At 45.4% G+C, this 69,075-nt stretch overlaps 1 protein-coding gene across 1 annotated transcript; it reads right to left on the reverse strand.

The window, feature by feature from the left end:
• Window positions 1-6,483: 6,483 nt before the first annotated feature.
• RCHY1 (ring finger and CHY zinc finger domain containing 1) lies at window positions 6,484-37,866 on the reverse strand. The gene is made up of 9 exons (XM_073655328.1): window positions 37,731-37,866; window positions 32,426-32,545; window positions 27,027-27,142; window positions 25,635-25,713; window positions 22,491-22,535; window positions 11,286-11,344; window positions 9,263-9,289; window positions 8,208-8,328; window positions 6,484-7,038 (listed from the first exon to the last, which is right to left on the reverse strand). Exons 1-9 carry the CDS (start codon window positions 37,800-37,802, stop codon window positions 6,910-6,912), a joined length of 768 nt encoding a protein of 255 aa, XP_073511429.1. The 5' UTR covers window positions 37,803-37,866; the 3' UTR covers window positions 6,484-6,909.
• Window positions 37,867-69,075: the final 31,209 nt, after the last annotated feature.

Raw genomic sequence — 69,075 nt, forward strand, 5'->3', positions numbered from 1 at the left:
AGGCTTTATCAAACGTCTTCTCTCCATATTCCTCACAAATTCCATAATTCTATATAGTTCCCTGCTGAAAAATAGAAATGAAATGAAAACTAAAAGAAATAATAACTGTTCTGCCACCTTCAAAAGTAGGTGGGCTGAATCAGTTGACAGACAGCTAAACTATTTCATAACAATTCATACCTGTATGAGTCTTCAGAGCTCGTATATCTGCGTCTGTTCTCTTTGTCTCTTCAGCTGAACTGAAAGTAAAGTTACTATCCAGAATACTGTCTCCTGCTAGGACCTTAGAAAAACACCACCCTTCATTAGCATAAGATAAGAGCCTAGAGTAAACAAGCTATTTTGTTCAGCATTACACAGTAATACAAGCAGGTAAAACACAAGGAAAATGTGAAAAGTTGACATGTAAATTGAACTACATCTATATGAACATCAGGGTAAATAAGACAGAGTGAAAAAATTATGCACAAAACTTTATAGCAACATTTAGTGACAAAAGGACCTCAAAATATAGTAGGGAGTCAAAATGACTCCCTTCAGTAGTTCTTGGTAAATTTTGAAAAAAACACGCAAATTTTTCACCAAAATTATTTATTCTCACAAAATCTTTTTTTCACATCATATTTGAGGAAAAGTCACCGAGTTTCAAGCCGGAATTCTGAAAAATGTAGTCACAGAAGAGAAATAAAAAACGAAAGAAGTCAAAATGACTCCATCAGTAGTTCTAGTGTTAAAGGCTAATTAAATGCAAAGATTAACAGTTTAGATAATGCCATCAAACAGATGTGATCAAAGATAGACCTTGTTGCTTAGTAGAAGCAGGAGCTAAATGTATAACACAGCCGGCATCCGCTGTGTATGGAGTAGGCTCAGTTCTTGAGCCAGCTCTATGTACCCAAAGTAGAACATACATATACATCCTACGTTGGGAAGTGATTCATTTCTAATATGTACTCTGTTAATCGATGAAAAATGTTATTGTGCATCGGCCCCCAATTCTCGCCATGAATGAAACATATGATAGTTAAAAGCTGTGGTAGTCTACCCCTGCTCAGCAACAAACCCAGCTACCCGCTGCAGCATCAGTTACTTGAAAGAGGCTCCACTAACAGTAATGTTATGGCATATCTGATCCACAAGAAGGGAGCACCCCTTTAATGCCACTAAGAATATGCAGGAGGTCAAATAAAAACTAAACAGGTTGAAGGAAGAGAATATCATGGTTAATACTGCTAATTTTTTTGTTCTTTATGTCTTTATTCTTTTGTGTTCTTTTATTATGCTTACTTAGTAGAAACTCCATTGGCAAACAATCAGACAGTAGAGCCGTTTAGAGTACAGAGCAGCAGAGAGGACGATGTTACCTGAATAAATATTTATTATAAAATAAAGCTTTACACTAAAAGTAACTGCAGTAAGAAACACCATAAATGAGTCATTTTATCCTCCTATATGGGAGACAGCATCTGTACTTTACCCCTGCAACAAATCCTGAGTTGCATTTAGGCCATGTTCACACACGACAGATTTAACATAATTTTTTTTTTCCCTCAAAAATCAGGATTGGATTTAAATAAGAGAAGATTTTTAATTATATTTATTTTCACTTTAAGGAAGCTATCAGCAAATTACCTATTTGTTAAATCAGGTTTTTGTTTAGCGTGCATTTTTAAAACATTCTTGGTAATGTTTTTTTCATATCACAATCTTTATTAAAAAATAAATGAATTAGTAATCTTGCAATTTTCCCAATGACCATGGGGGGCTTTTTAAACTCTTACTTCCCGTCCTTTCAAGCTACCGTCACACTTAGCGACGCTGCAACGATCCCGACAACGATCCGACCTGTCAGGGATCGTTGCTGCGTCGCTATGTGGTCGCTGGTGAGCTGTCAAACAGGCAGGCTCACCAACGATCAGGGGAGCAGCGACATCGTGGAAAGAATCTTTCCACGATGTCCTGCTCCTGGTTACGAGCCTGCTGAAGCAGGAGTAGGCTGGTAACCATGGTAAACATCGGGTTACTAGGGGCACACGCGCTCCTAGTAACACGTTGTTTATCATGGTTACCACTCTGCTACAGTGAGCGGGAGGTTACCACTCACTTTAGCAGGCTCGTAACCATGATAATCAGCGGGTTACTAGGGGCGCGTGCGCCCCTAGTAACCCGATGTTTACCATAGTTACCAGCCTGATCGCTGCTCCAGCTGGTCACACACAGCGATGTGTGCTGACCAGTGGGAGGGCAACGACCAAAAAATGGTCCAGGACACTTTGCAGCGATCAGCGACCTCACAGCAGGGGCCTGATCGCTGCAAAGTGTCACACATAGCGACATCGCTGGTGAGGTCGCTGTTGCGCCACCAAAACCGTGACACAGCAGCGATCTCGCTATGTGAGATGGGGGCTTCAGTAAGAGTGCTCAGCAGGTTCCTTATAATCAAAGGAAGGTTTACAATGACAGGTTACACCTCTATACACAGCTGATAAAAAATCCACCAATCAGAAGAGGCGATGTCACAGCTGACCCTGCTCCCCCTCCATTCACAATGACCTTTGCACAGGCTCGTTAGATACTTCAATACAAAACATAGGATTGGCATCTGACTAATACAGCTATGTACACGTGTTGTTTCCTATAACAATAAGAAGATGGAGTCTAAAAAGCCTCAGTGGCCAGTGTGAAAATTGAAAGATTTCTATTTTTTATTTTTAATACACACCGTGCAATAGGCTTAAAAAATCAATTGCCAAAAATATTTAAAAATACATTTAACACAAAAAAACTGACTTAGACATTAGATCATATTCTGATAATAGCTTCCCCTCTAAGATCACTCCCAATGCCCCCACCACATACACGTTAGATAAAAGTCGAGATCATCTAATGTGTACTGGGACCTCCTGACTCTCCCCAACATGTCAGGGGACATAGTGATCAGTACCATGGAACTCAAATTGCTCCATCCTTTTGTTTGGTGCGGGGAGGAGGGGAGAAGCAGCTGCCAAATAATTATGGCAGTGGCCTTCTCAAAGACAACACAGGAGAGTGTGGCTAAGTGTTCCCATAAAGGGGACAGTTGTTTTGGGGGAGAGATAGTTGTCAGCCAAATGATAGTTTGGTCAACAGCTACAGTGGTGGCCAAAAGTATTGGCACCCCTGCAATTCTGTCAGATAATACTCAGTTTCTTCCTGAAAATGATTGCAATCACAAATTCTTTGGCATTATTCTCTTCATTTAATTTGCTTGCAAGGAAAACACGCAAAAGAGAATGAAGTAAAAATCAAATCATTGATCATTTCACACAAAACTCCAAAAATGGGCCAGACAAAAGTATTGGCACCCTCAGCCTAATACTTGGTTGCACAACCTTTAGCCAAAATAACTGCGAACAACCGCTTCTGGTAACCATCAATGAGTTTCTTACAATGCTCTGCTGGAATTGTAGACCATTCTTCTTTGGCAAACTGCTCCAGGTCCCTGATATTTGAAGGGTGCCTTCTCCAAACTGCCATTTTGAGATCTCTCCACAGGTGTTCTATGGGATTCAGGTCTGGACTCATTGCTGGCCACCTTAGAAGTCTCCAGTGCTTTCTCTCAAACCATTTTATAGTGCTTTTGGAAGTGTGTTTTGGGTCATTGTCCTGCTGGAAGACCCATGACCACTGAGGGAGACCCAGCTTTCTCACACTGGGCCCTACATTATGCTGCAAAATTTGTTGGTAGTCTTCAGACTTCATAATGCCATACGCACGGTCAAGCAGTCCAGTGCCAGAGGCAGCAAAGCAACCCCAAAACATCAGGGAACCTCCGCCATGTTTGACTGTAGGGACTGTGTTCTTTTCTTTGAATGACTCTTTTTTTTCCCTGTACACTCTATGTTGATGCTTTTTCCCAAAAAACTCTACTTTTGTCTCATCTGATCAGAGAACATTCTTCCAAAATGTTTTAGGCTTTCTCAGGTAAGTTTTGGCAAACTCCAGCCTGACTATTTTATGTCTCGGGGTAAGAAGTGGGGTCTTCCTGGGTATCCTACCATACAGTCCCTTTTCATTCAGATGTCGATGGATAGTACGGGTTGACACTGTTGAACCCCCGGACTGCAGGGCAGCTTGTACTTGTTTGGATGTTAGTCGAGGTTCTTTATCCACCATCCGCACAATCTTGCGTTGAAATCTCTCGTCAATTTTTCTTTTCCATCCACATCTAGGGAGGTTAGCCACAGTGCCATGGGCTTTAAACTTCTTGATGACACTGCGCACGGAAGACACAGGAACATTCAGGTCTTTGGAGATGGACTTGTAGCCTTGAGATTGCTCATGCTTCCTCACAATTTGGTTTCTCAAGTCCTCAGACAGTTCTTTGGTCTTCTTTCTTTTCTCCATGCTCAATGTGGTACACAGAAGGACACAAGGACACAGGACAGAGGTTGAGTCAACTTTAATCCATGTTAACTGGCTGCAAGTGTGATTTAGTTATTGCCAACACCTGTTAGGTGCCGCAGGTAAGTTACAGGTGCTGTTAATTACTCGAATTAGAGAAGCATCACATGATTTTTCAAAGGGTGCCAATACTTTTGTCCACCCCCTTTTTTAGGTTTGGTGTGGAATTGTATCCAATTTGGCTTTAGGACAATTTGTGTTTTTTTCATTGAAGACAAATTAAATGAAGATAATAATACCAAAGAATTTGTGATTGCAATCATTTTCAGGAAGAAACTGAGTATTATCTGACAGAATTGCAGGGGTGCCAATACTTTTGGCCAGCACTGTATCTAATGCATATAGTCAGCTCTAGTTTTGGTAAAACGAAAAAAAAAATGGGCAAAGTGACCTGCATGAAAAAGGCCTAATCATGTGCATAGTGAAGTAAGACGCACTCTTAAACTGGACAAGACTGTGCAGTCCTTCCTTTATGGTAGGAAGTACAGTTATATGAAAAAGTTTGGGCACCCCTATTAATCTTAAGCTTAATGTTTTATAAAAATTGGTGTTTTTGCAACAGCTATTTCAGTTTGATATATGTAATAACTGTTGGACACCGTAATGTTTCTGCCTTGAAATGAGGTTTATTGTACTAACAGAAAATGTGCAATCTGCATTCAAACAAAATTTGACAGGTGCATAAGTATGGGCACCTCACCAGAAAAATGACATTAATATTTAGTAGATCCTCCTTTTGCAAAAATAACAGCCTCTAGTCGCTTCCTGTAGCTTTTAATGAGTTCCTGGATCCTGGATGAAGGTATTTTTGACCATTCCTCTTTACAAAACAATTCCAGCTCAGTTAAGTTTGATGGTCGCCGAGCATGGACAGCCCTCTTCAAATGATCTCACAGATGTTCAATGATATTCAGGTCTGGGAACTGGGATGGCCATTCCAGAACATTGTAATTGTTCCTCTGCATGAATGCCTGAGTAGATTTGGAGCGGTGTTTTGGATCATTGTCTTGCTGAAAGATCCATCCCCTGCGTAACTTCAACTTTGTCACTGATTCTTGAACATTATTGTCAAGAATCTGCTGATACTGAGTGGAATCCAAGCGTCCCTCAACTTTAACAAGATTCCCGGTGCCGGCATTGGCCACACAGCCCCAAAGCATGATGGAACCTCCACCAAATTTTACTGTGGATAGCAAGTGTTTTTCTTGGAATGCTGTGTTTTTTTGCCGCCATGCATAACGCCTTTTTGTATGACCAAACAACTCAATCTTGGTTTCATCAGTCCACAGGACCTTCTTCCAAAAAGAAATTGGCTTCTCCAAATGTGCTTTTGCATACCTCAGCCGACTCTGTTTGTGGCGTGCTTGCAGAAACGGCTTCTTTCGCATCACTCTCCCATACAGCTTCTCCTTGTGCAAAGTGCGTTGTATAGTTGACCGATGCACAGTGACACCATCTGCAGCAAGTTGATGCTGCAGCTCTCTGGAGGTGGTCTGAGGATTGTCCTTGACTGATCTCACCATTCTTCTCTGCCTTTCTGATGTTTTTCTTGGCCTGTCACTTCTGGCCTTAACAAGAACTGTCCCTGTGTTCTTCCATTTCCTTACTATGTTCCTCACAGTGGAAACTGACAGGTTAAATCTCTGAGACAGCTTTTTGTATCCTTCCCCTGAACAACTATGTTGAATAATCTTTGTTTTCAGATCATTTGACAGTTGTTTTGAGGAGCCCATGATGCCACTCTTCAGAGGAGATTCAAACAGGAGAACAACTTGCAAGTGGCCACTTTAAGTAGCTTTTCTCATGATTGCATACACCTGGCTATGAAGTTCAAAGCTCAATGAGGTTACAAAACCAAAAAAAGTGCTTTAGTAAGTCAGTAAAAAGTAGGTAGGAGTATTTAAAACAAGAAAATGATAAGGGTGCCCATACTTATGCACCTGTCAAATTTTGTTTGAATGCAGATTCCACATTTTCTGTTAGTACAATAAACCTCATTTCAAGGCAGAAACATTACTGTGTCCAACAGTTATTACATATATCAAACTGAAATAGCTGTTGCAAAAACACCAATTTTTATAAAACATTAAGCTTAAGATTAATACTTTTTCATATAACTATGTATTACGATCATGCAAATTGTAGCTCTGTTGCAATTGTTGAAGTCTCGCTCCATATTTTATTTTGTCTTTCTGATTTTTAATACTGTACATCCTGTCTAAGATATTTTGCTACGTTGACATTTTTCTAACTATCCCAACTAGGTCTATAGCGGTAAATAACAAAATAGGCCTAAGAATCAGTTGAGTACATCTGGATCAAAAATTTGACAATTTTTACAATAATATAGGAGGTTTCCTATTTTATCAGTCATCAATATAAATATGCTGTATCATTCATTAATCCCTATTTCAGCTATTTTTACTTTATTGTTCTGATAAAAGAAACATGCAGGCCTCCCACTGACTACTCCGTTCGTGTCTGTGATAGAGGCTTTCCTTCTTGCGTGGTGTTATAGGATTTACAACTATCGCATTTCATCCCTAAAATATGGAAAGGTACAGTTGATCTTCCACTGCAGTCATTGCAGAGAATCTGTGTAAAAAAAATACAAATTTACAACGTTAATAATAGATAGTAGTCCAGGTTAAGAATAGAAAAGAAAGCTAGGAAATTTCAGGGCGATGTATCTGAATTACAATGAAGGAGTTGGAACCCTAAAATAGGCTGAAAAAAAATGGAGAAGCAGATATGCAACATTTTGTGGTTCTCCTAATGAAGTCATATAGACTTTGAAACGTGTTGAGAAAAATCTGCACTGTATTCCTTTTATCGATGTTTTTGGATTTCTATATTTATCAGTAGCTCAGCATATCCCCTTCTCCATTATTTAGCCTGATTTCTACATTGGATCCCCCATCCGGCGGAGCAGCAGCAGCTGGATATAGTATTGAGCCCTTATAAAAGAGTTGTGCTTTCTCACAAACAGGTGAGCAGCTGCCGAACTACAAACACTATCTGCATAACGCCCTCTTTGTGCTATTTTGTCCCTTCAGCTTCTCTGCAGAACCCTAAATTAAAGACTGATAACATGTCCTACAGAGGCTATCAATACTTTACATTCAAAAGACTATTTCCGGTCAAGGTGCAGTCCATATGCACAACGGATAAATAAAATCAAAGCATACACGTGTCTTGTCCGTTTTGCAGACGAGACCGTACTATTTTGTATGGCAGTGAGGTCCTGAACCTGTATGCGTAGCTGCACATAACCTCCGTTATGTCCAAAATTTACGGATAAAGCTGGTCCCAGAATTTTAAATGTTCTTCTGAACATAGTGTAGTTAAAAGGGACACTTTAGTCAGGCTGATAATTATGAATGAGTGCTCGTAGGAATGCTTGTTTTCCGATTATAGACTTGTCAAAACAGACTGCTAATCACTCAGCGAACAAGAAAGAAAAAAAAAAGCTTCTTCGTCAGATGAAATGATTTTTAAGCTTGCTTGAAAATCATCATTCCCCGCAGCACTTCATCCTGTGTAAGCAGAAGATGTGCTGCCAAGAACAATGATATTGTATTTGTGTGCACAAAACAATTGTGTTAACAATGAAGTGCGATCTGCCTGTCTAAACAGACTATTAAACGCCCACCCATCAGCTTGCATGTAGCCGCTCAAAGTTTGACTAGCCTAGTCCTTGGAAGATTCTTAAATGTAATCAAATTTAGCCGGCATGTATGAAGTCAATCTGCTCATTCACTCACATCAACATTCATATTCTGATATTCTGGTGGCATTGGCGTCTGGGCAACTTCTTCATCAAGTTGGTTCCAGTACCTAGACATATCCAGGGCAGAACGCATGCATAGTGGACATCTGTAACCCCTGTAATGAAAGGAGGTGAAGCTTTATTAATTTTCTAGGAAAACGTGTCACCAGATATGTCATTTCATATGGATTTTATCGATTTTGATGGTAAGATATTACACTGTTCTCATCATTTTTATACATGGCATAATTTCCTTTTGCAAAAATTCTTATCTAATAGTATGAGAGGGGAACATAAAACACTAATCGTATGTACCATCAGTAACAAAAACTGCTCATAACCATCAGATTCCTCTTCAAAGATCCTGAGTTCTGCAGCACACACCAGAATACCTAGCGACCATGCATTGTCAGAAGTGGATCAGTCATGATGGATTTTCCAGCCAATCGTCTCCTGCATTGGAGATGTCATTTAGCGCCTTCTCCTCTCTCCATAATCATAACATGCCTGTTTAGTATATTATTTGGGACGATAGTTACAGACGATATAATGTGTATGGCTGTTTTCACTCCGCCTTTACATGGCCACCTTCAGCACACAATAGCACTGAATATATAAAGGAGAATTAATATTCTGCAGTATATAACGCAATGTAAATGTAGGACATTGCCATGAATGATTATACCCAATGACATATGTAGATTAGAAAGAGTGCACATTACTATGCATAATCTATATAAAGGATCTGAAAACAGTACTACTATTGCAGCATGGCAATGTGTTCTGTTCTTAAGAAATTCAATTCTGCAGACCAGGCAAGCCAAACTAAGGTCAGTCCCAGATCAAGAGCGAGGTCAACAGAAATTAGTATCTTAAATCAGATTAGAAAAGCGGTTTCATCGCTTTGGTATGCAGAAAAGGCCAGATTTAAAACCCAGACGTAAATGGCAGGCAGATACTGCTCAGCGTACAATGCTATGATTCAGTTTGAGACATTCTGTCAGGATGCACAAATGGCATTTAAGGCAATGAGTGCTGTAATATACTTACTGTTTTAGCATGTCTTCATAACATGTACTGGAGGGACACAACAAAACAACAGCAAATTAGATTCTGAAGGACGTAATCATAATCACCCAAATGCACAGAATCCGATAAGAATACATTAGGATAAACCCATTTCTGGAATGAGATACAAATAACCAAAAGTCAAAACATAATCACTTTCCCCTTTCTTTCAGTTATTCAACCATCAGGTTTATTAGCAAAATTTACAAAAGTTCTGCTGTTTGCAAGAAACCAAACAGGAACAATTTGTAATAACACAAATAATATAACAGGTGGTTTTTCCAAATTTAACACAAATACCACTTTTACTGACCACAGTCTCAGAACTATTCAACCCCTTCATAAGTGTCTTTAACGCTTAGAGAACCTTTGGCTGTTATGACCTGCTGCAAACATGATGCATAGCCAAACACCAGCTTCTGGCTGCATTCCTGAGGAATCTTAGCCCATTTCTGATTGGCATTTGGCCTCAAGTTCATTAAAATTCTTGGGTTTGTGTATGGTAACCCACTTCTTCAAATCCCACCAAAGATTCTCTATGGGTTTCCAGTAAGGAGAATGTCACTCCAAAAGTTTCCAGGAATTCTTCTGAAACTAAGCTTTGGAGCACTTTGAGGTATGTTTGGGATAATGGTCTTGTTGGAAGGTCCAATGATGCTGAAGTTTCTGCTTCCTCATAGAAGTCAATATGTTTTTTCTGGGATTTATTGATACACGAATGAATCCATCTTGCCCCCACATGCTGCAAGATTCCAGTGCCAGTGGAAGCAAAGTAGCCTAAAGCATCACTGAGCCACCACCATATTTCACTGTCGGTACGGTGTCCTTTTCAGTGTATTCTTCAGTCTTCTTCCCTCCAGACATACCTCTGATCCCTGAAAAGTACCAGTTTTCTTTCTCTGGTTCACAGAGCAGAATCAGGAAAACATATCTAGCTTATTTATATGGTTTTGAGCATATTGCAGCTGATCTTTGGGTAATTAAATTGTACGACTCGGAGTTTGGGCATGGAGACCTTTAGCATTTAGTATGTTAGAATGCCCCTTAATGTGCAAAATTAAACCTGTCTCTGCTGCCATTAAATCTTCCTGTAGGTCTTCTACACTCACTCAAGGTTTTTTTTTCCACCTGTCTTCCCAGTAATCTAGTGGCAGCTGGTGATATGTTCCACGTCCGGGTTGGGTAGCTAGGGTTCCTTCTAACTTGAGAACTACTCTTCCAACTGTAACTGCCAAAGGGGCTCTACTAAGTACAAAAGACTATTGTCATGAACGAGATGAATAATTTTGAGACTCAGGAGTCATTAAAAGTGTCAATTTGTGCTGAATTTGTAAAGAACATGTTATATTAGTTGTGCTGAACTATTTAAATTGTTCTTTCATTTGTTTACTGCAAACAACAAAAAGTTTGTACATTTTGCCAATAAACCTAATTTGCAATGGGAGTTGAATAATTGTGATTGCAACTGTATACCTCTCTTATTTATGCACTTCATACACATAGACTAATTGGCTTCCTTTAAAATTGTCCCAAGCAGGTATGTGTGTGAAGTATGGAAATTAGATTGTAAGCCCTACCAAGGAATGATATGAGTTATAACAATAATGAATATGTTGGTACTAAAAAAAATAAAAGACACAGCACCAATCTTATCTATGGGTTGTGTTCGGTATAGTTGCTCAGCCTATTTAACCTTTCTGCCCACAGCACTGTAATGGCAAGGTGCCATTAGGGGTAAGTTCCTACACAATGGTGTACTATTATGCTACAGACATCACGGGCGAGCACGTAGTAGACAATTATAGCTGCGATTAGAGAATATTCACTCTGGAGAGGATTGAAAAAGCAGTGACAAACTAACAGACTGTTTTTTTAATCTATCATCCCTTAATGTCTATGATAAATATTGATGCACTCTGGCAATCTTTTCATCTCATAGAAATAATTAGGATTTGACAGCTGATAAGTCGTACTCCAACCTAGCCTGAATCATGTACATTCTCACCTGTGCAAAAGATGTCCGCAAGGGAGAACACGAGCACCAACTCTGGAGGTATGTATATCCTGTAGAGAAAGGATCACACAGAGGGTAACATTGTATGTGCAGCGTTCACAGATACAAGATATTCTACTCCGGCATGTAAAAATATATCACCCTTTGTATTTTAAACATGATAATTCCTTAATTTAAATGTAAAATAAATAGTATAGAGGCGTGTTCAGATGTCACAGAATTGATGCTTATTTTAATTGATTCTACACTGAAAACCGTGGCAATTTACAGTATAATCCATTTAAATGTGTTTTTTAAATGCCATTATCTGTGAATGGCATTTAAAAACCACATCTACCTGGATTATACTGTAAATCAGCATGACCTTTAGGGCATGCTGTGGATTTTAAAATCTGCAGAATGGACATTACATTGAGGACATATGTATTACAGGCGTTGCAACACATGTGGCTTGTCCAGTTAAGTTTCTTAAAGGAAATCAATCCCTAGGTTTTTACTACCCAACCCACCACACCACTGCTTGGCAGCTTTACATATACACTGTGCATAGGGCAGGATTATACAGAACTCATGAATATCTCGGACTACATAGCAGCAGGTTTACTAGTACTCTACTGCTAATCTCCTGCTGATTTTATAAAAAGTACAGCAAGCAGGCCAGTAAGTGACACATTGCTGGAATCAGGTTCTCTGCCTCAACATCATGCTGCTCTCAGACTAGTTGGCAAAATCCTGGTGAAACATTCCCTTTAAAAAGAATAGCAACAGCGACAATACCCCTAAGTACCAGTGGCAGACACAATCCCTTAACAGTGTCAGCCTCAGTGCCCAAAATAGTGAAAAGCTAAATGCCCCTCATAACTACTGATAACCAATAGTGACCCCCACACCCTATGGTTAGGGAGATCTGCAGTGGCTTCATTACTGCCAATTAATGCCCAATCAACAGTAATACCAGCAATCCTAGCAGCAACAGTCACATCCATTAGTGCTAGCAGCTACATTGCCTGCATTAACACTTAACCTTATGCTACTGCTCCTCTGACAGGAAGTGTAGGACCTTTCAGGCTCCCAAGCATCTTCCAGCTCCTATAGTGTAGGCAACAGACTCAAAGCTGCAAGGACTCAGTTGTATTTTTGGACAGCTGCATCTTTTTGTAACTGTTGTCAATTTCCTATGCTGTAGGACAGGGATGGGGAACCTACGGCCCACTGGCAGAGTCTTATGTGATGTATATGCTTCAGCCTCAGTGTATCCTATGTGATGTACATGCGCCAGTCCCAGAATCTCCTGTGTGATGTGTATGCTCCAGCAGCAGTGTATCCACTGTGATGTATATGCTTCAGTTCCAGTGTATCCTATGTGATGTATACGCTCCAACCCCAGTGTCTCCTATGTGATGTATACGCTTCAGCCCCAGTGTCTCCTATGTGATGTATACACTTCAGCCCCAGTGTCTCCTATGTGATGTATACACTTCAGCCCCAGTGTCTCCTATGTGATGTATACACTTCAGCCCCAGTGTCTCCTATGTGATGTATACACTTCAGCCCCAGTGTCTCCTATGTGATGTATACACTTCAGCCCCAGTGTCTCCTATGTGATGTATACACTTCAGCCCCAGTGTATCTTTTGTGATGTACAGTACAGACCAAAAGTTTGGACACACCTTCTCATTTAAAGATTTTTCTGTATTTTCATGACTATGAAAATTGTACATTCACACTGAAGGCATCAAAACTATGAATTAACACATGTGGAATTATATACTTAACAAAAAAGTGTGAAACAACTGAAAATATGTCTTATATTCTAGGTTCTTCAAAGTAGCCACCTTTTGCTTTGATGACTGCTTTGCACACTCTTGGCATTCTCTTGATGAGCTTCAAGAGGTAGTCACCGGAAATGGTTTTCACTTCACAGGTGTGCCCTGTCAGGTTTAATAAGTGGGATTTCTTGCCTTATAAATGGGGTTGGGACAATCAGTTGTGTTGTGCAGAAGTCAGGAGGATACACAGCTGATAGTCCTACTGAATAGACTGTTAGAATTTGTATTATGGCAAGAAAAAAGCAGCTAAGAAAAACGAGTGACCATCATTACTTTAAGAAATGAAAGTCAGTCAGGGCGAAAAATTGGGAAAACTTTGAAAGCGTCCCCAAGTGCAGTTGCAAAAACCATCAAGCGCTACAAAGAAACTGGCTCACATGAGGGACCGCCCCAGGAAAGGAAGACCAAGAGTCACCTCTGCTTCTGAGGATAAGTTTATCCGGGTCACCAGCCTCAGAAATCGCAGGTTAACAGCAGCTCAGATTAGAGACCAGGTCAATGCCACACAGAGTTCTAGCAGCAGACACATCTCTACAACAACTGTTAAGAAGAGACTTTGTGCAGCAGGCCTTCATGGTAAAATAGATGCTAGGAAACCACTGCTAAGGACAGGCAACAAGCAGAAGAGACTTGTTTGGGCTAAAGAACACAAGGAATGGACATTAGACCAGTGGAAATCTGAGATTTGGTCTGATGAGTCCAAATTTGAGATCTTTGGTTCCAACCACCGTGTCTTTGTGCGACTCAGAAAAGGTGAATGGATGGACTCTACATGCCTGGTTCCCACCGTGAAGCATGGAGGAGGAGGTGTGATGGTGTGGGGGTGCTTTGCTGGTGAGACTGTTGGGGATTTATTCAAAATTGAAGGCATACTGAACCAGCATGGCTACCACAGCATCTTGCAGCGGCATGCTATTCCATCCGGTTTGCGTTTAGTTGGACCATCATTTATTTTTCAACAGGACAATGACCCCAAACACATCTCCAGGCTGTGTAAGGGCTATTTGACCAAGAAGGAGAGTGATGGGGTGCTACGCCAGATGACCTGGCCTCCACAGTCACCAGACCTGAACCCAATCGAGATGGTTTGGGGTGAAATGGACTGCAGAGTGAAGGCAAAAGGGCCAACAAGTGCTAAGCATCTCTGGAAACTCCTTCAAGATTGTTGGAAAAACCATTTCCCATTTCCAGTGACTACCTCTTGAAGCTCATCAAGAGAATGCCAAGAGTGTGCAAAGCAGTCATCAAAGCAAAAGGTGGCTACTTTGAAGTACCTAGAATATAAGACATATTTTCAGTTGTTTCACACTTTTTTGTTAAGTATATAATTCCATATGTGTTAATTCATAGTTTTGATGCCTTCAGTGTGAATGTACAATTTTCACAGTCATGACAATACAGAAAAATCTTTAAATGAGGTGTGTCCAAACTTTTGGTCTGTACCGTATATGTTTCTGCCCCAGCATCTCCCATGTGATGTATACAGCAATCTCTGCATCTCTTACGTTATGTATAAAGCAGACCTACCACTGCTTAAGTTATATAAATGTAATGTGAGCAGTGATGAATTTCCCACTGTGTAGAGACATGCAGTGTAATATAAATCTGTGTTCTGAACAACTTACTGCTGTGAGTTCTTTACAAAACTTAAATCACAAGTTGGCTGCACACCAGACCAACAAAAACCTGGAAAAGCAGTTGCAATTCCAGCCATCACATTAGAGGGGAGTTAATTGTTTGACCAAATGATTTTCAAGTTGATAATTTTGTACGGCCCCAAAAATTGGTCTAAAAATCCAAATGGCCCCTGGCAGAAAAAGGTCCTGGAAGACAGTTATCTAAAGTGCAGCAAACATCTAAGGCAGGAAGTGGCATATGTAAAGTTTTCTTTTAAAGGGAATGTGCCATCAGAAAATGATCTGCTGATTGTCTGTGTTACATGTATTTTATTTTTAAAATGTTGGCAGTTTTTTTCCCATATCACGATCTGTATTAAAAAAAATAATAATTTAGCAATTTTCATCACAGAAGACTTTTCAGAAGTCTCAATATCATGGCAGGTATGATTAAAATGACAGGCAACCCATCTATGCACAGCTGATAACACAGGAGCCACCATCACAATAGATGATGTCACAGTCCCCTCTCAGTTCACAATAACACCGTTAATTAGATGTTTCAATTACAAAGATAGGGTCTAGGTCAGTTTATTTTTGCTAATGTACATGTGGATTTTCTGAAAGAGGAGGCATGAGAATAAAATAGCTCCAGTGGCTACTGTGTAATTTGCAAGATTTTTATTTTTAATAAAGTGATATTGGAAAAAAAAGCATAGCAATTTTGTTTTTAAAAGATCCTAGTTACTTAACGGTAACAGAATTTTACAGAGCCCATGACAGCACCACCTGAGAGAGGGTATCCACCCACCAAGGACAGGAACCTACTGAATAAAAAGGCGGTACCTCTCTTCCGCATCAGTTTTTGTTTTAGAGCATGAGAGGGCCTCCGAAAAATAGGTTAGTACATAACTACCACCTAAACATTTCTTAATAAAACACCCTAAGAAGTGCACACCATAAGTGATAAAGGGGAGGGAATTAATAGGGTGCTGTCATGGGCTCTGTAAAATCCCGTTACCGGTAAGCAACTAGGATCTTTTCCCCTTCTCCCATGACAGCACCACCTGAGAGATTTAGAGAGATCAGACACCAGAGGGAGGAATCACCGCTTGCAACACCTTCCTCCCAAAGGACAGATCAGTAGAAGAGGAAAGGTCAAGACAGTAATGCTTGTAGAATGTAGAGGGGGATGACCAAGTTGCTGCCTTACATATGATGTCGATGGGCACATCCGCCTTCTCAGCCCAGGAAGCAGCTACAGCTCTGGTGAAGTGGGCCTTCAGGTTCTCTGGAACTGTCAGATTGCTAGAAGAGTACGCTAAGCCAATGGTGTCCCTGACCCACCTAGCTATGGTCCCCCTTGTAACCTTAAGCCCTTTCCTAGCCCCCTGAAATGAGATGAATAAGGCGTCACTTTTTCTCCAGGCCTTCGTCACCTCCAAATACTGTACTAATACCCTCTTAACATCTAAAGTGTGAAGCTTTTGTTCCTCAGAATCTCTAGGGTCAGGATAGAAGGAAGGGAGAGTAATTACTTGTGTCCTATGGAATTTGGAGGCTACTTTTGGAAGATAGGCCGGGTCTGGTCTTAAGATTACTCTATCCATACACACCTGAGTGAACGGATGGTTAACTGACAGCACGTGCAGATCACTAACCCTACGAGCTGACGTTAGAGCTACCAGCATGGCTGTTTTTAAAGGTGAGAATTTTCTCCGAAACTTCCTCTAAGGGCTCAAGGGAGGCTTGGTTAGCGCTTCTAGAACCAGATTAAGGTCCCAATGAGGCATCCTTGGAGAAGGAATGGGTCTAGATCTACTGCAAGCTTTAATGAATCTGATGATCCACCTATTCGCCGTCAAGTCGTAATTATATAGTGCCCCAAGAGCTGATACTTGAACCTTAACCCCATGCTTAAGCCTTTCTGAAGGAATTCCAGGATGGCCCCAATAGGAACCCTCCCTTTGGCGGACTGACCCGAGGTAGACAGAAATTTAGTCCAGGTTCTGCCATAGATCCTAGTCGTCACCGGCTTCCTACTCGCCAGTAGAGTAGTAACTAGACCTGGAGAAAACCCCTCCTGCGTTAGTAGTGACCTTTCAAAATTCAGGCCGTCAAATGCAGGCCCGATCTTTGAGGATGGAAGAATGGGCCCTGCCTGAGGAGATCTGGGGTGTCCGGAAGAATCCATGGATCCGCTTGGGACATTCTCTTCATCCAAGTGAACCATGGTCTCTTGGGCCAAAACGGGGCGATCAATATAACCCTCGCCTGTTCTCGGATCTTCTTGGATTCAGGGAGCAAAAGATTTTGGTTTTCCAATTGTGTTTGTTTGCAAACAGATCTATCTGAGGTTGTCCCCATCGGCCGACAATCAGCTGGAATACCACTGGATTCAATTTCCATTCTCCTTGTTTCAAGATGTGTCGACTTAGAAAATCGGCTTTTACGTTCTCCTCTCCTCTTATATGAATCGTCGAGAGCGTGAATAGATGACTCTCCGCAAAATGAAGGATCTGATCCGCTACTCATATCAGAGGAAGGGATCTTGTACCCCCCTGACAACTGATGTAGGCGACTGTAGTTCGGGTGTCCACATTCTCCGGATGTGTTGACCCTGAAGAAGAGAACTGAACTCTACTTGCGCATTTCTGACTGCCAACAGCTCCCTCATGTTGGAGGAGAGACCCGTCTCGCTGTCCGACCAGAGGCCTTGTATTGAATGATCTCTCAGGTGAGCTCCCAAGCCTTCTGCGCTTGCGTCTGTCGTAATCGTATCTGACACCTGGAAAGACCAAGGAACCCCCAGAGATAGATTTACCGGATTCATCCACCAGTCCAGCGAGTTGATTACTAAACTTGAAAGGGATATTCTTCCATCCAGGTGACCTCTGAGCCGTTTGTCTGCTGTCAGGATCTCCTGCTGAAGACGTCTGGAATGGAACTGGGCCCACTGAACTGCTGGGATACAAGATGTCATCGTACCCAATGACATTGCATTGCTCAAGGTCATGGATGGATTGCTGATTACGCGTGATATGAAGGAACTGATCTTGAGTTTCTTGTCCTCTGGCAGAAGACAAATCTGGTTTTCCCCGAGTCCAAAATGAAACCCAGGAATGATTGAACCTTTTTTGGTTCTAGTCTCGATTTTTCTAAATTTAACATCCAACCCAAGCCATTTAGACTGGCCATGACTTCCGCCAGAGCCAGTGCGCAGAGTTGTTTTGATCTGCCCACCACTAAAAAATCATCCAGGTAAGGGATGACTAGGATATCTTTCTCCCTTAGATGCGCTGTGACTTCCAGGATAATCTTTGTGAAAACCCTTGGAGCCATGGAGATGCCAAAGGGAAGAGCAGCAAACTGAAAATGCCTTATGTGCTTGCCGAACCGTACAGTAACCCTCAGAAACTGTTGGTGTGCAGGAAAGATTGGGAAGTGGTAGTAAGCGTCCTTCAAATCGAGGACGCACATATAATGTTCTGGAAACAACATTTTTATGGCCGATTTTATTGATTCCATCTTGAATGGCCTGTAAATCAAATGGTCGTTCAGCTTCTTCAAGTTGACACTGGTTCTGAAGGAGCCATCCGGCTTCTTTATTAGGAAGAGAGTTGAGTAAAACCCTCTCCCTTGTTCGGGTACTGGTGTTTCTACTAGAACCCCCTTTACAACCAGAGCAAGTACTTCCTGCTGCAGGGCCATCTGCTCCCTTAGGCCTCTGGGGGCTGAAATCCTGACGGTGTCTCTGGGAATGTTTTTGAACTCCGACTCCAGCCCCCTCCTGATTATCCCTAAAATCCAAGCACTGGATGAGATTTTTTCCCAGGCGGGAAGGAAGTGGGTCAACCTTCCTCCTACCTGGGGAGGTCCGTCACTTAGGGGCTTTCTTATTCTCGGAGGATGGACCCCCGAACATGAAGCCTCTGTTATTCGGCTTCCTGTCTCTCCCACCACTTTAGTCTCTGGGAAACTTGCTCCGATTATATCCTAGAGAGGCTCCCATCAAGGACAGGAACCAAAAACTGATGCGGAAGAGAGGTACTGCCTTTTTATTCAGTAGGTTCCTGTCCTTGGTGGGCAGATACCCTCTCTCAGGTGGTGCTGTCATGGGAGAAGGGGAAAATATATGTAACTAGAAAACCTGATTTAAACAATAGCTCAATTTGTGATGACACATTCCCTTTAAGTAAGCAATCTGCAGTTTGCACGGCACAATCCTTACTTCCTATATCACCTGTTATTAGTCCCATGTCACTAAACTAAAAAGTACATTTGTTCTAGAAAATTTTGCAAAAACATTAAACAATGAGGTGAGATTTTATATCTCTGTAATGAATTTCAGCTAAAACAAAGGAGTTTTCAAGCAGAATAAACACTTCCTCCGATTTCCTGTATACATTAAGGCTATGTGCACATGAAGCTTTTCTGATGCGTTTTTGCGGCGGGTTTCTCGCAGCGGAAACGCATCAAAAACGCTTGTAATTGGTCTGCCATGCATTGCAATGCAAATCCGCATGTGCTGTGCACATGATGCGGACATTTCCGCTCCGGATTCGCATTGCGTTAAAAAACGCAGCACTACCATTGTTCGGTCGTTTCCGCCGCAAATTCGCGCCCATTGACTTGAATTGAAACGCAGCAAAACCACAGGTAACCTTTGGATTTGCTGCGTTTCAATTAAAGTCAATGGCCGCGAATTCGCGGCGGAAACGCGCTGCGTGTGGTACCCAGGTCGGGAGAGGAGGCTACTACGCCTTTCATCCGATTGCCGCTCTCGCTGATAATAGCGAGAGCAGCGTGGCTGCAAGGAGCAGTAATCTGGTTTGCCCAGCCCGCGTGCCCGCAGTGTAAAAAAATAAGGTAAAAAATAAAAAAAAACTTTTATATTCTCCTGTTCCCCGGCCGCGATGCTCTCCTCCCGGCGGTACACTGTGGGGAGAGGGCTTGCTCCCCGCATTGTACTGAGCTGCCAGGACCTGCGGTGAAGTCAGCGATCAGCTGATTGGTCACGTCACCGTAGGTACTGTACTTGACAGGACCTGCAGTGACGTAGCGATCAGCTGATTGGTCACGTGACCGATCAGCTGATGCTCAGGTGACCTCCTCTTGGGCGCATTCTCAAGAATGCTCCCACGGTGGTTAGCTCACCGGGGCTTATCAGCTGATCTTCAGCTGATGAACCCCAGTGACCTCCTGCAGCAATGTATACTGACAGGAGTGATTTTACACTCCTTGTCAGTATACATTGCTGGCTTCTACAGCAGTGACATCAGTGATTGCTGATGTCACTGCTGTAGAAGTGACACAGATCGTCGAGGGACAATCGGCGGAGATCGTGGACTGCGTCGTTGACGGCGGATAGGTGAGGGATATGGTTGTTTGTTTTTTTACTTTTTTTTTTTTTTTTTTTCAGAAGATCGATGGCTTCGCGGAGGCGTACAATACATTTTTTAAAAAAAAAAACGTGTTTTTTATTTCATTAAAAATACTTTATTCTGGAAGCTTATTGAAAAGGCGGTGACTATTTTACCACATGGTTAGTAATGGGGGCGTCTTATAGACACCCTCCATTACTAACCTGGGCTTCACGTCAGCCGCCAATATACCAAGGCTGACATGAACCCCAACCCCATTACCCCACTCGCCACTGCAATAGGGCAGTGGGAAGAGCGATACGATGCACCATTTCTGGGAGTGCTGAGGGGTGATATTAATAGCCACGGAGGGGGCTAGTATCCATGGCCCCTTCCATGGCTATTAATATCAGCCCGCAGCTGTCTAGTTTAGCCTTTGCTGGTTAGGTTTTATAGGGGGACCCCACGTCAGCTCACCTCATGCACGTCACTGACAGCGTGGGAGAATTCTCCTGTGCTTGCAGTGAGCGCAGGAGAATTCTCTCACGATCACAGCATGCGCAGGAGAATTCTCCCACGCTGTCAGTGACATGCATAAGGTGAGCTGAGTTCATTGGACATAAACTTGGCTCATCTGGATGCCGTCACAGCCAGACACTGAGGAGCTCAAGCATGCCTGCGCTTCTCAGTGTCTGCGGCATGGCAAGCTGGATGGCAGCTTTCGGCTGCGATCCAGCCTGTCATGTGAATGTAGCAGAGCTGGAGCTGTCGTGGGAACCATGGAAAGGTAAGGATGAAGTTGCTTTATTATTTTACTTTTATTGCAGAAGACATTGGCTTCAGCTGGAATGGGCGTGATGGTAAGTATGGTTTAATTTAGAACATTAAAGAATTGTGTGTTTATTTCAATTAAAGGACTTTATTCTTGGCGTTTGTGTTTTTTTTAACTTTCACTATGGGGTTAGTAATGGGGGTGTCTTATAGACGCCTCTCCATTACTAACCTGGGCTTGATGTCAGCTGGCATTATAAGCTGACATCAACTCCAGCCCTGTTTCCCCACTGCCACCGCTACAGGGCAGTGGGAAGAGCGAGGTTAAGTGCCAAGATTGGCGCATCCTATGGATGCGCCATTTCTGGGGTGGCTGACGGCTGGTGTTTCTAGCCTGGGAGGGGGCCAATATTCATGGCACCCTTCCTGGGCTATTAATATCAGCCCCCAGCTGTCTGCCTAGCCTTTGCTAGCTATTAAAATAGGGGGGACCCCACGTCATTTTTTGGGGGGGTCCCCCATTTTAATAGCTGGTAAACACTAGGTATTCAGCTGGGGGCTGATATTAGTAGCCTGGGAAGCTCCGTGGGTATTACCCCCTTCCCAGGCTTCAAACATCTGCCCCAGCCGTCTGCTTAACCTTCGCTAGAGACTAAAATTAAGGGTAACCCTACGCCAATTTTTTTTTTTAATAAATCATTTATTTTGACAATAAATGACAAGTACAGTAACCAACTGTCACTGTACTTATATATGTGACTGACATGTTTCTATCTATCTAATCTATGTGTGATGCTCTATTCTTTCTGTTCTAAATTGTCGGGTACCGATGTATGCCGCTGATGAATTGCCGGCTTTTCATGTTTCACTGTGAGCACTGTTCCCATCGATTTGGGCATTCACTGTAATGCCACAACCACCATGGCTGTGACATCATAGTGAGTGGCAGACAATCCCTGCATGATTGGTGCTCTAAATAGCGCGAAACATGCAGGACGGGGACCCGAGCTCCCGCCCGAGCATTTCGAAAGTACTCAGTGAGCTCCGAGCATCTCGAGTACTGAGATGCTCGGGCGAGTACTGAACAGTGGCGAGCATGCTCGCTCATCACTAGTAGTGATGCAAACAGGCTTTACGGAGGAATATATACACCAATTCTACTATATCATATCCATGTAAGAAAGAGCAAATATCTCAATGGCATCCAGCTCATATGGCACGACAGCACATTCAGTCACTGATCTAGATCTGTAGGACAATGTCCATGGGGTAATGAGATCTACATTTTATGATGACACTATAAGATGACAGCACAGTTTCTAAAACCAAGCAGTAAAGTCCTGGCATAAAACAAGATAATACTTATGCCTACGTACAGCTGAGAGGGTATTCGCACTGGTTTATGATGTAAACTCAAGAGACTCATACTTATTGGATCCATTTGCCTTTCCAGACGATTTCTAATACATTGGCTTATATTTGCCACTCTCAATTGTATACCCCCAAAGCACTGCCATAAAAATGTGCAATGCCAATTCCCGAAACGTACAGCTTGGAAAATATATAGAGATAAAACCTGCTGGTTTTACCCTAGTGTACTAAATTTCCGTTACTCACCTCTAAACATATAGGGCAGTCTTGCCTTGACACATTTTCTATGCACTAATGAAAAAAGAAGAAGAAATTAAACAAAATACTGTAATACAATATGAATATATGCTGGGAGACAGTGCAGACATAAAACAGACCGCTCTACAACTCAGTATTAGTCCCAATGCAGTCAGGAAGAGTGAAAGGAACACTATTTATAGAAAGAAATGAGAAAACAAGTAAAATGCACAATTATTTCTAGGATTTTCTATAAGAGTCATCAAACGGTGTAGAAAATGGCAAGAAATAAGAGGTCCATGTCCTTTACATAATTTTTAGCTATAGAGACAGCTCAAGGCTCACAGGCAAGGCCTAAGTACATGGGCAATGGTTATCTACAACACTTTGCTTGTCTGGAAAGCATTTATTGCAGCAAATTCTCGCAGACAAATTAAATGGATTACTTGCTGCTGCAACTAGCAAGAAAAGGGGCTATAGTGAAGCCCTCCTGTACAATGTCCTACATACTGAGCTTAGTACAGGAATACCAAAATATTTCTGATTTGTGGATTTCCAAAAAAGAAAGCATGTATAGTATATGTTGGTTCTGCTGAGCTGCTGAATAGCACTAACTGCCTGCTGGCACTCCTTAGTGTGCTACAGTCTCGCGGATTTGTCCTGTCCCACAAGGAGTGCTACCAAAGTCCATATACTAGTAGTATATAGGCAATGCAGGACAGTTTATCAGTGCCATTTTACACGGTACAGCATAGAAAATCAGTGCAGCAGTGTGATATCAATATTCTATATAGCAATTACTATTAAGCTTAGTATAGCACAGATAATCAACCAAACACATTAATGGGGCTACAATGCTGTCTCCGACTCCATTAAAAGGACTACACATTTCATTCAGTGGTAAGGGCCAGTCTAAACATACAACTTATGTTCTGTGCTTTCTCTCTTTCTCCTCATCTTACCTGTCGATATTAAGGTTCTCTATAGCCAAAGCCCATTAGTTAAAGGGGTTGTGCCATCATAAAGGATACAGTTATCCAAGCAAAAAAGGTGGAAATAAATAGTTTTGTAATTTATAGTGATTAAAAATGATGCTGCATTCAAAAGATAACATTCTCGTAGTGAGCGATCAGCTGGTCGAGTTTGCGCAATTCCCGTCATAATAAGAGGCCCCCCCCCAACTCCCCACCCCCAGCGTGCACAACGTAAGCACCTTACACATCTGACAGCGCAGGCTCCCTGCTGTAAGCACAAAGCATGTCTGTGATTCACCCCCCCCCCTGCGCTCACACTGCTGACCTCCAGGTGAGATCATCTGCTCCACAGACATGTGAGCACGATAGCAGAGAGATACTTCCTGTGCTTATAAGTCTGTAAAGCAGAACGATCTCTCCCGGAGGTCAGCTGTGTGAGGCAGGGGGAGGGGGTGAATCACAGACACCTCTGTTCTTACAGCAGAGAGGCTGCGCTGTCAGAAGTGTAAGGAGATTACGTTGTGAACACTGGGGTTGGGGAGTTGAGGGGCCTCTTATGATGACAGGAACTAAGCAAACTAGACCACCTGATTGCCCACTACGAGAATGTAATGGAATAACGCCAGGGAGCGCCAAAGAGCATAATTCAAAAAATAAAATCTTGTTATTTTTTTGAATGCAGCATAATTTTTAATCACTATAAATTACAAAACTATTTATTTCCACCTTTTCTGCTTGGTTAACTTTATTCTTTATGGTGGTACAACCCCTTTAACGAATGTTCATCTAGCTATATATGGCTGAATGTATAAGAGTTACACAGTTGAGTAAAATTATGTTCTGCTGTATATTAACCCCTTACCACAAAATGATGCGTATGTATGCCAGCACTGGGGTCACCATGTGTGGAGGTAGCTCATAAGCGGAGAACTCTGCAGATGCAGTAGATAATGCCTATATTACAAAGTTGATACCTATGTCTAAAAGCAGGAGCCGGAGATGAGCTGCGATTGCTGCTGTTAGGCATTTAGGTGCCGCTGTCAATCTGACAGTGGCATTTAAATGGGTCACCATGCCAGCCAGGGAGAATATTAAATGCCCACTGTCGCTGTCATTTTCGTACTCCTGTGAAGCTCAGTCATAGGTGTACCGTCATAAGTGACCACGATTTTCACTATATACTGCAATACAGTCTTATTGCAAGATATAGCATTGGCCTCTAAAATCCTCTAAAAGGATTTTTTTCAAAATTAAAGATATTTAAAAAATATAAGAATTCCAATAACCCATTCTTTTCACCCATTAAACATTACAAAATTAACAGAATAAACATTTAGTATTGCCACATCTGTAAAGGTGAATGCTGTAAATATAAAAAAAAATTCTAAATGGCAGAATTGTGTTTTTTTCTGGTACCACACCTATGATAATAAATGGAACAAAAATGATCAAAATGTCATATGTACCCCAAATTAGTATAAAAAAAATAGTTCAACAGGCAAATAAACAAGGCCTCAAACAGCTCAATAGACAGAAAAATAAAAACGTTACAGGTCTCAGAAAATCGCGACACAACTCTGATATTTATTTCAACACTTAAAAAAGAAAAAAAAATCTATGCAAACCTATGTTTCCAGGTCATTTATACTATACAATGAATATCGTAAAAACAAAACCCAAAAAGCAAAGAAGGAATTGCATTTTTTTTTCACCATTCCATTCCACTTAGAATTTCTCAGTACATTGTATAGCCCTGATAAGGGTATGATTGATGCAAAAATAAAGTTATAGTTTTGTAAGAAGGGGGAGGGGAAAAATGTAACTTGGCTGTAAAGGCAAGGGGTTATAAAATAAAAAAAGACTTGCATTAAGGCAGAACAGCATATAAAAAAATCTTAAAATGTACAACTAATATTTATGTTCAACATATAGATTATAGAAATAAAAATGATCAAAAAGAGAGACTGTCTGTACTTCAATGGCTAAAAATAAAAAAAAAAAAAAGGAAATTTTACAAATGTAATTTATTAGGCTTCACTGCTAGCAAGTCCCTGGTGTTACCCTTATTAGTGTTGTGTCCAGTTTCGTACAGATCCATATCTCTGCAGCCTTATATTGTCACAGGAGCCACACGTATTTATTACAGACTAAAGAGAGAGAGTGGATATTGATTTCTTACCTTGTGGTTTCCTCTGAAGCTTAAAGGCAGACATAAATTACACTTTGTACAATGTTCAAACAGTTCCTTTGGGCCAATCCTAAAGAAAAAACACAATGTACGTATGTAATGTATGTAAAAACATCCCGTCATATTACTGTAGGTCTAAAAATCAGATAGGAGAGTCTCAACATTCCACAGAAGCACAATGAACATTCCCCGCTTAATAGTTGAGCCCCTTTATGTTTTGGGCCTTAAAAGGAAAAAAATTAATTTCAGAAGTCACTGTTTTTTTTTTTATTTTTCAGCCAAGGTGGCTGTAAGACGACTAATTTTTTCAGGACAAGTTGTATTATTGAATGGCACCATTTTAGGGTACAAACAAGTTATTGATTACATATTATTTACTCTATGGCAATGTTGTTGCATTTGGTTTCGCAGTGTACTTGTTTGGTAAAATAACAATTTCTCTATTTTATGGGAATATAGCCATATAGACATAGCCATACATTGAAATATTTATTGGCACTATATGATCTTTGCTGTACAATAAAAAAAAATTGCAGGCAAACTATTTTAAAGGTTATTAGGACTGTGGGTGGGGACTTTTTTTCATTAAACTTTAATTAAAACTGCTTTTTTGTCCCTCTATAGGCTTGCAGCAGCATCTTTTGATTGCTTCTTTAATGCCTTGAAATACACAATATACTTAATGGGATTCTGTCAACAGGGAATCGGACATCTGAGTAGAATGAAATATTGGCACATTGCCTCATTACAGTGAACTGCGTTTTACTCTGAATAAAAGTATGTTTTATGTAAAACAGATTTGTAAAACGAGCAGCGCACAGATGATGAAGTGTCTGATGTGTGGCTTCCTTGCAGCTACGTGGACCTGTCCATATTGTAGGCTGCCCCTCCTACGGGTCTTCTACCAGTTTTAACGCTCCTATTAAGTTGATGATGCCTGGCCAGATGGGGACCCTCTCTTCACCAGAGAGTGAAGCACGCCTCACACTTTCAGAAATGTGACAGTGTCACTAGAGAAACCATCTCCAATAGAGGTTTATAAGAGAAATCTCATGAAAAGCTAATCATCAAATAGTCCATAAAATCTCATAATAGGACATTTCCTAGGTCCTGGTTAGTGTTGAGCAAATTTGTTCTGAATTTCAAATTCGGGTTTGTGTTCTGGGTTACGGCTTGTTTGCATCAAAAAAATCAGCTCCGCCCATGAACATCGCTGATTTGCCACGCTGTCATCTGCGTGAAAGCGTGGCAAATCAGGGATGTTCATGGCCGGAGCCGATTTTTTTGGCGCGAACAAGCCGTAACCCAGAACACAAACCCGAATTTGAAATTCAGAACAAATTCGCTCAACAATAGTCCTTTTTTTTCCATATTACATCATACCTGCATATACCGCAGCCATCACAGTGATACTGCTTCTTGTCCTTATCATAGAGATGACATATGCCACAGTAATAGTCCCCAAAAATACTGTTACAGTGTTCACAAGTCTGCTGAGCCTGAAAAGAAGCACAGGAATCAGTATCTGCAGCCAAACTGGGATATTTTATCTGTATAGTCCCAGAAGAAAAGTACATTTAGTAAAGCTATCAAGCACAGTTGATGTGAATCGATTTGCATGTCCCATTTCATCAGCCATGACAGTGCTCTGTGGTTGCAAAACAGGAGTGAGTGTATCGCCTTTTACCTAATGACATCAGCAGCTCCTCTTTTGATTAGCCGACCTCTCATGATGCCATCATTGTGGCGTGACGCCAGAACAGCTAATCAAAAGAAGAGCCGCAGATGCCGGCAGGTAAAAGCTGATACTTCCGCTCCCGTACAGCAGCCGCAGATCACTTTCCCCTACCAATCAATTTGAACCAATATTAAGTCATTATTCTAAACAGTGTTTCCCAAACTCGAGCCCTCATGGCCGCCCCAATAGATAATATTTTCAGGATTTCCTTAGCATAGCACAGGTGATTATTATCAAGGCATTAGAAATTACCACTGGTTGTCTCACCTGTGTGGTACCAAACATATCCTTAAAATGATAATCACTTGCCGGTAATTAGATTTTCCTAAAAACCCATGACAGCACCTAAGAGAGAGTAGAATCCGCCACTTACTAGACAGGAAGCCCAGAGCACAAAATACAAATGCAACTCACACTTCTTCCTTTAATGTGGTTTCCAACAAGTCAAGTAGTAGTCACCCAAATTCTAATCATTATTCTTGTAATTATTTATACAATTTATACATTCACTCAAGCCCATTCTTCATTGTGAGAAGGGAAGATTAAGAACCACCACCCACCATAAGTCAGAGGGAGGGAATAAATAGGGGTGCTGTCATGGGTTTCAGGAAAATCAAATTACCAGTAAGTAATTATCATTTATCTCCTTACCCATGACAGCACCTGAGAGATGATGACCAATGAATCCTCTGTAAGGTATTACACCTGAACAAATATACCAAGAATATTCTAGTTCAATGGATAGTGCTTCAGCAAGGAAAACTGTGAAACTTTTAGATATCATTGAATCAAGATAATGTCTATCGATTTGGAGCTCCAACAAAAAGGAGCCAACAAGAAAAATAGGAATTCTTTTACTGGTTACAACAACATTTTTTTTCTCTCAGAGAGGGACTTAATTAGATATCCTGTACTTGTTAAATCACCTAACCAACAACTGAAGTATATAGAAAGTCGTAGTAAAACTTAGCATGTCAATGTAAACAAAAGTCAAGTGATTCAAAGAACCTGGTAACCTTAACAAGGCCTTCACTAGGGTTCCTACTGGCCGATGGGCCCAGCAACTCCTTAAAATATTACTTAACATCAAACCCAATATTGATGACATTTTCCATTGAATTAAGCTCCCCAAGGCCAAGATCTGGACCATAAGAAACTTTTCTAGATTCAATAATCACCTAATGGTTCAAAATATCTAAATAAAACACGTCAGACAAAAAGGTCCCAAAGCTAACAACAAAACTACACTAAAAAAGACCCCCCTACTATTTACAACATTTTATTCAAAATTACCATAAAAAGGGGGACTTACAAGTTTAATAAAGTTACAAGGGGGAGGGGACCATGAATCACCACAGACCGACAGCATCACCTAGAAGCTATCCTTACCAATATCAGCAGTATTGCTAATAAAGGGTAATGAAGCTTTGAGACACTAGTGAAAACAGACCTACAAGCCCAAAGTCAGCTGGCTTCCAAAGAAGTATATACCACTGAAAGTCATAGTCCACCAAAGGTCCCATCAAGTTACGCCGTGAGGCAGCCAAAGAAAAGGTTAGATCTGAGGTAGCAGGCTATTCAACAAATACAAAGCAACCAGAAAACCTTCAGGCAGGCCAGGCACACAAGACCAGACACTACTAAGATTCGAACACAGGATGTGTTGACAAAGCAGGCTCTTTAACCGACTAGGCCTCACAAGACATGCCAGGCTGCAAGACATGTGAGAATCACAAGGACGCAGGACTACTTAAACACATGGCCCCGGGCCAAACATCAAGCCCTAGGCTAGACATCAAACATAGGTAGGTACTGAAGCATTAAAGGGAATCTGTCAACCCCTGCCACTTATCTGACCTCTAATATGGGCATACAGGTGATCGATATGTAAATCTACTGTATATCTACCAGTATGCCTCATATTAGGTCTGGTCTACATTTAAAGGGAATCTGGTTGCTGTGAAATGTCTTTTTATTCCTACAAGTTTCTGATCCCTGCCTCCTGTGTGAATTATAATGTTTCCCGCCTCCTCTGCACGTCACAGTGCCCTGTCATGTGCAGTTGCAGCAGCTGAATCCAGGCACTGTGAGGTGCAGGGGCGGGGAAGCATTGTAATTCACACAGGAGGTGGGGATTTCTTCCTGGCCCCAGGACTGGAACACATCAGAAACTTGTAGGAATAAAAAAGACATTTCACAGCAACCAGATTCCCTTTAAATGTAGGCCAGACCTCTAATATGAGGCATACAGGTATGACTAGCTTTACATTTCTGTCACCTGTATGCCTATATTAGAGGTCAGATAAGTGCCAGGGGGTGACAGATTCCCTTTAAATGTAAATTCTCCCAGACTGATGTTAGCATTTCAGTGCCCAACTGGGCCCCTGTACTCACTGCCATTCTTAATAGAGGTGGCTATAGAACACGCTATGATGGTCTATGATTCATGGCTGCTCCAGCCATGTGCTCAAGGCTCCTACATCCTTAGGACAGGAAACCACATTGAAGGAGGAAGTAGGAGTTGCCTTTTTATTTTGTGCTCTTGCTTTCCTGTCCAGTGATAGGGGCGGATCCGACTCTCTTAGATGGTGTCATGGGTGAGGGGAAAAACATGATCAATTGGAGGCTATCATGACTGGAATTTGTGAAACACTGGTCTAAAATAATCTGCTACTTTGTGACAAAGTTTTTAGGTCTGGTAAGCAAATGAAACAATTTTTGTACATATACAATGGTATTATCCTTATCTAGGCTTCTCCCAGCCTGAGGAGCATCTCCGTGCCATGCCATCACTGCAGCTAATTGCTGGCTGCTTTGGTCACACATTCATACACGTTCATGTAGCCACAGTGTACACTCATTTAGATTTCTACATAGTTATGAGTGACTAAATAGTGTGCCAACTAAGAACTGAAGAGAAAACCATCTGTACGTATTATTATTGTGGAACTGCCGGGTTCACATTTCATGGATAAGTTCTGGTCAGTACATATTATACTTATGTAAATGTCACTTCTGTATTACAGAAAATATCAATCGTCACCACTAAAGCAGCAGTGATGGCCATCTCACCTTCAGCAGAGGTGGCTAGTTATTTTATACAGCGGCTGTTGGAGTGTACTTGAGTGGTTTTGGGCCACAACAGAAAAGCACACATCAAAAACTGCACATTGTTTTACCTGGAACTGATCTGCCTTTTGTACAGGAAAAATACGTGAAGTAAATTTGATTGATGTATAAAAATTGCAAAAGAGAAACTGCACTGCAAAAGTGCTTGTGGCTAAAGCTACACCCTGGCCAAGTCTGTATTTGCATGCCATTTAGATGTTTATGATGTTTACTCCCACACAAACATAATAAGGGTATGGAAAGTTCCTGGTATTTAGATCTCCTCTCATACAGAGTCTTGCTGATAGATAAATCGTTAAATTATGTGAAACATGGACCACCGTGACAAGCTGTACAGCACTGTGGAGAATGCTGGTGCTATCTAATAGTTTACTTCTCATTGCTTATATAGTGCCAACTTACTCTGCAGCAGTGTACAAAGATTATCACCATCATATCAGTCCCTGTCCCCAATGGGGCACAAAATCAGAAAAACTAGGACAGGAAAACAGCTTGGCACAATCAGAGAAAAGGGATTAGAAGGAGCTAAAACATCTAACATACAGCTTAAGCCATAATGTATTGCGGTGCTCTGCTTGAAGTCAAAAGAAGGGTGAAGACAGACAATGCTGCATGCAACCTGGTCACACCCTGTCTTCACCCTTTGTGGGGCTCAAAATCTACTTTCCCCATTTTAGGCAGGGACAAAGACACTAGGGTCAATTTCATAGGAAGCCAATATAAGTATTGGTATATTTTTTGAATGTGAAAGGAAACCGGTGTACCCAGTGGAAACTCCGTAAACTCGAGAACAACATACAAACATCATGGAGATGGTGCAGTTGGTCGAATTTAAGACCATGACACCAGTACGGCCATCTAACAATACCAACCCCTGAGCACTGGTAACAGTATGTTATAGGGAGATTGCATGTATATGATCATGGCTCAGGAGCTGCACCACACAGGGCAAGTCTGTCTGAGTAGTGGACTACCATTTTAAATTCTGCTATCAACTTTTTGATATTAGCATTCACGTGGCGTGATCACGATGGGGCAGCTGATGTATGCCCACCCTCCCGTAACGCAACTATGGGGTGCCGATGGGCTTCCTGTTCCCCAGGATTTCAGTACTTTGTATGGTAAAATAAATGGTGTCGTTCAGACCAGAAAATATTCCTGAAAACAAGCTTTTGTATGGCTATATTGACAGGAAAAAAAAGATGACTCCTGGAAGAAGAGGAGCAAATAATTAAAGCAAAAAAATATCAATTTGCCAGGTCATGGAGGGGTTTATAAGTCATTCCTATACTTGAGGCACGTACAAAGCATTAGCCCCACTGATGCCATTCGGGGTTCATTACTTCACTCAACTTATCAGAATACGGAATTAAATCTGCAGTAGATTTGGTAATGTCTGGAATTGAGCAAAAAGATTCACCAGATCGTGGACCAGTGGCCAAGCTGGTAATCCGAGAACTTCCTACTACCTGCCGACGTCCCTGGTTAGTAGGCCCGGCACAATGACATTTATCCACTGCAGTGTCTGTGGATCAGGGGAGACACTGAGGAGGAAACTTAGATCTGGTGGCCACGGACTATCAATGTAGCAGCTGGACCAGGTCCTGCAAATCTTTTTGCTTAACACTAGTGATAGCAGATAAGTAAGGTTCTGTTCACACTTGCTTTTTCCGCTAATTGCAGGAATAACACAGTCTGCAGGGAAATTAATGTCACTAACAATTCAGGAAGCACAACTGTGTATTATAAGTACATGGGGACTATCAGGATTTGATGGATACAGCCTTGAAGAACAGAAGCCATGAAACAGTGACTTCTAGGGATCCGCTCTTGTAGATATGTCTGCAGAGGATACTTATGCCCTGCTCTACATAGAGGGCACTGTGCCGCCCACGCCGCAGTAACTGCACAGTACCTTCTGAATGCACTTGCACTTCAAGCACTGGACCTGGGTGACCTTGAAGCGATCCATCTTGTGCGTTTCCTTGTTGTCATGGCAAAGGCGACAAATGTAAAATTTACCACAGCAAGGAGCCTGAAAGGCAAAAGGGTCATGAGTAAGCAAGATGCAACGTAACAGGGATTACAGAAACACTGCCACTCTTATCCATAGGTGAGGTCTGGTACTGCAGCTCCCAATGACAAGAGCTCTGCAGGGTAAAAAGCAGCTGTGTTTTTACAATACAAGGAGAAGTTTCCACTATTAGCTTTTCCGCATCCATAAGTTAAATTATGACACCTGCTGTTTTTTTACATGTTTTAATTGAATTTCTGTCCCTTTTTGACATGATTTACATAAAAATAATTCCTGGTATTTGGCTTTGAATACTGATGTATGTGCGGATTACATGTGTTTTATTGCATTTCCACAGAGAAAACAAACTAAAACCACATGTGCGTTTTTTACTGCAGATTTTCATCATCTCATTCAAATCTATGAGAATAATCTGCATATTTACTGCAAAAGAAATTGACACGCCGCTGATATGTAACACGCAGTGCAGGGGAGTTTACGCAGCTTATAAGCAAAGCACAGTGGCCATGAGAATTCTATAAATCCCATCCACTCTGCTGGAACTGGAAGACGCTGCGTTTTTTTTGTGCACAAAAATAAGCAGCTTCAAAAACTCATTGTGGGATCTTAACCTAACCCTACAAAATGTCACTTCACTATCCCTTTGTCCCAGCAGTCGGACCCCCTTCCCAGTTTTTTCCCCAGTGGTACTTTAGCCATCCCTGTGCAGGGAAATTGCAGCTGGCCTCCTTAACATCAGCCCTGAGCCCCTTTATTGCTATGATCACAGGCAGACAGCAGATCCCACTGCAGTGGCACAACACAGCAATATCCCTTTAACCGCTTTACGACCTCCGATGGTAAATAAATGTCAGCACTTGCTGGGCTTTGTACTGCACAGTCATTTCTCTATGGTTGAAGCGTTCGAGACCCCCCAGAGTCCGGCAAGGGTTGGGATTTCGGTGAAGAGTGATCGCTCTGAAAGGCAAAATCATCGAGACCTGATTGGCTCATGTCCCAATGATGTTAACCCTGTATTATCTTCTAGATGACCCGATCAATAACAATTGCAGCATTTAGAAGTTTGTGAAAGCGAGGGCACTTCTCTCACCCCTCCAGCACCACCGTGGCATGATCACGGGGGATTGCTCCGGATCTGCCAGCAACGGTGGCCTGTTAGACCCTTCTTCTGGCGGAGTCTAACAGGTGATCTGCCAGTGTAAAGCTGACAGGCCTCATTCATTGCTATACATGTGTACAGCAATGCATGAGTCCAGCGATCAGAGAAATACGGTAAGTTGAAGTCTCATACAGGGACTAAGTAAAAAAGTTAAAATATATATGTATATAAAACCAATAAATAGGTATATTTATGTAAAAACAAAAATATACAAAACAAGTACACATATTTGGTATCGCCGAGTCCGGAATGACACGATCTATAAATCTGTCCCACCAGTTAGCCCCTTCAGTGAACACCGTAATAAAATTAAATAAAAAACCTGGCAAAACACTATGCTTTATCATCATACCGCCAAACAAAAAGTGGAATAAAATGCAGTCACAAAGACGAATGTAAAGAAGAATGGTATCGCTGAAAACGTCAATCTTGTCCTGCAAAAAACAAGCTGACATACAGCTCCGACATCGAGGAAATAAAAAAGTTATAGCTCTCAGAATACAGTGATGTAAAAACAATTATTTTTTCCACAAAATAGTTTCATTGTGTAAGAGCACCAAACATAAAAAAAAAATTATAGGAATGTGCTAATGCTGTAATCGTACTGACCCAAAGAATAAAGCTGCCTTATCAATTTGACCACACGCGGAATGGCATAAAAAAAACCTAAAAAACAATTCCTGAATTGATGGTTTTTGTTCATTCTGCCTCCCAAAAATCAGAATAGAAAGCGATCAAAAAATGTCACGTGCCCGAAAATGGTATCAATAAAAAAGTCAACGTCCCGAAAAAAACAAGCCGTCACATAACTCTATTGGCAGAAATATGGAAAAATTATAGCTCTCAAAATATGGCAATGCAAAAACTTTTTTTTTGTATAAAAAGCATAAGCAGCCAAACATAAAAAAAGCTAAAAATCTGGTATCGTTGTAATCACACCGACCCGAAAAATAAAGTCGTCTAATCGCTTAATCCACACGGGGCACGGCGAGAAAAAATAAATAAAACCAACTCATTCCCTGCTGTTGATTTGTTCATTCTGCCTTCCAAAGATCGCAGTAAGGGTCGGCTCACATTTATAATGCGCTCTGCGTTGAGCGCTTACACCAGGGTTTTTGTGTAAGTCTCTGAAATACCTGATTCAGACTGAACCACAGCCGAAGATTCCCTCTATTGAGGCAGATGAAGGCACCGTGGACGCGATCTGGCCTGTGATCCGGCGGTGTCCGTGTTTTTAAACATGCATAAAAGCGCAGTCAGCCACTGCTTTGTGCACCTCTGAAAAGAAGCATATGGCTGAACAGAAGCCAGATGGAGTCCAGAGTAACACTGCTGCCTCATTATAGTGGATGGATCCATCGGGGGTTTCATCTGAATCACGTCACTCAGAGATTTAGATGGAAACCCTGATATGAGTGCTCAGGGTAGAGCACAGGATAAATGTGATCCTAAACGTTATGTAAAATGTTCCCAATAAAAGCTTCAACTCAATCCACAGGAAAAAGTCCCCACTCAAGTCCGTCATCTGTTATCGGAAATATTGGGGGCTTCCAAGTTACTGGTAGTGCAAAGGCTCTGGAAGAGTGCCACAGTGCTCCCCTCCCCTCAAAAAATAAATAAAATCCACCAAATTCTGTGCTCCCAAATACAAATGTCTACCTCCCTTCTGAGCCCAGCGTGCCTAAACCGTAGTATGCGTCCACATGTTTGGCATTTCTGTAGCGATGAGAACCTGTTTAATTTAAGGGTGCATTTCTCCAGAAGCACGAGACGGGCATAATGTATGGGGACTACAAAGGCAGATTTGCAATTTTCATTAAAGGAGTTGGCCACTACTTTTTATGATTGCCCCAATCGATGGACCTTGTGCCCCTAAGTGTTTTTCTAATTACCTCCTGCTGTCCTTCTTGCCTGTGAGCGGCGCTACCGCTGGCCCGTCACAAGCATCACGTGACCCGCCGCTGATGTCACGTCAAGTGAGGCGTGACATAAGTGACGCGGTCCCCGCGGTGGCTGATGGGTTGTGGGCACCCCGTATGTCACACCCAGCATCCATTGCACGCTTTCCCAGCGAATGGGGAGAGGGAGAGCGCGCGGTGGATGCTGGGTGTGACGCGCGGGGTAACCCCGTCCACATCCCAGCATCCACCATGGAACGCAGAAGTCAGTCACCCCCGGTTGCAGCCGGAACCTGACGTGACATCAGTGGATGTCAGAGCCGCATGCAACCAGGGGTCATGTGATGCCTGTGAGAGGCCAAGGATAGCGCCACTCACAGGCAAGAAGGACAGCAGGAGGTAATTAGAAAAATACTTAGGGGCACAGGGTCCATCGATTGGGGCAATCATAAAAAGTAATGGCCAAAGTCTTTAAGCAACATCCACAGCTTCTTGTTTCTGTAATACACCCATGGAGTCAAAATCATCACTACACCTGTAGATAAATTCCCAGAAGGGTATAATTTCCACAATGGGTTCACTTGAGGAGGGGTTCTGCTCTTCTGGCACTTAGGGGCTGTGTATATGGAGTCCGCAAACTATGCTACGGTAACTTGTCCTCCAGGAGTTCTCCAGCGCTCAGTCCCTCCCGAGTCTCGCTGTGTGGCTAAGCGGTACTATACAGAGGGAATCTGAGTACTCAGGAGAAATTGCACTACAAATTGTATGGTCCATTTTCTCCTGTTATCCTTGTGAAAATGAAAAAATTGGGGCTAAAGAAACATTTTTGTAGCAAAAATGTGATTTTCTTATTTTCACAGCTCAACATTCTAAAATTCCATGGTCCCTAAAAAAGTTGGTTTTGTAAATTTTGGTGGAAAAATGAGAAACTACTGATAAATTTAAAAAATAAATTGTGTTTCAAAAATGATGCAGATGGGAATTAGACATGTGGTAAACATTATTAACTTTTGTGTGACATATGTCTCTGGATTACGGGCGCAAAAATGAAAAGTTGAAAATGGCAAAATTTACAACATTTTCGCCAAAATTTTCACATTTTTACAAATAAACTCAAAAAATATCGACCTAAATTTACCGCTAACATAAAGTACAATGTATCATGAAAAAAACAACCTTAGAATCAGGGGATCCGCTGAAGCGTTCCAGAGTTATTACCTCATAAAATGACAGTGGTCAGAAAAGTATAATTGGCCTAGTCATTAAGGTGAAAACAGGCTGAGGGAGAAGCGTTAATAGCAGCATGTGACAAAGGGGATTGGTAACACATGTCCCTGGTGGGTCAGTGTGGCCAGGGAACAAGCTATCATGTTCTGCTGTCACTGAGGCACTCAGCGCCGACAGAGAGGAGGACATGGCTGCGCACCCAGCGCCGACACAGGGGAGGACATGGCTGCGCACCCAGCGTCGACACAGGGGAGGACATGGCTGCGCACCCAGCGCCGACACAGGGGAGGACATGGCTGCGCACCCAGCGCCGACACAGGGGAGGACATGGCTGCGCACCCAGCGCTGACACAGAGGAGGACATGGCTGCGCACCCAACGCCGACAGAGAGGAGGACATGGCTGCGCACCCAGCGCCGACACAGAGGAGGACATGGCTGCGCACCCAGCGCTGACAGAGAGGAGGACATGGCTGCGCACCCAGCGCTGACAGAGAGGAGGACATGGCTGCGCAATCAGCGCTGACACAGAGGAGGACATGGCTGCGCACCCAGCGCCGACACAGAGGAGGACATGGCTGCGCACCCAGCGCTGACAGAGAGGAGGACATGGCTGCGCACCCAGCGCTGACACAGAGGAGGACATGGCTGTGCAATCAGCGCTGACAGAGAGGAGGACATGGCTGCGCAATCAGCGCTGACAGAGAAGAGGACATGGCTGTGCAATCAGCGCTGACACAGAGGAGGACATGGCTGTGGCAGGACTAGCGCGGGGTCGCTCCCATCAGGGGTCCTCTGTACCTGTATGCAGGTCTGCCCTGTGTCACCTGCAGTGGCAGCCGCTGATAGGACTCTACCTGCCATTCCTGCCCTCCCTCCCGGTAATGCCCCGTGTGCCCTCACCCTCAGCTCGCAGCCTCTGGCGTAGTGCTCACAGCCGACTGCCACTTCCATGTCCCCGGAGCCCGCAGCCATGTGTGACCGGAGGAAGCGGAAACACCGGGGAGGAGACTCGTGAGGGCTGAGAGCTGCCGCGGCTGCGGTCTGTACCGGCGCTTCCACTGCACGGACACAGGCGGCGCTGTTGGCTCCCCGTAGATGGCGGGAATGTGCCCGGCCGCGACCTCTCGCAGTCTGCTATAGGGAACATGGTGTAATGCGATTTTCTTTCTCCAGACCTGTTGTTCCCTGACAACACCGTGAATAATGTGTCTTCCTCTCCGTTTTTGCAGCCACATTGTATCCTAAATGTCTTTTGTTTCTGTCACAGCTTTTAACCCCTTCAGGGTGGCCTGTTTTTCGCTTTTCCCTCGTAACTATTATATTTCTCCATCCATGTGGCCGCGTGAGGGCTTGTTTTTTTTGCGTGATCAGTTGTAGTATCTAAAACCACCATTCTTTTTACTATATAATTTACTGAAAGTACTGGGGAGCGGGAAATAAAAGTCCAAGTGGGGTAAAATGGTGAAAAGAAACCCCCGCCATTTTGCTTTTACTGCGTTGTGTGGTGAAAATGATTCTGCAGGTCGGTTCGGTTACAGCGACCCCAAGGTTATTTTAATGGTTAAAAAAAATTGGCTTGTGATGCCATTTTCTGAAACCTGTAACTTGTTTCTGCTGAGGGCAGCACAGGGACCTCTGCACTTCATACACTGCAATATTCTAGTGACGCGCCCCTGGGCCTGTGTCGCGCTGCGCTGCGCACGCGGGAGCCTACCCGGAGCCGGATCAGTGGAGGGTTGTAGTCTCGTGGCGGTGACCCGGTCCGTGCCCAGGGAGTCAAACTAGACGGCAGTCTATTAGTAGTAAATAGTTGATGACTACGCCACCCGTTGAGAGCAGCCAGGGAGCTGCTGCTGCAGGGCAGACCGCTGAGGCCGGTGGTAGGATTGTGCAGCGTGATAGTATAACCCCCAACGGGAGGGGTATGGCCTCAGGGCAGCCGACGTGGATGATGGGGGTAGCAGGAACCACTCAGAGACGGTACGGTGTAGTTCAGGGTCTTTACTGGTAACAACGACAGACCCTCCCGGAGTACTTGCTAGCAAACGGGGCCTGGTCAGTCTTTGAGCAGATGGGATCTCCCCTGGCCAGGCGTAGTTGTAGGCCTCCCCAAACTGACTGTACTCTTCTGGCTACCTTGCTAGAAGCTGATGTAAGTAACCCACGTCCCTGAGTGTACCGTGTGGTGCTCACCCGTATGGCCGGTGACTCGGGGCCTTCTAATGGCTTCCGCTCCACGATGGCGGTGCTGGTCCCACGCGTGTGACCGTGCCTTCGGGCTTCTGGGCCAGGGGACCTGAAATCCCCTGCCTGACGGATTCTGCTGCTGGGTAGGAGTTAGTCCCCACAGCCTCGGACTCCGGGTCCGGTAAAGAATCTTCTTAGTCAGGGCAAGCTCTGCAGCTGCCAGCCCCTGACTCCTTGTAAGCCTGCTGTTTCCTATGCTGCTTCTTGTCTCCACTCTCCTTGTCTCACTCACCCTGCCTCAGCCCCGGGTTTATACAGGGGAAGTTCTTCCCCTCCCAAGACTGGGCAGGAGGTGTGGCATGCACAGGATCCCTGACCAAAGGACCTCCCACCTGCTCTCAGACATAACATTACATTACTGTGGAAAACCAGACCCCTGGGGTGCCACATTCCCCCCTAGTGAAATTTAGTACTCCGGGACTAAACACATTTAGAAAAACATAACAAGGCAAAAAACATTAATAATACAATAAGAAAACATATAAAGATGGTTACGGCGTGTCCGCAACCGGGTGCAGTCTCTGAAAGAAGCAAGGTGTCCATTTCACCAACACAGGGAGACGTAACCAGGTAGGGGTCTGTCCTACCCCGAGTCCTTAACAGTCTCTAGTCCATCCTGGGTTACGCTCCAACTATGTACAAGGATTCCCGGTAAATCCACCAAGGTTTCCTAAAAACAACTGGAAACACAAAATTATACACAAGCAACAATACACAGATAAACATAAATAAAACTATTTTTACACTTCAAATTCTCCAGCGTGCGGGTAACTGGCCTCTAGTGGCCCTAGTGGACCTACGGAGCTGACTGTCTGGCCCTGAACTACAGGGTGGAGGAGCTGTCAAGGGTAAACTGGGCAGCTGTCTACCGGCTCTTTGTCTCACTAGGGGTACGGCAGGCTCACTATAAGCAGAGGGTTGATTCTCCTGTTCTACTCGTGTGGAGTCTTCTGCCTCCTGGACCGGCTGTTCTTCCAGCTCTACCCGTTGCTCCGTAGGTTCTTGGGATGATGGTTGGAGGAAGGTGAGTACGGGTACCACAACTGCACCATTGACTTGAGTCCAAGACCGAGGGAAGTCCCCGAGCACGGTACTAACCATATCTTCCCTTTCTCCCACGGGTCGATGGTCTTCTTGTTCCTCTTCAGGGTTCCTCAGTTGTTCGGGACACTTCTTCAGGTGGCCCCGGGATACAATGGCTGTGGTTTCCCCTCCATCTTTACTGATGGTACAGACCTTCGGGTTCTCGTGGCTTGAGGGCAGTACGGTGTACGGGTCCTTCTCCCACTGGTCGTCCAACTTGTGGAGCCGTCTCTTCCTCTTCAAGACCTGCTCTCCGGGTACCAGGGGAACAGCGGGAGCATACTGGTTGTAAGTTTTCTCTTGTCTTTCCCTAGCCTGACAGAGACTTCGCTCCACGCTCTCCTGTACTCTCCGGTACTGCTGCTGCCTCTCTGTGTCCCAGTCTGTTTCTGGTGAAGTGTCCTCGGGGGTCAGGACTCCCATTTCCAGGTCAACAGGTAACTTACCAGGTCTTGCCCTCATTAGGTAAGCCGGGGTACAGTTGGTGGAACCTACCGGGATGTGGTTGTATAGGTCCACCAGATCGGGCAACTTTTCAGGCCACAGACTGCGTTCTTCCAGGGGCAACGTTTTTAGAAGATCCATTACCACCTGGTTCATTTTTTCACAAAGTCCATTAGTTTGCGGATGGTAGGGTGTCGTCCTTATCTTCCGGCAGCCATACAGATTGCAGAATTCCTGAAAGACCTCCGCTTCAAAGGCAGGTCCCTGGTCCGTCAGCACTTGGTCCGGGTACCCGTGTGGACGGCAGAAGTGCTGCTGGAAGGCTCTAGCTGCTGTTTGAGCCGTTAAGTCCTTGACGGGGACGACAACCAAGAACCGGGAGTAATGATCCACGATGGTTAACGCGTAGACGTAGCCACTTCTGCTTGGGGTCAGTTTTACATGATCCAAGGCTACCAGTTCCAACGGTTGCCGGGTGACGATGGACTGCAAGGGAGTCTTCTGGCTGGCCCGGTCCTTCCTTCTCAGATTGCACTGGCCACAGTCTCTGCACCACTTCTCGATGGTTCCCCTCATGCCTACCCAGTGGAACCGCTCGCGCAGCAGGAACTCCAGCTTTTTCCACCCGAAGTGTCCAGCTCCGTCGTGGTATGCCTCCATCACCATGGCTGCGTCTCTTCGTGGCACCACTACTTGCCAGAGTAGTTCATGCGTCCGGGAGTTGACCATTCTGCGGCACAACTTCCCCTTGTAAAGGAATAGTCGACTCTTCTCCGCCCATAGTTGTTTGGCTTCCTCCGGAGCGTCTGGTTCAAGGCGAGCCTCCGGCCGAGTCAGCATCTCCTTCACTAGTCGGACGGCAGGGTCGCTGTCTTGCGTTTCCGCCCAGTTGTAGTGGGGTAAGGGGTTCAACGTAGCAGCCTGCTTACCCCTTACCCGGTGGGAATACTGGATAGTCCCATGACGGTGGAACGCAGGGAGTTCAACTTCTTCCAGTCCCTCCGGATCTTCTCCTTCGTCCGGCAGGTTGGGCATCCTGGACAGGGCATCCGCGTTAGTATTGGAGCGTCCTGCCCGGTATTTGATTGTGAACTCGTAGTTGGACAGACGGGCCATCCACCTCTGCTCCAGGGCACCGAGTCTTGCCGTGTCCAGGTGTATCAACGGGTTGTTATCCGTGTATACGGTGAACCGGGAAGAAGCGAGGTAATGCCTAAAGCGCTCGGTGACTGCCCATACCACGGCCAGGAACTCTAACTTAAATGAGCTGTAATTCTCGGGGTTCCTTTCGGTGGGTCGCAGTTTTCGGCTGGCATAGGAGATTACTCGTTCTCTCCCCTGCTGAATCTGGGACAGTACGGCTCCTAGCCCGATGTTACTGGCGTCGGTGTAGAGGATGAAGGGCTGGCTATAGTCCGGGTACGCCAAGATTTCATCCCCCGTGAGGGCCATCTTCAGCTGGCGGAAGGACTCCTCTTCTAGCTCTTCCCATTTGAAGGGCGGCTTCTGGTTCTTGGCCTTCCGGGACTGGCCTATCAGGAGGTCCTGCATAGGCGCTGCCTTTTTGGTGAAACCGGGAATAAACCTTCGGTAGTAGCCTACCAACCCTAGGAACTGCCGCACTTTTTACGCTGGAGGGGCTTGGCCATCCCTTAATTGCGGTGATCGTATCGGGGTCGGGAGCCACTCCGTCAGCGCTCACCACGTGTCCCAGGTATTGCACCTTTGGTTTCAGGAGGTGACACTTGGAGGGTTTCACCTTTAGGCCGTAACTCGCCAGAGCTTCGAACACCTCCGCCAGGTGTTTCAGGTGGTCCTCATAAGTTTTGGAGTATACGATGACATCGTCCAGGTACAACAGGACCGTCTCAAAGTTTCTGTGGCCCAGACAGCACTCCATTAATCGTTGGAAGGTTCCTGGGGCGTTGCAGAGTCCGAACGGCATGCAGGTGAACTCGCTAAGTCCCATCGGGGTGGTGAATGCGGTCTTCTCCCGGTCCGCCTCTGCTACAGGAACCTGCCAGTACCCGCTAGTGAGATCCAAGGTAGAGAAGAAGTTAGCAGATCTTAAAGCAGCCAATGACTCCTCTATCCTTGGTAAGGGGTACGCATCCTTGTGTGTGATACGGTTGATTTTCCGGTAATCTACACACATCCTCATGGTGTTGTCTTTCTTTTTGACTAAAACTAGTGGGGCTGCCCAGGGGCTACAGCTATCCCGGATTACCCCAGCCTCCTTCATGTCTCGAAGCATCCCCTTGGCGTGTTGGTAGTGTGCAGGGGGTACGGGTCGATACCTCTCTTTTATGGGAGGATGATCTCCCGTGGGGATGCGGTGTTCTACCCCCTTGACCCGCCCAAAGTCTAACGGGTGTTTACTAAACACTCTCTCATACTCTTGAACCACCCGATAGACTCCTTGTTTCTGATGTGAGGGAGTGGAATCAGTACCCAAATGTAGTTGCTGACACCAGTCCTCCATGTCTTTCTTAGAGCCGTTACCTTCCTCCGGGTGAGATGGAGGCAAGGGTTCCACAGATTGTATAGAATTTTGATTAGTGGTATATAATTTGGCTAGCGTGGCATACCGGGGCAGGTACACTTCCCTCTCCCCGATATTTATTATGCGAATGGGCACCCTCCCATGGCGTACATTGACCACCCCCCGTGCTGTCAAAATGGTGGGCCTACTGTCTGAGTAAACTGGTTCCACCATTGCCTGGTAATCTCTTCCTCTCAGACCAATAGCTGCCCGGCACCAAATCATCATTTCACTTTTTGGGGGCATGGCAATAGGAAAAGGGTCACACATTCTTACGCTACCAATCTCACCGCCGGAGAGTTCCACTTGTTGCCGTTGCATCAGTGCCCGGATCTCTTTCTGGAGCACCCGCTGCTCGCCGGAGCTGGCGTTCTTGGCAACCTGCTGTAAAAGGAAAATCACCTCTGCAAGACAATTTTCAATTACGTTAGTTCCCAGAGTTATTTTTGGGTGACTCTCATGTTTATCAATATCTACAATGATCAGTCCCTGTGCGGCCAGTTCGACTCTACCGATTTTGAGGGCCACCTCTTTAAATCCGATCTGTGGCACGGGCTGGCCATTGCTGGCGATGATACTCAAGTCGTCATCAGGGTAGTGGGTAATATCCGAGTCATTCCAGTACTGCTTGAAGAGCACGTACGGGATGGTGGTGACCTGTGACCCGGTATCCAGTAGGGCACTCATGGGAATGCCATCCAGTACCACAGGCAAGACTGGACGTCCTCCCACATATCTGTCGCGCCAGTTCGATGGGCCTGGTGATCTTTTTCCTGGGGGTTGGCCCTCTACCCCAGGTTGTGCCCGTTTAAAGAACAGTACCTTTCCATATGTCCGGATTGATTGCAGCGGCGGCAGATGGGTCGTCCGTCCTCGCTGTATCGGTCACTGGGTCTTCCTCTGGCCGGTGGGGTCCTCCTTGGTCGACGCCACGGGATGTCCTCCGGTCTGGATGCCAGCTGGATCTTCCCTGGGGTGGAAACCTGTAAAGACTGCACAGTTCGGGTTAGCGCAGCAACGCTCTTAGCTAGCTCTTGGACCTGATGGTGTAGGTCTGGAGCCGGGTCATTGTCCAAAGCCTGCGCATCAGCTCCCACAGGCCCTGCTGACAAGGGCGCCGCCTCCTGGTAGTAAGTGGTAGTGGGGCGTCTGTGGGTCACAACGCCACCTGGTGCCGGTTCTCGGAGCACCCGGATGGCTCTGTCCTTGAACTGTGCAAAGTCCAGATGGGGATCCTGTAAGGCCATTGCCCGCAACTGGGTTCGGTGGGCATTGCAATATAAACCCTCTATAAATTGTTCAGTCAACAGCCTGTCCTCGTTTCCCACCCCATCAGGGTCGGTCTGCTTTATGGCCCTCAGGGCCTCTTGTAGGTTTAGTGCATAGTCCCTTATACTCTCATGCGCTCGCTGCTTGCACCCGTAGAATCTAAGCTTAATCTCGGCTGAGGTGCGGGTATCAAAGGTGTCCTTCAGCCGGGTTAGTATCCCTGCGACAGTCTTCCTCCCAGGTGGCCAGGATTTTACTTCCCTTTTGGCTGCCCCGGTTAGTTGGGCCACCAGGATGCTCACTTTTTGCTCTTCTGTGAGGGGGTACACCTGGAAGAGGCTATCCAGCTTTTCTCTAAAGTCATGCAGGGTATGTGACTCCCCTGAGTACTGGGGTAGCCAGGCTGCTCCCGGGATATAGGGCATGGTGAAGGGCATAACTGCAGCAGCGGTAGCGCTGGCGGGGGTTGAGGCAGTGAAGCTCTCCTCCGTATCCGACATCTTCCTCCCCCCTAGTGGACCGTGGCCTACCTTGCGATGATCCTCTTCCGTAGGCCGCGGCTCCGCAGTGGATCGTCAGGGTTGAGGACCTTCCGTCGCGCTCCTGTGACGTCGGCGTCTGCTGGGCTCCTTCCAGGACCTTACGCAACGTCCGGACGTGAGGCGGGGCTTCAGTTCTCGCGCGCTTTCGGAGTCCACGCCCCTCTTCTTCCTGCGCGGCGTCCTCAAGATGGCGTCCAATGGCGGGAAAACTCCGCGGATGGCGGGAAGAAGGTAGAAGATGGCGCCGGATGGCAGGAAACCTTCACCACTGGTAAGTTTGAACAGTCTTTGCTTTTCAGGCACGCAGTACCCGGTGGTTGCGGGCACGAAATCCTGCCGACTACGCCAAAGTTGACGCGCCCCTGGGCCTGTGTCGCGCTGCGCTGCGCACGCGGGAGCCTACCCGGAGCCGGATCAGTGGAGGGTTGTAGTCTCGTGGCGGTGACCCGGTCCGTGCCCAGGGAGTCAAACTAGACGGCAGTCTATTAGTAGTAAATAGTTGATGACTACGCCACCCGTTGAGAGCAGCCAGGGAGCTGCTGCTGCAGGGCAGACCGCTGAGGCCGGTGGTAGGATTGTGCAGCGTGATAGTATAACCCCCAACGGGAGGGGTATGGCCTCAGGGCAGCCGACGTGGATGATGGGGGTAGCAGGAACCACTCAGAGACGGTACGGTGTAGTTCAGGGTCTTTACTGGTAACAACGACAGACCCTCCCGGAGTACTTGCTAGCAAACGGGGCCTGGTCAGTCTTTGAGCAGATGGGATCTCCCCTGGCCAGGCGTAGTTGTAGGCCTCCCCAAACTGACTGTACTCTTCTGGCTACCTTGCTAGAAGCTGATGTAAGTAACCCACGTCCCTGAGTGTACCGTGTGGTGCTCACCCGTATGGCCGGTGACTCGGGGCCTTCTAATGGCTTCCGCTCCACGATGGCGGTGCTGGTCCCACGCGTGTGACCGTGCCTTCGGGCTTCTGGGCCAGGGGACCTGAAATCCCCTGCCTGACGGATTCTGCTGCTGGGTAGGAGTTAGTCCCCACAGCCTCGGACTCCGGGTCCGGTAAAGAATCTTCTTAGTCAGGGCAAGCTCTGCAGCTGCCAGCCCCTGACTCCTTGTAAGCCTGCTGTTTCCTATGCTGCTTCTTGTCTCCACTCTCCTTGTCTCACTCACCCTGCCTCAGCCCCGGGTTTATACAGGGGAAGTTCTTCCCCTCCCAAGACTGGGCAGGAGGTGTGGCATGCACAGGATCCCTGACCAAAGGACCTCCCACCTGCTCTCAGACATAACATTACATTACTGTGGAAAACCAGACCCCTGGGGTGCCACACTAGTATATAGTAAGATTAACCATCTCCTTTACAGCCCAACCACAGCGACCCATCGGCGCCACCTCCAATAGGTGCCTGGACAGATGCCCCATAGAGACTGATAGGCGCATTAAATGGTTAAATCCACAGCATGATGTATATACCTGTCAGGGAGCGAATGGAGCAGGCTCGGGGGCTCAGCGCACCAGGGCAGGAGTCACCTGTGGCATACAGCCCGCACTTGCCTCTAATAGCCGAAATCGGAGCTGTAGTCAGTGCTGTAAGAGGCAGGTGCCGGCTGTATAAAACACTGTGCAAAGCAAATTCAACTACAAGTCCACTCCATAACATATATATATATACACTGCTCAAAAAATAAAGGGAACACTTAAACAACACAATGTAACTCCAAGTCAATAACACTTCTGTGAAATCTACCTGTCCAGTTATGAAGCAACACTGATTGTGAATCAATTTCTCCTGCTGTTGTGCAAATTGAACAGACAACTGGTAGAAATGATAGGCAATTGGCAAGATACCCCCTATAAGGGAGTGGTTCTGCAGGTGGTGACCACAGACCATTTCTCTGTTCTCATCCTTTTTGGCTGTTGTTTTAGTCACTTTTTCATTTTGCCATTGCTCTCACCCCTAGAGGTACAGTAGCATGAGGCGTTGTCTACAGTACAACCCACAGAAGTTGCTCAGGTAGTGCAGTTCATCCAGGATGGCACATCAGTGCGACCTGTGGCAAGAAGGGTAGCTATGTCTGTCAGCACAGTGTCCAGAGCATGGAGCAGATACCAGGAGATGTGGAGGGAGCCATAGGAGGGCAACAACCCAGCAGCAGGACCGTTACCTCCTCCTTTGTGCAAGGAGGAACAGGAGGAGCCCTGCCAGAGTCCTGCAAAATGACCTCCAGCAGGCCACAAATGTACATGTGTCTGCACAAACGGTTAGAAACCGACTCCATGAGGGTGGTATGAGGGCCCGACGTCCACAGATGGGGGTTGTGCTCATAGCCCAACACCTTGCAGGGCGCTTGGCATTTGCCACAGAACACCAGAATTGGCAAAGTCGCCACTGGCGCCCTGTGCTCTTCACAGATGAAAGCAGGTTCACACTGAGCACATGTGACAGAGTCTGGAGATGCTGTGGAGAGCGATCTGCTGCTTGCAACATCCTTCAGCATGACCGGTTTGGCAGTGGGTCAGTAATGGTGTGGGGTGGCATTTCTTTGGAGGGCCGCACAGCCCTCCATGTGCTCGCCAGAGGTAGCCTGACTGCCATTAGGTACCGAGATGAGATCCTCAGACCCCTTGTGAGACCATATGCTGGTGCGGTTGGCCCTGGGTTCCTCATAATGCAGGACAATGCCAGACCTCATGTGGCTGGAGTGTGTCAGCAGTTCCTGCAAGATAAAGGCATTGAAGCTATGGACTGGCTCGCCTGTTCCCCAGACCTGAATCCGATTGAGCACATCTGGGACATCATGTCTCGCTCCATCCACCAATGTCAAGTTGCACCACAGACTGTCCAGGAGTTGGATGCTTTAGTCCAGGTCTGGGAGGAGATCCCACAGGAGACCATCCGCAACCTCATCAGAAGCATGTGACGCGCCCCCTGGGCCGTGGGGTACTCGGTAGCCGGGCCGGTCGGTGCTGGGGGATGTCACGGTGGCAGTGACCTGGTCCGCGACCCAGAGCGGTCAATTAAAGGGAAAGGTAGAAGGGGAATAAAGTTTTTATATAATGTTCGTGACGCCACCTGTGGTATGCGGCTATATGGGCCGCCACTGCGGTGCAGATCCTCTGGAGCTGATGGTGACTCAGCAGAGTTGGTTCAGCTCTCCACAGGTAGAGCTTAGTTCCAGGGCAGGATGTAGTAATACTAAGAGGTAGCTGTGGTTGGTGCAGGGTAATTCAGATGATGGCGCAGATAATAATTCTAGGACACAGTAGGGGTGCAGTCTTCAGATTTACTCACAGTTGTCAGACTCCAGGTAACCAGCACCAGGATAACCTCCCACGCCATCCTATGTTCACCAAGGGAGGGGTTCAGCAATCTCCCAGGTATCTCAGGAATACTTAATGGGACCCCATTCTGTGTGCCTTCCTCGGTCGTCTTCCTGTGCTGGCTCTCACCCTCCTACCCTGCGCCTCGCAACCAGTTTCCCAAGCCGGTAGTCTCGGATTTTGGCGGGCGACGTGCAGTCCCCTGAATCCTATGCGGCCACCTTTTTGGCAATATAGTTGCGGTAGTGAGCAGCTGCACCCTGAAAGTACAGTAGCCTCAGGTTCCTAGCTGAACCTGGTTGTTCTCCACTAGTTAGGGGCCGGTCCCCTCTGCGGCCTGATCCCTCCACGTCCTTGTAGATTCGGGCGCACGGGTGGCTTCCGCACTCGCCGTGCCCCTGGGATCCCCTCTGCTCCTGGAGCCTTCCCTCTGCTCCCATCCTCTTCCAGCCTGTCCTCCTGGGCCTCTCAGTCTAGGCCAGCTCCTCTCTTTCTGAGCAGAGCTCCTACAGAGCTCCTGCTCCCACTCTTTCTCCTCTCAGACTGCAGTCCCTCTTCCAAGGTGGTTCCCTTTTTGTACTCCTACTCAAAGTGCTTCCCTGTGCTGCTTCCTCCACCCACACCCACTACATGGTTCCCCCTCTCTCGGTTCCCCCCACTTCCAACCAGGGACAGGGCTCAGCATAAGCCAATGCATCTTTCCCCGCCTGCTGGTCTGGAATAGTGTAGTGTTGGATGCAGGTGCGTGGGTCCCGGGCAGTACTCCCTCCTTACCTGAGAGTGGGATACCACACCTCTGGGTGAGTTTCAGTACCTCTGTGGCGACTGAACCCGCAGGGGCGCCACACATGCCCAGGCATTGTAGGGAGGTCATACAGGCACGTGGAGGCTACACACAATACTGAGCCTCATTTTGACTTGTTTTAAGGACATTACATCAAAGTTGGATCAGCCTGTAGTGTGTTTTTCCACTTTAATTTTGGGGGTGACTCCAAATCCGGGCCTCCATTGGTTAATAAATTTGATTTCCATTGATGATTTTTGTGTGATTTTGTTGTCAGCACATTCAACTTTGTACAGAACAAAGTATTCAATGAGAATATTTCATTCATTCAGATCTAGGATGTGTTATTTGAGTGTTCCCTTTATTTTTTTGAGCAGTGTGTATATGTTATGGAAGTGGTTAAACCAGTGACGTACCACCAGTGGTGGCAAACCATGCAGCCGCTATGGGGCACGTGAGTCGGGGTGACACACTGCCAGCTCCAGGATCTGCCCGCCTGGCATTGTACTTTCAACCGTTTTGGCATCCTGGATGCCAATACATTTGAAAGCAATAATGGGAGAGGGACCAGTCAGCTGACACTCCCTCTCCTATCATTCCCCCTCTGCATCTGAGCTCTGTGACATCTCAGCGCAGAGGACGCGCACCCTCTGTGGTGAGCAATGCAGAGAGTCAGAAAACCGGAGACTGCAGAGACCGACGCAACTGGGAGAGGTGAGTATTTGTTTATTTTTTTGTATGGAGTACTGTATGGAGCAATATATGGGGCCCATTATACTGTATGGAGCACTATATGGGGCTCATTATACTGTATGGAGCAATATATGGGGCCCATTAAACTGTATGGAGCACTATATGGGGCTCATTATACTGTATGGAGCACTATATGGGGCCCATTATACTGTATGGAGCACTATATGGGGCTCATTATACTGTATGGAGCACTATATGGGGCCCATTATACTGTATGGAGCACTATATGGGGCTCATTATACTGTATAGAGCACTACATGGGGCCCATTATACTGTATGGAGCACTATATGGGGCCCATTATACTGCATGGAGCAATATATGGGGCCCATTATACTGTATGGAGCACTATATGGGGCTCATTATACTGTATAGAGCACTATATGGGGCCCAGTATACTGTATGGAGCACTATATGAGGCCCATTAGACTGTATGGAGCACTATATGGGGCTCATTATACTGTATAGAGCACTATATGGGGCCCAGTATACTGTATGGAGCTCTATATGGGGCTCATTATACTCTATGGAGCACTATATGGGGCCCATTATACTGTATAGAGCACTACATGGGGCCCATTATATTGCATGGAGCACTATATGGGGCCCATTATACTGCATTGAGCAATATATGGGGCACATTATACTGTATGGAGCAATATATGGGGCACACTATACTGTATGGAGCACTATATGGGGCTCATTATACTGTAAAGAGCACTATATGGGGCCCAGTATACTGTATGGAGCACTATATGGGGCCCATTATACTGTATGGAGCACTATATGGGGCCCATAATACTGTATAGAGCACTATATGGGGCCCAGTATACTGTATGGAGCACTATATGGGGCTCATTATACTGTATAGAGCACTATATGGGGCCCAGTATACTGTATGGAGCACTATATGGGGCCCAGTATACTGTATGGAGCACTATATGGGGCTCATTATACTGTATAGAGCACTATATGGGGCTCATTATACTGTATAGAGCACTATATGGGGCCCAGTATACTGTATGGAGCACTATTTGGGGCTCACTAAACTGTATAGAGCATTATATGGGGCCCAGTATACTGTATGGAGCACTATATGGGGCCCATTATACTGTATGGAGCACTATATGGGGCTCATTATACTGTATAGAGCACTACATGGGGCCCATTATACTGTATGGAGCACTATATGGGGCCCATTATACTACATGGGGCAATATATGGGGCCCATTATACTGTATGGAGCACTATATGGGGCTCATTATACTGTATAGAGCACTACATGGGGCCCATTATACTGCATGGAGCACTATATGGGGCCCATTATACTGCATGGAGCAATATATGGGGCACATTATACTGTATGGAGCAATATATGGGGCACACTATACTGTATGGAGCACTATATGGGGCTCATTATACAGTAAAGAGCACTATATGGGGCCCAGTATACTGTATGGAGCACTATATGGGGCCCATTATACTGTATAGAGCACTATATGGGGCCAATAATACTGTATAGAGCACTATATGGGGCCCAGTATACTGTATGGAGCACTATATGGGGCTCATTATACTGTATAGAGCACTATATGGGGCCCAGTATACTGTATGGAGCACTATATGGGGCCCAGTATACTGTATGGAGCACTATATGGGGCTCATTATACTGTATAGAGCACTATATGGGGCTCATTATACTGTATGGAGCACTATATGGGGCCCATTTTACTGCATGGAGCAATATATGGGGCCCATTATACTGTATGGAGCACTATATGGGGCTCATTATACTGTATAGAGCACTACATGGGGCCCATTATACTGTATGGAGCACTATATGGGGCCCATTATACTGCATGGAGCAAAATATGGGGCCCATTATACTGTATGGAGCACTATATGGGGCTCATTATACTGTATAGAGCACTATATGGGGCCCAGTATACTGTATGGAGCACTATATGGGGCTCATTATACTGTATAGAGCACTATATGGGGCCCAGTATACTGTATGGAACACTATATGGGGCCCATTAGACTGTATGGAGCACTATATGGGGCTCATTATACTGTATAGAGCACTACATGGGGCCCATTATACTGTATGGAGCACTATATGGGGCCCATTATACTGCATGGAGCAATATATGGGGCCCATTATACTGTATGGAGCACTATATGGGGCTCATTATACTGTATAGAGCACTATATGGGGCCCATTATACTATATGGAGCACTATATGGGGCTCATTATACTGTATAGAGCACTACATGGGGCTCATTATACTGTATGGAGCACTATATGGAGCCCATTATACTGCACGGAGCAATATATGGGGCCCATTATACTGTATGGAGCACTATATGGGGCTCATTATACTGTATAGAGCACTACATGGGGCCCATTATACTGTATGGAGCACTATATGGGGCCCATTATACTGCATGGAGAAATATATGGGGCCCATTATACTGTATGGAGCAATATATGGGGCCCATTATACTGTATGGAGCACTATATGGGGCCCATTATACTGTATGGAGCACTATATGGTGCTCATTATACTGTTTAGAGCACTATATGGGGCCCATTATACTGTATAGAGCACTATATGGGGCCCAGTATACTGTATGGAACACTACATGGGGCACATTAGACTGTATGGAGCACTACATGGGGCTCATTATACTGTATAGAGCACTACATGGGGCCCATTATACTGTATGGAGCACTATATGGGGCCCATTATACTGCATGGAGCAATATATGGGGCCCATTATACTGTATGGAGCACTATATGGGGCTCATTATACTGTATAGAGCACTATATGGGGCCCAGTATACTGTATGGAGCACTATATGGGGCTCATTATACTGTATAGAGCACTATATGGGGCCCAGTATACTGTATGGAACACTATATGGGGCCCATTAGACAGTATGGAGCACTATATGGGGCTCATTATACTGTATAGAGCACTATATGGGGCTCATTATACTGTATAGAGCACTATATGGGGCCCAGTATACTGTATGGAGCACTATATGGGGCCCATTAGACTGTATGGAGCACTATATGGGGCCCATTATACTGTATGGAGCACTATATGGGGCTCATTATACTGTATAGAGCACTATATGGGGCCCAGTATACTGTATGGAGCACTATATGGGGCCCATTATACTGTATGGAGCACTATATGGGGCCCATTATACTGTATGGAGCACTATATGGGGCTCATTATACTGTATGGAGCACTATATGGGGCCCATTATACTGTATGGAGCATTATATGGGGCCCATTATACTGTATGGAGCACTATATGGGCTCATTATACTGTATAGAGCACTATATGGGGCCCATTATACTGTATGGAGCACTATATGGGGCTCATTATACTGTATAGAGCACTACATGGGGCCCATTATACTGTATGGAGCACTATATGGAGCCCATTATACTGCATGGAGCAATATATGGGGCCCATTATACTGTATGGAGCACTATATGGGGCTCATTATACTGTATAGAGCACTACATGGGGCCCATTATACTGTATGGAGCACTATATTTGGCCCATTATACTGCATGGAGCAATATATGGGGCACATTATACTGTATGGAGCAATATATGGGGCACATTATACTGTATGGAGCTATATATGGGGCACATTATACTGTATGGAGCACTATATGGGGCTCATTATACTGTATAGAGCACTATATGGGGCCCAGTATACTGTATGGAGCACTATATGGGGCCCATTATACTGTATGGAGCACTATATGTGGCTCATTATACTGTATGGAGCACTATATGGGACCCAGTATACTGTATGGAGCACTATATGGGGCTCATTATACTGTATAGAGCACTATGTGGGGCCCAGTATACTGTATGGAGCACTATATGGGGCCCAGTATACAGTATGGAGCACTATATGGGGCTCATTATACTGTATAGAGCACTACATGGGGCCCATTATACTGTATGGAGCACTATATGGGGCCCATTATACTGCATGGAGCAATATATGGGGCCCATTATACTGTATGGAGCACTATATGGGGCTCATTATACTGTATGGAGCACTATATGGGGCCCATTATACTGTATGGAGCACTATATGGGGCTCATTATACTGTATAGAGCACTACATGGGGCCCATTATACTGTATGGAGCACTATATGGGGCCCATTATAATGCATGGAGCAATATATGGGGCCCATTATACTGTATGGAGCACTATATGGGGCTCATTATACTGTTTAGAACACTATATGGGGCCCAGTATACTGTATGGTGCACTATATGGGGCTCATTATACTGTATACAGCACTATATGGGGCCCAGTATACTGTATGGAACACTATATGGGGCCCATTAGACTGTATGGAGCACTATATGGGGCTCATTATACTGTATAGAGCACTACATGGGGCCCATTATACTGTATGAAGCACTATATGGGGCCCATTATACTGCATAGAGCAATATATGGGGCCCATTATACTGTATGGAGCACTATATGGGGCTCATTATACTGTATAGAGCACTATATGGGGCCCAGTATACTGTATGGAGCACTATATGGGGCCCATTATACTGTATGGAGCACTATATGGGGCTCATTATACTGCATGGAGCAAAATATGGGGCCCATTATACTGTATGGAGCACTATATGGGGCTCATTATACTGCATGGAGCAAAATATGGGGCCCATTATACTGTATGGAGCACTATATGGTGCTCATTATACTGTATAGAGCACTATATGGGGCCCAGTATACTGTATAGAGCACTATATGGGGCCCAGTATACTGTATGGAGCACTATATGGGGCCCATTATACTGTATGGAGCACTATATGGGGTCCATTATACTGTATAGAGCACTATATGGTGCCCAGTATACTGTATGGAGCACTATATGGGGCTCATTATACTGTATAGAGCACTATATGGGGCCCAGTATACTGTATGGAGCACTATATGGGGCTCATTATACTGTATAGAGCACTACATGGGGCCCATTATACTGTATGGAGCACTATATGGGCCCATTTTACTGCATGGAGCAATATATGGGGCCCATTATACTGTATGGAGCACTATATGGGGCTCATTATACTGTATAGAGCACTACATGGGGCCCATTATACTGCATGGAGCACTATATGGGGCCCATTATACTGCATGGAGCAAAATATGGGGCCCATTATACTGTATGGAGCACTATATGGGGCTCATTATACTGTATAGAGCACTATATGGGGCCCAGTATACTGTATGGAGCACTATATGGGGCTCATTATACTGTATAGAGCACTATATGGGGCCCAGTATACTATATGGAACACTATATGGGGCCCATTATACTGTATGGAGCACTATATGGGGCTCATTATACTGTATAGAACACTACATGGGGCCCATTATACTGTATGGAGCACTATATGGGGCCCATTATACTGCATGGAGCAATATATGGGGCCCATTATACTGTATGGAGTACTATATGGGGCTCATTATACTGTATAGAGCACTATATGGGACCCATTATACTGTATGGAGCACTATATGGGGCCCATTATACTGTATGGAGCACTATATGGGGCTCATACTGTATAGAGCACTATATGGGGCTCATTATACTGTATAGAGCACTACATGGGGCCCATTATACTGTATGGAGCACTATATGGAGCCCACTATACTGCATGGAGCAATATATGGGGCCCATTATACTGTATAGAGCACTATATGGGGCTCATTATACTGTATAGAGCACTACATGGGGCCCATTATACTGTATGGAGCACTATATGGGGCCCATTATACTGTATGGAGCACTATATGGGGCCCATTACACTGTATGGAGCACTATATGGGGCTCATTATACTGTATAGAGCACTATATGGGGCCCAGTATACTGTATGGAGCACTATATGGGGCTCATTATACTGTATAGAGCACTATATGGGGCCCAGTATACTGTATGGAGCACTATATGGGGCCCATTATACTGTATGGAGCACTATATGGGGCCCATTATAATGTATAGAGCACTATATGGGGCCTATTATACTGTATAGAGCACTATATGGGGCCCAGTATACTGTATGGAGCACTATATGGGGCCCATTATACTGTATGGAGCACTATATGGGACCCAGTATACTGTATGGAGCACTATATGGGGCTCATTATACTGTATAGAGCACTATATGGGGCCCAGTATACTGTATGGAACACTATATGGGGCCCATTATACTGCATGGAGCAATATATGGGGCCCATTATACTGTATGGAGCACTATATGGGGCTCATTATACTGTATGGAGCACTATATGGGGCCCATTATACTGTATGGAACACTATATGGGGCCCATTATACTGCATGGAGCAATATATGGGGCCCATTAGACTGTATGGAGCACTATATGGGGCTCATTATACTGTATAGAGCACTACATGGGGCCCATTATACTGTATGGAGCACTATATGGGGCCCATTATACTGCATGGAGCACTATATGGGGCCCATTATACTGTATGGAACACTATATGGGGCCCATTATCCTGCATGGAGCACTATATGGGGCCCATTATACTGCATGGAGCACTATATGGGGCTCATTATACTGTATAGAGCACTATATGGGGCCCAGTATACTGTATGGAGCACTATATGGGGCCCATTACACTGTATGGAGCACTATATGGGGCTCATTATACTGTATAGAGCACTATATGGGGCCCAGTATACTGTATGGAGCACTATATGGGGCCCATTATACTGTATGGAGCACTATATGAGGCCCATTATACTGTATAGAGCACTATATGGGGCCCATTATACTGTATAGAGCACTATATGGGGCCCAGTATACTGTGTGGAGCACTCTACGGGGCCCATTATACTGTGTGGAGCACTATATGGGGCCCATTACACTGTATGAAGCAATATATGGGGCCCATTATACTTTATAGAGCACTATATGGGGCCCATTATACTGTATAGAGCTCTATATGGGGCTCATTATACTGTATGGAGCACTATATGGGGCCCATTATACTGTATGGAGCACTATATGGGGCCCATTATACTGCATGGAGCAATATATGGGGCACATTATACTGTATGGAGCAATATATGGGGCACATTATACGTATGGAGCACTATATGGGGCTCATTATACTGTATAGAGCACTATATGGGGCCCAGTATACTGTATAGAGCACTATATGGGGCCCAGTATACTGTATGGAGCACTATATGGGGCCCATTATACTGTATGGAGCACTATATGGGGCCCAGTATATTGTATGGAGCACTATATGGGGCTCATTATACTGTATAGAGCACTATATGGGGCCCAGTATACTGTATGGAGCACTATATGGGGCTCATTATACTGTATAGAGCACTATATGGGGCCCAGTATACTGTATGGAACACTATATGGGGCCCATTATACTGTATAGAGCACTATATGGGGCCCAGTATACTGTATGGAACACTATATGGGGCCCATTATACTGTATGGAGCACTATATGGGGCCCAGTATACTGTATGGAGCACTATATGGGGCTCATTATACTGTATAGAGCACTATATGGGGCCCAGTATACTGAATGGAGCACTATATGGGGCCCAGTATACTGTATGGAGCACTATATGGGGCTCATTATACTGTATAGAGCACTACATGGGGCCCATTATACTGTATGGAGCACTATATGGGGCCCATTATACTGCATGGAGCAATATATGGGGCCCATTATACTGTATGGAGCACTAGATGGGGCTCATTATACTGTATAGAGCACTATATGGGGCCCAGTATACTGTGTGGAGCACTATATGGGGCCCATTATACTGTATGGAGCACTATATGGGGCCCATTACACTGAAGGAAGCAATATATGGGGCCCATTATACTGTATAGAGCACTATATGGGGCCCATTATGCTGTATGGAGCACTATATGGGGCCCATTATACTGTATGGAGCACTATATGGGGCCCAGTATACTGTGTGGAGCACTATATGGGGCCCATTATAATGTATTGAGCACTATATGGGGCCCATTATGCTGTATGGAGCACTATATGGGGCCCATTATACTGTATGGAGCACTATATGGGGCCCAGTATACTGTGTGGAGCACTATATGGGGCCCATTATACTGTATTGAGCACCATATGGGGCCCATTACACTGAAGGAAGCAATATATGGGGCCCATTATACTGTATAGAGCACTATATGGGGCCCATTATACTGTATTGAGCACTATATGGGGCCCATTACACTGAAGGAAGCAATATATGGGGCCCATTATATTGTATAGAGCTCTATATGGGGCCCATTATGCTGTATGGAGCACTATATGGGGCAAATTATAATGTCTGGAGGACTGTGGTGCTCATAATACTGTATAGAAGACTATATAGGAGTAAAATGACTTTGTAAGGGCTGCAAAGTTGTGAGAAATACTCTTCAGTGACGCTGCCCAATATTAATTTTTTTTTTTTTTTATTGGAGGGGCCCAAATAGAACTTCTGCTATGGGGCCCCGTGATTTCTATGCACACCCCTGGGTTAAACTAATATTTTACTTCATAAATAGTCTTGTGAGTTTTGTTGTTTCTTATCTTTTAAAGAGACCCTAACAGCTGAAACTCGCTGCCCGATCCAGGGGAGCACGTATCAGCCATTGGCTGTATAATCTCATCCAGGTAGGTTTGACTTTGATATACTGCGGCGTTTCAGAAAAAAATATACTTTAAAAGCCACAGGGGACAGAGCATCGCTGGAGACTAGTCAGACAGGCAGGTCCCAGGAGGCTTTCACTGCGCTGGAATGACAGGTCTCTGCCTACGTGCGCATGTAGGGGGAGGAGCTGGGGGCGTGATGCCACAGCACATCAAATTCATGACTGGCTGTGGTGTTCCATGCTCCAGAAGTCTCACTCTAGTGCCTGACTGGAGTGGAATTTCTTGTGTGTCTCACGGAGGCACACTCCACTTGTCATGAGCTCCAGATTCATAGGCGTGCACCTCTTCATGAATCAAGAGTGTGACTCCAACACATCCCCTCATCAAAACCGGTGTGAATATCGTGTGTCTTGATGAGTCAGGTCCAAAGTCTAAGACGTAAAGGTCTATACCAGTGTTTCCCAAACCCTGTCCTCACGGACCCCAACGCATCGTGTTTTCAGGATCTCCTTAGTATTGCACAGGTGAGTGAACCTGTGGCAGTTTCTGATGCCTTAATACTAATTCTATCACCTGGGCAATACTAAGGAAATCCTGAAAACATGACATGTGGGGGGCCGTGAGGCCTGAAGTTTGGGAAACACTGGTCCATACGCATGTCCAGCTCTGAAATCAGTATAAAACCTGACAACAGTTCTCTTCTCATGCATGTGAATGGGACTTCTGCAACCATGTTCGCCATGTTTTGTAGGACTTATCTAAGATTGATGCCATGTCTAATCGTGTGTTCACACTTTGACTTTTTCTGGTGGTGAAAAATGACCGTTTTTAAGTCAGACATTTAAAAACACTTCAAGAATCACTTTTTGTAAACCTGAAGAATCCTTTTTTAGCTCTTTTTGGCTGTTTCCTGAGCGCCTTTTCAATGTTTTTTTCCCCCTAGCTGTTTAACCCCTTAAGGACCAAGCCACTTTGTACCTTATCTAATCCTTTATCGACCGCCGATGCACATTAAAACGGCGGCTGCTAATGGGCCTTATTTAGTGTTGAGCAAGTATGTTCTGTCCGAGTATGCTCTGGCCGAGCTCCGAGTATTTACAGCTGCTCAGTGATATGGTTGAATCGCTCCCGTGTGCATGATTTGCGACTGTTTGACAGTTTTATTACATGTGAGGAATGTCTATTTCTTACACATTCCTCACATGTAATAAAACTGTCAAACATTTGCAAATCATGCACACGGGAGCGATTTAACCTTATCACTGAGCAGCTATAAATACTCTGAGCTCGGCCCGAGCATACTCGGACAGAACATACTCGCTCAACACTAGCCTTATTCCTCATTGCCATTTTAAAATGGTGACCGGGAATAAGGCTGTAGCGCCCCCCAGAGTCGGAAAATCTTAGTGAATAACGGCGATCACAAAAAAAACAAACCTATTAAAGTAATTTCTCTCTATTCTGACATGATATACAGTACATGTTTGAGGAGAGAGAAATGATGTCCCCCGAGCCCTTCCCTGTACTTCCGCCATCTCCCGGTCCCTCCTCCTCCGCCCCCCGGCCCTGCAAGTCACTCTTTGCCGTTAGGGTTGGGGTTGTGATTAGGGTTGGGATTGTTAGGATTGGGTTTTTTTCAAAAGTAAAAAAAAAAATGACTATATGACGACTAGTGTTGAGCGCAAGTGCTCATTACTCGAGTTTGCATTGCTCGCGTAATTTGTGGGGTGTTTCTGCTGTTTAGGCACCCTAGGGGCCCTACAAATGCGACATCGTGCCCCCAATCTATTTCAGCCAATTTGTGTTCCAAAATTCAAATATTGATCCTTCCGTTCCAAGCCCGGCCATTTGTCCAAACAGAACTTTTGGACTACATGTGGGGTATCGCCAAGCTCATAACAAAGTGGGTAACAAACTGTGGGGTTCATTTTCTGGTGTTACCGCTTGCAAAACTGTAAAATTTGGGGCTAAAGCAAGATTTTTGTGAAAAAACTTTTTCATTATGACGACCTAATGTTATCAAATTCTATGCCGTACCTGTGGGTTCAAAATGCTCACTATACCTCTGGATAAAATACTGAGGTTGTAGTTTCCAAAATTGGGTCAGTTTTGGTGGGTTTCTGCTGTTTAGGCACCTTAGGGTCCCTGCAAATGCGAAATGGTGCCCGCCATCTCTTTCAGCAATATTTGTGTTCCAAAATTCAAATCTTGCACCTTCCATTCTGAGCCCTGCCATTTGATCAGCAATTTCTCATTTTTACAACAAAATTTACAAAACCATTTGTTTAGGGACCACATTTGAAGTGACATTGGGGGGCTTATATGACAGAAAATACCCAAAAGTGACACCATTCTAAAAACTGCACCCCTCAAAGTACTCTAAACCCTATTCAAGAAATGTATTAACCCTTCAGGTGCTTCACAGGAATTAATGCAATGTGGAAGGAAAAAATGAACATTTTACTCTTTTTCACAAAAATTTTACTGTAGCCCCAAATTTTTTATTTACCAAATATGTGTACTTTCTAGTTTTTTTTTTACATAATAATACATATTTATGGGTATAATATTTTTTTATTTATTTTTTTATGTATATTTTTACAATTTTTTAAACTTTTTTTTGTAGAATTTTTTTTTGCTTAGTTCCTCTATGGGACTTTCACTTTCTTTCACTCTGATCACTGGTATAAAGCATTGCAATGCACCAGCATTGCAATGCTTTATACCTGTCAGTGCTGCACTGACAGAAGTATCTTAAAACATGCTCTGGGCATGGTCTAAGATGCTTTCTGTAGCTTGGTGAACTGAGGGTCGTCATGACGACCCCGGGTCATCATGACAACGATCGGGTGCTGATCTGAAGGGAGAGGGTGCCCCTTCCCTCTCCCTGTTTTCTAAATGCTATGATCATTATCAATCACAGCATTTATGGGGTTAAACAGCCAGGGGCAGTGCTGGCACAGTCCCTGGCAGTTACTGCTGGAGTTCAGCCACTAGTAGTGTCGAGCTCCTGCTGTGATCAGGAGGGAGGTGCTGATATTTCAGCACCTCCTGGGCGATCATGCTGTGATTGGTCAGTCAGATTTACTGAAATCCAAAAGAAGAAAATTGTAGATGATGAACCATAATAATATAAAACATGAAATGTTATTAGATATACAAAATACAAGTGTAAAAATAATAATTAAACACTTGGAAAACCACACTCAAATTACATAGCAGGGGCAATTACATTGTGTGGTGCCAGGCCCTGACGTATGTTTCAGCATATAAAGCCTTCTTCTGAGGGTGTAAAGTCTTCTGGGGGGCTGTGACCGATCACAGCGTCCAGAGTGCAAGGACCGCTGGCATGGGTCCATGCATCTCTTCCCGTGCCACTCAACTGTCAGTGACTGCTGAAGGCATGGAACTGTAACTGCGTGTTTACACACAGTGACAATTTAAACCATGATGGAACTAACACCCGCTCATGACGTGCTATGTGCTTCATTGGTCGTAAAGGGATTAATTTGTAGTGGGTTTTTTTTTATATAAGGTCATTTATTTTTTTTTAATCCTATTCAACTACAGTGGGCACGGAAAGTATTCAGACCCCTTTAAATTTTTCACTCTTTGTTTCATTGCAGCCATTTGGTAAATTCTAAAAAGTTCTTTTTTTCTCTCATTAAAGTACACTCTGCACCCCATCTTGACTGAAAAAAAACACAAATGTAGAAATGTTTGCAAATTTATTAAAAAAGAAAAACTGAAATATCACATGGTCATAAGTATTCAGACCCTTTGCTCAGTATTGAGTAGAAGCACTCTTTTGAGCTAGTACAGCCATGAGTCTTCTTGGGAATGACGCAACAAGTTTTTCACACCTGGATTTGGGCATCATCTGCCATTCTTCCTTGGAGATCCTCTCCAGTTCCGTCAGGTTGGATGGTGAACGTTGGTGGACAGCAATTTTCAGGTCTCTCCAGAGATGCTCAATTGGGTTTAGGTCAGGGTTCTGGCGGGGCCAGTCAAGAATGGTCACAGAGTTGTTCTAAAGCCACTCCTTTGTTATTTTAGCTGTGTGCTTAGAATCATTGTCTTGTTGGAAGGTGAACGTTCGGCCAAGTCTGAGGTCCAAAGCACTCTGGAAGAGGTTTTCATCCAGGATATCTCTGTACTTGGCCGCATTCATGTTTCCTTCAATTGCAACCAGTCGTCCTGTCCCTGCAGCTGAAAAACACTCCCATAGCATGATGCTGCCAACACCATGTTTCACTGTTGGGATTGTATTGGGCAGGTGATGAGCAGTGCCTGTTTTTCTCCACACATACCGCTTAGAATTATCACCAAAAAGTTCTATCTTTGTCTCATCAGACCAGAGAATCTTATTTCTCATAGTCTGGGAGTCCTTCATGTGTTTTTGAGCAAACTCTATGCGGGCTTTCATATGTCTTGCACTGAGGAGAGGCTTCCGTCGGGCCACTCTGCCATAAAGGCCCGACTGGTGGAGGGTTGCAGTGATAGTTGACTTTGTGGAACTTTCTCCCATATACCTACTGCATCTCTGGATCTCAGCCACAGTGATATTGGGGTTCTTCTTTACCTCTCTCACCAAGGCTCTTCTCCAACGATTGCTCAGTTTGGCTGGATGGCCAGGTCTAGGAAGACTTCTGGTGGTCCCAGACTTCTTCCATTTAAGGATTATGGAGGCCACTGTGATCTTAGGAACCTTGAGTAATGCAGAAATTATTTTGTAACCTTGGCCAGATCTGTGACTTGCCACAATTCTGTCTCTGAGCTCATTGGGCAGTTCCTTTGAGCTCATGATTCTCATTTGGTCTGACATGCACTGTGAGCTGTGAGGTCTCATATAGACAGGTGTGTGCCTTTCCAAATCAAGTCCTATCAGTTTAAGTAAACACAGCTGAACTCCAATAAAGGAGTAGAACCATCTCAAGGAGGATCACAAGGAAATGTACAGCATGTGACTTAAATATGAGTGTCTGAGCAAAGGGTCTGAATACTTATGACCATGTGATATTTCAGTTTTTCTTTTTTAATACATTTGCAAAAATTTCTACATTTCTGTTTTTTTTCAGTCAAGATGGGGTGCAGTGTACTTTAATGAGAAAAAAAAATGAACTTTTTAGAATTTACCAAATGGCTGCATTGAAACAAAGAGTGAAAAATTTAAAGGGGTCTGAATACTTTCCGTACCCACTGTATAAAGAAGATGCCAGCAATTTTTAAGTTAATCCTTGTGTCATTATTGCTATGTTCAGCTTATTATAAAAAAATATATATCTCGGTATTACATTATGTGACGCCTCAAAGTCTCCTGTAAGCCCTTACCCTGGGAGATGAGGGACACCACGGAGTCGGGTCCTGTGATGGAGAGATGGGGTGCAGCCGTGGCCTGGACCCGACCCGTGCCCAGGGCCGTCAGATTAAAAACAAAAAGATGGTACGAGCTTATCCAGGTTGAGTGGCTGATCTCGACTACGCCACCAACGCCGCTGCAGTCCGCTGAGGCATGGTGTTATGGCAGCCGTCGTTGTTACTACTCCCCACAGGCGGAGCAAGGCCTCAGGGCAGAGGGACAGGATGACGGGGGTAGTAGTCTAGGAGGTCTGCTGCTGCGTAGCGCGGTGTAATGCAGAATAAAGAGTACGGAGGCCATAGGGGTTAACTTCCAGGGTTTTTACTCACGTTGTAGAGTACAGCTGCAAGGCTTCTCCCTGCTCCTCGCGGAGTTCTGCGGTCACCAGAGACGGGGGGGGGGGGGTCCGACACCCTCCGAGTAAGTCCAGCGTTCAATCAGTACCCCGCACCAGAGTGTTCCTAGACTTCAGACCGGGTCCGTTTCTGTCTGTGTGTGTGTGTAGATAGGCCGGGTCTCCCTCTGAACTCTTCTCAGAAAAAGGGTACGGATGGCAGCTTCGCTCTTTCCGTTACCCGGTGGGATCCTCAGGGCCTACCGGGCTTTCCCGACCAGGACATGGAGTAGCAAGGTCGGGTGTCGGGGGTCGGTACCCCTCTTGCAGCCGGAATACCTCTGAATATATCAGGTTGGCGAGGACAGGTGGCGTATACCGCTCCGTCTGCATCCTCCCTGGGATCCATTTGCTGTGGAGCTACACTCCTGAGCTCCGGGCCTTCTTGGTCATGGTCCTTGACCGGGTTGAGACATCCATTATCTGCAACCTGCCCCTCGACCCAAGGCCAAGATACGAGGGCTGTGTCTCCATCCGATGCAGGCCCACACAGGATCTGCTTACAGGGTAGGAGGTCACAGTAGAACAGTCAATGAACCAACATGGAGCCGACTGAAGGACAGCCTGACTGGCTGACGGACAGCAAGGACCATAAGAACAGAAAAGGACCAAGAACCAAGATGGCTGTGTATTAAATATTAAATTTTAAGTGTCACTAAAATGTGAGTCCTCCACCCTCACCCACTAAATGGTTCCCCTAGCTCTTGGTTCCCCAGTCTCCCGGTAACCAGGAGGGCAGCACCTAGTGCATTCTAGCCCCCTCTGGTGGGAGTAGTGTGGTGTTGGATGTGAAGGAAGGGTCCTGACCATCGCACTGTTCTTACCTCAGAGGAGGAACACTACACTCCATTAGAGAAGTGCAGCATCCCTGTGGCGGTCGAACCCTCAGGGGCGCCACATTCCCCCCTGGTGAAACACAGCACGTCCGCGGGCTGCAAAAGAGTAATACCTAGGAAAGTTTTCTTTTTATATTGCAATAAACCATCTTCCCTTTATGGGAGGCACATCTTCTTAAACGTTTCGAACATAATATGTAGTACAAAAGTATAAAAGTATAAAATTATAAAAGTGCTAGCATTATCCAGAGACATTCATGTGCAGACAGACGGGTTAAAGTGCAAGGACGAAGAGTCAGTTCAGAAGCGCGAGGGACCAGTCCCAAACCCTCAACGTGGGCCCTGGGGTGGCTGCAGGGCATGAAGATCCCGAGTTGGACCTCCAGGAGAGCCACCCTGACAGGTTTTTCTTCCGAGGTCTGAGGTAGAAATATCCGCGGTGTTACATAAAACCAATAAGGAGCACCTAAAGAGATGCAAACTATGTACAGGGTAAGAGTCTGTCTGCTGCAAGTTCGCAGGGACCAATGTCTCTAGAAACCGGGGATATAAATCAAAACATAAACACAAACAGTATAACTTTCAACAGGTTACAACCGCCGGGGCTGCTTAAATCTCGGGTTCCTTCCTGGGAAAAGGCTCGTTCCTCCCGACGGAGGCTGACCGGTCCTCTGAGGCCGAGCGCGAGGGGGCATCGCTCCCGGACACCTTGTGGACATCCAGGGCGTACCACCCCCGCACCCCATGGTGGCGAGAGTACGTAACTACATCACCCGGGAAGAGGTTCCGGCCAGGGTGTCCCTTCTTCAGCCGCGGCTCGACGTCCCGCCTGCTGACGAAGACGTCGTCCTGGTAATGGTGACTCCTTATGAACCCCCACCCCGCCTCATGGTGGAAGCGGACGACTTGCCTTTCCACACGGGGACTTGGACGGGTTGCCTCTTCCTGTCGGGCCCCGAACTTGGCAGCTTTGGCCCGCACCTCGAGGCGCTCGCAGTGGACCTCCCTCTGGCGTTGCTCCCGAGTGAGTTGGAGAATCTGCTCACGGCACTGCTCACTCCCCCTCTGCGCTTCAGCCCGGGTCTCCCGGGGGAAGCCCATCAGGTCCCCCCCCTGGTTGTCCCAGGCCCACTCCTCAGCCTCCGGCCAGGTGACTGTCGGTGCGGGTAGCGGTGTCATAAGGGGTTGCTGCGGGTCCTCTACAAGTGTGGACCAGTCCGGGTTGGCCGGTGGACACCCCTGCAGCCTCAGGCGCTTCTGCTTCGGGAGTTGAGCGGCAGTGCAGGTCTTCGCCTATAGCTGAAGCTTGCAGCTCCGGGGCAAATACCTGCTCCCAGGTGACCGTGCCGGGCAGGAGATACTCAGTCATGAGGTCCAGTATGGGCACGGTAGGTTCAGCAGCCGGGGCAGGGGCAGTACACTCACCCGCCGCTGGGCGGTTCACGACCTCTGTCACCGCTTCCCCCTGAGCTCCAGCTCCCTGGCGGCGGGTCCGGATGCGCAGCAGCATTTCTTCCCGCCACGCAGCAGACGCCGCCTCCTGGGCCTCCTTCACTCTCCACATAAGACCCGGGGCTTCCTGGTAGAGAAATGCTATATCTCCTGCTGTGAGAACTCTGCCGCTTCGCTCCCTTCCGGGTGAAGGACCTGGACCAGGTTCGGAAGGCTCCGTTTGTTGCGCTCCAGCAGCGTCCATGTCCGCTCCCGAAGATCACCAAACCTCAACTGCAATGGCCGCACCTTGTTGCTTTTCTTCTTCCTCCTCTTTCGGGGCGGTTCCTGGGCGGCATGCTGACAGGTCCGCCTTCGTTCAGCCCATCCGGTTTGACGGGCATTACCCCGCAGACAGTCTCTGATGCGAGGGGCGGTCCGCACTTTTGGCGCCATGCGGGAGCCCAGCCCACGATGGGAGGTGTTGAAGACCGTCTTTTCACAGCACTATGGCGCCTGTTCTGCTTGGGCGGGCGCCATTTTAAGTGGAAAACGACAGTTCAAGGTGTAAGGCACACAGTACCCGTTAGCAATGGCTAATTCCTTCCTTTGCTGCGGGCACGCGATCCTGCTGACTACGCCAAGTTATGTAACGCCTCAAAGTCTCCTGTAAGCCCTTACCCTGGGAGATGAGGGACTCGGAGTCAGGTCCTGTGATGGAGAGATGGGGTGCAGCTGTGGCCTGGACCCGACCCGTGCCCAGGGCCGTCACATTAAAAACAAAAAGATGGTACGGGCTTATCCGGGTTGAGTGGCTGATCTCGACTACGCCACCTGTGGCACCTGGTGAAGGCCACCAGCGCCGCTGCAGTCCGCTGAGGCATGGTGTTATGGCAGCCGTCGTTGTTACTACTCCCCACAGGCAGAGCAAGGCCTCAGGGCAGAGGGACAGGATGACGGGGGTAGTAGTCTAGGTGGTCTGGTGCTGCGTAGCGCGGTGTAATACAGAATAAAGAGTCCGGAGGCCATAGGGGTTAACTTCCAGGGTTTTCACTCACGTTGTAGAGTACAGCTGCAAGGCTTCTCCCTGCTCCTCGCGGAGTTCTGCGGTCACCAGAGACGGGGGGGGGGGGGGTCTGACAACCTCCGAGTAAGTCCAGCGTTCAATCAGTACCCCGCACCAGAGTGTTCCTTGACTTCAGACCGGGTCCGTTCCTGTCTGTGTGTGTGTGTAGATAGGCCGGGTCTCCCTCTGAACTCTTCTCAGAAAAAGGGTACGGGTGGCAGCTTCGCTCTTTCCGTTACCCGGTGGGATCCTCAGGGCCTACCGGGCTTTCCCGACCAGAACATGGAGTAGCAAGGTCGGGTGTCGGGGGCCGGTACCCCTCTTGCAGCCGGAATCCCTCTGAATATATCAGGTTGGCGGGGACAGGTGGCGTATACCGCTCCGTCTGCATCCTCCCTGGGATCCATTTGCTGTGGAGCTACACTCCTGAGCTCCGGGCCTTCTTGGTCATGGTCCTTGACCGGGTTGAGACATCCATTATCTGCAACCTGCCCCTCGACCCAAGGCCAAGGTACGAGGGCTGTGTCTCCATCCGATGCAGGCCCACACAGGATCCGCTTACAGGGTAGGAGGTCACAGTAGAACAGTCAATGAACCATCATGGAGGCGACTGAAGGACAGCCTGACTGGCTGACGGACAGCAAGGACCATAAGAACAGAAAAGGACCAAGAACCAAGATGGCTGTGTATTAAATATTAAATTTTAAGTGTCACTAAAATGTGAGTCCTCCACCCTCACCCACTAAATGGTTTCCCTAGCTCTTGGTTCCCCAGTCTCCCGGTAACCAGGAGGGCAGCACCTAGTGCATTCTAGCCCCCTCTGGTGGGAGTAGTGTGGTGTTGGATGTGAAGGAAGGGTCCTGACCATCGCACTGTTCTTACCTCAGAGGAGGAACACTACACTCCATTAGAGAAGTGCAGCATCCCTGTAGCGGTCAAACCCTCAGGGGCGCCACAATGACATTACATGTTCCATATTAAATACATTACAAATAGTTGATCTGCACCATTTTTCTTCCTGTGTCCATAGTAAAAATACCGTAATCAACTCACGTCTTGGGGTGTGCATTGTTTCCTCCTGTATACATAGATACATTGCCTTGAAAAAGTATTCATACCCCTTGATCTTTTGCACATTTTTTCACGTTGCACCCACTAACTCAAATATTTTTTATTTGGATTTCATGTGATAAACCAACACAAAGTAGCAAGTATTTGTGAAGTGTAAAGGAAATGATACATGGTTTTCTAATTATTTTAAAAATATAAATCTGAAAATTGTGACGTGCATTTGTATTCACTCCCTCGGTGCAATACTTTGTAGGACCACGTTTTGCTGCACTTACTGGTGCAATTCTTTTGGGTTATATCTCTACCAACTTTGCATATTTAGAGGCTGATATTTTTGTCCTTTCTTCTTTGCAAACTAGCTCTAGCTCAGTGAGAT

This window comes from Phyllobates terribilis, unplaced genomic scaffold, assembly GCF_046119375.1.
Source record: "Phyllobates terribilis strain yellow unplaced genomic scaffold, ASM4611937v1 Scaffold_1__5_contigs__length_1240528914, whole genome shotgun sequence".
Taxonomy (NCBI): domain Eukaryota; kingdom Metazoa; phylum Chordata; class Amphibia; order Anura; family Dendrobatidae; genus Phyllobates; species Phyllobates terribilis.

Excerpts from the sequence above, each read along its gene's own strand:
- RCHY1 (XM_073655328.1), bottom strand. The coding sequence starts at position 37,802 with ATGGCTGCGGGCTCCGGGGACATGGAAGTGGCAGTCGGCTGTGAGCAC. Across the intron at positions 25,714-27,026 it reads GATGGCTGCGGTATATGCAG|GATTGGCCCAAAGGAACTGT; the intron begins GTATGATGTAAT and ends TTTTTTCTTTAG. Across the intron at positions 8,329-9,262 it reads TATGAAGACATGCTAAAACA|GGGTTACAGATGTCCACTAT; the intron begins GTAAGTATATTA and ends CTTTCATTACAG.